The sequence below is a fragment of the Lactuca virosa genome, chromosome 2 (genome assembly GCF_052849685.1).
Source record: "Lactuca virosa cultivar CGN04683 chromosome 2, Lactuca_virosa_CGN04683_v6, whole genome shotgun sequence".
Classification (NCBI taxonomy): domain Eukaryota; kingdom Viridiplantae; phylum Streptophyta; class Magnoliopsida; order Asterales; family Asteraceae; genus Lactuca; species Lactuca virosa.
The window spans coordinates 261,036,197-261,108,285 of NC_136427.1; the positions used below are offsets into that span (position 1 = coordinate 261,036,197).

Below are 72,089 nucleotides of genomic sequence, written 5' to 3' on the forward strand. Positions count from 1 at the left end.
TATTGCCCTCTTTAGTGTATCCACACTAGCCACTAGCATAATTTCATGAACCATAAGATCCTTTATATAGTGTGGAGGATTAGGGTTAAACCCTAATACCCATGACCTTTCATTTCCTAGGATCCATGGGTTAAAGCTTCATGGACTATCCATGAAGACTTAGCTCAACCTAAATGAACTTGGCCCACTACACATATATATATATATATATCTAAGAGTCCATATTTAATTAGTTCTTTTTGATCACTTAATTAATTCTAAATTAATTCTTGATCAATATTAATTAAATAATATGATTCCATATTAATATATTAGAACTTATAATATATTAATATAAATCATAAATATACTATTCTCAAAAGACTATCCATATAAATTGTGCCGGTGAAGTGCAACCCAAATGGAGCATGCCGGGTCGGGTCAAGTACATACCAAATATAGTTATGGACTTAGACATTAATCTAACAATCCCGACCTCAAAATACCCAAAATGAAGAAAAGGTCCGGAATAGTCCAAAATTCGAAGCTAAAAGGTGAAATCCGGAGCCCTTATGCGAATTCTGAAGCTCTAAATTAAATTCCAGAGGGGAGGGGAGGGTCTGCGAGGTTCCGAAGTGGTTGGCAGGGAGGTTCCGGAGGCGCTGGACAAGTTCCGAAGCAAACAGTACTTTCCGGAGGGCTGTTCTCGGATTTCGAAGTCAGAAGCGATCAGTGGTCCGGACCGAGGCAATTCTGAGATGCGAAGTTGTCCGGTGCAAGGTCCTTCCGGAGCAAGCCTTAGTCTTCCAGAGTCACTTCAGAGGTTCCGAAGATGCTTCCTCTTGGCCCTTAGAAGGCATTCCGGACTAAGAGGTTCCGGACCACGAGGGTTCCGGACCAAGAGGGTTCCGGACCAAGAGGGTCCTTTTGGGTTTCCTCTTCCGGTTTTGAGCTGTTTTCGACTAAGGAAGGTGCTTTGAGAGATTTGGGAGAGATTCCACATACTTGGAGAGAGTTGGGAGAGATTTCATATTCTTGGAGAGATTTGGGAGAGATTTCACATACTTGGAGAGATTTAACATGTGGGAGAGATTTCGCATACTTTGAGAGATTTGGGAGAGATTTCACATACTTGGAGAGAATTGGGAGAGGTTTCACATACTTGGAGAGAATTGGGAGAGATTTCACATACTTGGAGAGAATTGGGAGAGGTTTCACATACTTAGAGAGATTTGGGAGAGATTTCACATACTTGGAGAGAATTAGGAGAGATTTCACATACTTGGAGAGAATTGGGACAGATTTCACATACTTGGAGAGAATTGGGAGAGGTTTCACATACTTGGTGAGAATTGCACTCTATCTTTCCATGGTCCATTAGGAACCATAAAGTACACTTTTAATGTGTTAGTACAAGTCTCACAATAGTTATTCTTACATGAGGACGAAATTTCCTAGCCAAAATGCTAGTTGTGACACCTCATGAGGCAAATTATCCGATGCATGATTTGGAGTTGGGGGCCGTAGTTTTCGCCCTAAAGATTTAGCGGCATTACCTCTATTTTACACGGATCACAAAAGCTTGAGGTATTTGATGGACCATCCGAATCTGAATATGAGGCAGCATCGATGGTTGAATGTGGTGAAGGATTATGATTATGAGATCATTTATCACCCGGTGAAGGCTAATATGGTGGCCGATGCTCTCAGCTCCAAGGCGGTCGCGGCTCCGATCAGAGACATATGTTTGAGGATGACCGTGATTACTCCATTGTTGGAGCGGATTCGTGAGGCTCAGACCGAGACTATGAAGGAAGAGTACCGGAAGAGCGAGTGTAATATGGGTCAGGTGGCTTCCTTCGATTATGATAGTCGTGGATTGTTGACCTTGCATCGGCGAGTTTGGGTTCCATATTGGGGCGGTGTACACCAGATTCTGGTGGAGGAGGCTCATAAGTCGAGGTTCTCAATTCATCCCGGGGCGACGAAGATGTATAGGGATATTCGTCCTGATTATTGGTCGTCCTGCATGAAGCGGGATGTGGCTTGGTACGTGGAGCGGTGCTTGACTTGCAGGAAAGTCAAGGCCGAGCATCAGCCGTAGCCGTTGGAGATTCCGGTATAGAAATGAGAAGACATCACCATGGATTTTATCATGAAGCTTCATAGGACCGTGCGCAGAGTAGATTCGATTTGGGTCATCATGGATCGTTTGACCAAGAGCGCACATTCCGTTCCGGTGCATGAGAGTATTTCTGCAGAGAAGTTGGCTGAGGTTTATATCAGGGAGGTCGTGGCACGTCATGGGGTGCTGGTATCCATGGTTTACGATAGAGATGTCAGGTTCACTTCCAGGTTTTGGAAAAGATTCTATGATGAGTTGGGTACTCGTCTCCATTTTAGCACAGCTTTTCATCCGCAGACCGATGGTCAGAGTGAGCAGACTATTCAGACTCTCGAGGATATGCTGCGGTCGTGTGTTCTGGATTTCGGTGGGAGTTAGGATACGTATCTTCTGTTAGTGGAATTTTCGTATAACAACAGTTATCACACGAGTATCAATCGACCTCCTTCGAGATGCTTTATGGGAGGAAGTGTAGGACCCCGATTTGTTAGGGCGAGGTCGGTCAACAGGTTATGAGGAGTACCGAGGTGGTACTCAAGACCACTGAGTTGATTCAGCAGGTTCAGAGCAGGCTCTAGACAGCTCAGAGTCGGCAGAAGAGCTATGCTGACAGGCGCTGGTCAGATTTAGAGTTCCAGGTGGGAGATATGGTTCTCCTGAATGTGTCACCTTGGAATGGTGTCATCCGGTTCAGGAAACGGGGCAAGCTGGGCCCCATGTATATTGGTATTTTCAGGGTTTTGGCTCGGGTGGGCCGGGTTGCGTATCGTTTGGATCTTCCAGATGAGCTCAGTCAGATTCATAGCACGTTTCATGTCTCTCAGCTGCGGAAGTGTTTAGTGGATGATTCTGCAGTGGTACCATTGGAGGATATTCAGGTGGATGACCTCCTGAATTATACTGAGAGACCGGTGGCAATTTTGGACCAGAAGACGAAAACTGATTTGTAACTTCTGAAAACTGATTTGTTAAACATATTGGAAGGAGGGGTTGATTATGAAATATATAGTATAAAGAAATGGTCAAATGTGTAAGTTGAATTAAAACATCAAAATGCTGTAAAAAAGGATGGAACCTACAATACTTTTGAATGAAAGACACGCCTTTGCCAATTGAGCTACCCAAACTCTATGAAATATTTTGAATAAATTGATATATATTTAGTTATTAAATATATAATTTAATTAAAACTCGGAACCTGTTTTTTTCGGGGCCCTATGCGGCTGCCCTTTTTGCCCCCCCCCCCCCCCCCCCTCTTTAAAACCGGGCCTGCTTAGCGTTGGTCGTTAGGATAACAATAGTTAACCTAAATGTTTTCTACTAAGTTCTTGTTTACAACTAAACACCGTGACGAAGGACTATCGGAGATGACAAACGCCAACAATAATAATCTCACAGAGATTGAAAGTTTTCAACCACCAAGATCAGATCAGAGAAATCAAAACCCTAGACTGACTAGACGGGGAGAAAAAACGAGAAAACCCTCGATTAAATAAGCGAACAACATATCTAGATCTAGATGCGAAATAACACGATACCGAGAACGAGTAAAACTCGCTCTGATACCGTGAACAAAACACAGACAAATGACAACATCAATAATTCTCTTATTACGAAAGAAGAATTAGTTGGCTTGAAAGAAACTTACAACATAAAACTCACTACAAACACTTAATCACTCTTTACAATCAACCTTACTACAACTCTCAATCTAATATACACTCAGTCTGGCCAGAAGATGAACAAAGATTACAGGAGCAAAAGAATTATGAACAAACCCTAGGAGGAAAACCCTAACAGTGCTAGAGAGAACGAAGAGTATGTGTGTGTGAGATATCTGTGAGTTATGAGAGATCATACACATATCTAACACATTATATACGTTGGATCACAATCGGGGGTACAAGTATAACCCATGTGTTCTCTAAGCTTTAAGTAAAGCAGGCCGCGACCCAGAAGTTTTCACAAGATGATATAAAACACCCTCCTGCATAACACATAACAAAACAAGAACAAAACTATCTTCCTAAACAAATAAATAATAAATAATAATTAGAACCATATAAAAAGGATATGATAAAAGGATATATAAACAATGATAAGTTTGAGAATAAGAAGATATTGCATAATTCAACAAATATACTATTTTTATTATTTTAGAATTAATTAAATTTATAAAATTAAAATTTTCAAAATTTTTCAATTTTCTCAGAAAACCCAAAACTTCTAGGCTCAAAATTCAGATGTTAAAATTGATATTAAGTAACAAACATTAAATTGGTTTGTGAATGGATTAACTTTGATATAAACTATAATTGTGCGTTTTTACACTTCCAAACTTGGAAGAAATATTAAATGTTGTTGGAGATATTCACATAAGACTTAATGGAATCTGTCAATTTTAATCTAAAAAGATCGGTTAGATTAGATTAGCAAGATTATGTTTAATTCAAAAAGGTGTTTTTGGTTAAACAATTTGGTTTCTTTTATTCAAACGAACTCATTAATTGCATGACCACACGAGTATAACACATAATTGGAACCCTTTTTAATATTGAATTTCTCTTTATTCAATCGCATGATCTTTTGTTTACCATTTCTTTTAGGGAAATTAAGAAATCTAACCATATTTTAGTGTGTATTTGAAAAAAATAACCAAATTTTTTTGGCAAAATAACCACTTGGTCCAGAATGAAGCATTCCGGACCAAGAAAAAACACTTTTGCTGACAAAAAAGTACATTTCGGATCAATATTCCGTATTTCGGACTAAAATTTTGGATTTCGGAATAAAAAAAACTCCGGAACTTCAAGAACATGTCCGAGAAACAATTTCGAAATTTCGAGAAAAAAATCGTTTTTTATTTAAATCTAACAAAAAAAAATTAAACAAACATAGTAGATGTAAACTATAGGCGATATTGGTACTAAAATCGGACATTTTATTGAAAAAATGTAACATTAAACATTTCGAAATAGATATTTTAGATATAAGTAGATTTTTTTTTTTGAAAAAAAAAACTCCGGAATGTGAACAGTACTCCGAAATTAGGCATTCCGGAAAAAATGGTTATTTTTCAAAAACTTAAAAAAGTGGTTATTATCTTTGAAAATCCCATTTATATGGGTTAGATTACTCAATTTCCCTTTCTTTTATTCAAACAAACTCCTTAATTGGTTACATAATGTCTCATGCAAAGAGGCATAATCATTAGGGCATCTCCAACCCACCCCCAAACTCTATTTCTTCCCCCATTCTTCTTCAACCCTACCCCATTTTCACCTTCATTTTTGGAGATATGAATAGTATTTCCCCATATATGGGGAATACTATTCATATTTCCAAAAATGGAGGTGAAGTTTGGTTGCCAATTTTAGTCCCTTTCATTTTTATTTTATACATTTCTAGTTTATTTTATCTACTAATTATATTTTAAATGCAATATTTAATATTTATAATATCATGTTATCTACTAATCTATATTAATTAACCATAAATATAGAGTTTAATTAGTAGAGGGTTGTATTTGACAATATATATAAGTTATAAAAATGGAATATTCTAGGAATATACTTTTTGGGGTAAAAAATGGGGTATAAAATGAAGTAAGGGTTGGAGATGAAACACTATTTACTCCATTTATGGGGGAAAAAATGGAGATGAATTGGAGATGGTCTTAGATCAATGTCTCTATAGATAAACCCTGATTGCCTTGTATTATATTTTTTAATACATTATAATAGTGATTTTGGATCCATATAGGTATTCCTCTAATTTATTTATTGAGTTAAAACCCTAACATTTATACACTTATATTATTTAGTATTTGGGTTGTAACTGATTTTGATAAAATCTTTGTACCCTTTTTACTTGAAACGTCACAATGTTTGTCATCATTGAAGAAGGGGGAGATTGTTGGTGAATTTTGTGCTTATGACTTGCACTTAAAATTAAGAAATTGATTCTTATTTTGATATCAAGTAAGAGATGTATCGTTATGGGATGTTGTCTCAGGAAACGTGCCAAAGCATTAGAATGGAGGGGTGAGCAAGAACCGAACCGAAAACTGAAACCGCGCCAAAAACCGCATTTACCGCTACCGCAAAATACCGAAACCGCAACCGCAAAGCATGGTGCGGTACGGTTTTAGCTTGAAAAACCGTGCAAATTTACCGAAACCGCACCGCAAAATTTATTATAGAATTAAATTATATATTTGATAATTTAATAAAATTAAAGTGTATATATATGTGTGTTTATTTATTTACAATTGGAGAAAAGAAAATAGAGGGAAATCCGAAAAGAAATTGGGACATTGGAGGGAACAAAATTACCACTTCAAAAGAAATCTAAAAGAAAAAGTATCTATCCTTTTCAGCCCTCCAAATCTAACCCTAAAATAACTTATACGACACTCTCCTTTTCTCTTCCAGCCGACATCCAAAATTGATATAATCAAATTTTCCTCTATGTTCTCTTCTCTCGATCGTTGTCATCGAAGTCGAGTTGTCGACCCCTCGTAGCTTCGTTTGCACCAGCAATACCAGACAGCGAGCTAGCGACCTGCACTTTGAATCCAACGACTTGCTCACCAGCGACCTGCACCTCGATATCCGACGCATCTAATAGACACTCTGAATCTAGGTAAGATTAATTTTTTTGCTGACTCGATGCACAACTATTCTGAATCTGTTCGCATGATCACATTTAGTCGAATTGAAATTAACGACTTGCTCACCAGCGACCTGTTTTCATTTGTTGCCGTTGTATCTTACTTCTCTACATTCTTTGGTTTTATCTTTAAGTATCACCGTCTCAATTTAACTCTATTTCTCTCTCTTATTAAATTAGAAATTACAATGCATATGATTACAAGAAGCAGGTCAAAGTCTATGTATGCTATCTAGAAATTACTATGACACTAGTTTGAAAAGGAAAACAATAGGTGATGGTTTAATACAGACATACAAATCGGAAATCATAAGTTACACTCATGTTTCTTTTCTTTTTGTTTTAAACATTTTCTGTATATTATTTTGATTTCATAATTGATTTAGGTTATATGTTATCTTACGTGGTATTATTTGCTTGTAATTTGGTTAGTAATTAATATGGATTGGTGATTGTAAGATCGATTGTGATGATTAATTTTATTTTTAGGTATAATGTTAAAGGTTTTTAAAATATGTTTGATAACCATTGATTTTAAATTCTTGATTCGCCACTGCTAATTACAATGTATGTTTGTTGTTTTAGAATGGCTACAAATGAAGGTGTAATAGATGTAGATGATCAAAATAATGAAGTTGAAGTCCCTGTGGAAGAAAATAAGCCAAAGTTGAAGTCGGTTGTTTGGCAACATTTTCCATACAAGAAAGGTGCTAAAAAGTCAAAATGCAAATATTGTAAAAATGTTTTAGCTTGTGGAACTAGAGAAAATGGTACCTCCGGGTTACTGAGTCATCTAAGAAATTCTTGTATAAGATCACCCCTTTATAAAAAGGAAAAAAATGATTCAAAAAATCAGTCAACCTTAAACTTCAAGCCCAAAGAGACGGAGGGAGGTGGGTCTTTGGCTAAGCATTCCTTTAGCCAAGAGAAGGGTAGACTAGGCATTGTTAAAATGTGCATTAAAGACAATCGGCCCTTTAGTATTGTTGATGATGAAGGCTTTAGGGAGTACTCGTGGGAATTGAATCCCGAGTTTATTATGTCATCTAGATGGACTGTTGCTAGAGATTGTATATCTCTTTTTGAACAAGAAGTAGAAAAAGTCAAAAAATTGTTGAAAGGTCAAACAGTGTTATTATATACTTACACTGTTTTATATATGATTTATTTAGTTAGCGTTTTATATTTATCATTTGAATACTTACACTTTAATATTTGATTGTTCAATTAGGAATATGATCGACTACTTGAAAATATTTTCTGATGTCACAACTAAGATATCCGCTTCAAAGTATGTAACATCAAATATATTTTTTTCTGAACTTGTGAAAATGGAGGCCACCATCACTCGGATGACCTTGAGTCAAGATGAACAAAAGAAAAACATGGCCCTATCGATGAAAACAAAGTATGATAAATATTAGGACAACAAAGATAATATGAATTATCTCTTGTACATTGCAGTTGTTTTGGATCCACGCAACAAGCTTGCATACATCAGTTATTGTACTGATTTGATCCATGGTACGGGTTCGGAGAAAAGTAAAGAGATAGTGGGAAAGGTGACTAAGACTCTTGATGAGTTGTTTAATCATTACAAGGGAAAAACGGAAAATAAGAATGTACCAAACTCACAATATTCGATTTTTGGTGAAAAGTCAAGTATTAATGAGATGAATATCGATTTGGAGCTAGAGTTTGACAAGTTTGATGATGGGGGTCAAGACATTAAGACGGAGGTTGATATCTATCTAGCGGATAGAAAGGAAAAAAGGGACCCAAAGTTTGATCTTTTGGGATGGTGGAAAGCAAATTCAATGAAATTTCCTATATTATCCAAACTAGCTAGACATGTTTTAGCAATGCCGATATCAACAGTTGCATCGGAATCGGCGTTTAGTACGGGTGGTAGAGTTATCGACAAGTATAGAAGTTCACTTAATACCGAAACCGCGAAAGCTTTGATTTGTACACAAGATTGGATAAGACATACAAGGGTTGATCTTGAACTCGGTTGTTCTATGAAGAATAAAGACATAGATGAGTTTAATGAGAAGATGGCGACTTTAAAAATTGGTAAAGATTTCTTTATATGTTTGTTCATATTTCAAATATACTAATATATATATATATATATATATATATATATATATATATATATATATATATATATTTGCTTTTTTTTCCTTCTAGGAAACATTAGTGGAAAATGATGGATTTTGGCAAAGTTGTGGAAGTTGTGGGTGGAATTTGGCTACAGATGTTTATTGTCTGATCGATAGTTGGAAAGTGAAAAACTGAAAAAACTTTATATTTGTTCTTTAATCTGTTGAAAGTTTATCGATTTTGGGTCAATCTAGTGGCTAATGTTGTTGACTTGTTTAAACTTGTAATTTTCTACTTTGACTTGTTGCAATTTGTGCAATTTAAATGGCTATTGGCCTACTGCCATGGTTTATTAGTAAATGATATTATTGGCTTATAAGATGCTAAAATGAATATGGTTATTTACTTATTTTAGACATTTGAATTTTCCTAGTTTTGGGCCATTATAGTAATTTGCGGTTTAAAACCGAAACCGCACCATTACAAACCGCAACCACAAATAAAACCGCAAAAACCGTACCGCAATAAAACCGCACCTAGCAGTTTTACATAAAGAAAAACCGCACCTAGCGGTATGAGTTGCGGTTTTAGGCTAAAACCGCACCATACCGTACCATGCTCACCCTTATTAGAATGCATGGCACAATGATTTCAAATGAAGAAATATTATGAGGTTGAATCTTATTATTCATCATAATAATTTCAATGATGATACTTCTTAGACTCTTAATTGAAATATGTAAATGGAGTATATTTTATAAAAATAGGAGATTTTTATAAAACTGTAATGGAAATATTTTTTCAAAACAAAATTTTCAAATGACAAAGTTGGTCTTTACAATTTGTTATAAATATTGTTATTTTTTTCTCATTAAAAGTGTTGTTTACAAACCTCACAAGAATTTATAAAAATGAATTTTCTATAGAAGGTTTCTAAAAATTAAGGTGAGATACTTTGCGTTTTATTTTGAAAGCGTTTTGAACCTTAAAAAATGAGGAAAAAAAACCTAATTCATGAAAAAAAAAATGTAATTCATAAAAAGCTGAAATTGATCGATTTGATTGCTATCTACTATCCAAGTAAGAGTCTCATGAGACTAGAGTGCAGTTGAAATGGAGTAAAGTGTAGAGCCCAATGATTATAAACACTTGTTTGAATATTCTTCCCCAAACTTGTACTACCTGCATTTTATATATTATTTGTATTATTGTAATTATTGATAAGAAGAAGTTGTGTTCTTAAGTTATTTTGTATTTACTATTATATAAATCAAAGAATTGTATTTATCTTTATAAAATTTCTTTAAGGAATTCAAAAACTTGTTAAAATGGTTTAAAAATACCATTATTAGCACCTTCCCCTAAGGTGCACTTTCACTTACATATAACTAGTTAAAAGTTAAAATATTGTCTATTTTGACTTTTTTTGGGTGCAATTTCATTGTAAGTTACACATAACTATATAAAAGTTAAAACATTTTCTATGTTGACTCTTTTTCCAGGACTACATAGGTTGCGTTTCCTAGGGATGACCAAAAAATAATCTCTGAAAGTTACAAGAAAACACTCAAATGGATCCATTTTGACAATGATCTTTACAAAATAGGTTTTCATATACTAAATCCAAGGTTTGTTACAAGAAAAGTGAGAAGAACTTTTTGCCCTTTTCCTTAGGACTAAGCTAAATGCCTATGTTCATCCTTGACATCATACATATCTATATGTATTAGTACCATCATTCATCGTGTCACCATAACCCTTGGAGTGTTCATTATCTTGGTATAGTCCATCCCCACATGCTTACAAAGGGCAAAGAGTTAAAGAATCGGATGTCGTATGATTTCCCGATCTCATGTCAGCTAAGAGACCACCAAAGTTTATGGGATGTGGTCGTCTGCTGTTTATGAGCATGTTTAAGGAGTTGATTAAACCTCGAATCCAACACTATTTTATTTTTTGTGAAATTAATAAGAAAACCTCGAATTCAACACTATGTTTAAGGAGCTGATTAAACCTCGCATATCTATGTTTATACAACAATTTATTTTGAGAATTCGTTAAGTGTATTATACTGTTATTATTTCACACATTCTAATCGTAGACTTAAAAGGCATTGTAATTCTATTGATGCCATTTTATGTCGCATGCTTTGAAGATCAAGATAGTGTTATGCATTAAATAGTTGAATCAAATTGTAATTTTTCTATCAACTTGATTTTCCACTTGTAAGCTTTCCAATAGTTTGCCACAATGTCCTTGTGTAAGGTGTAAACAAATAACCTTTTTTGTATCATATGCTTTAATTATAATTAAAGCCTTAAAACTCGATTGTAACTTATTTGTAAGAGACAAAGTAAGGATGAAATGCAATTCTCTGTTGTTTCTTCTTGATTTGTAAATCTGGTAAAAGGATCATGCAAAAGTACCAGAACACCCTTTATTGTAATTTCTTTCTTATTACATAGAAATTACAAAATTGTCATCGACATAAGTTGCCGAAAACTCTCCCTGCATTTAAATAAAGATAGCAATACAAATGATCATGTTGTGTTTTTATACTATGAATTTGTGGTTAGACTATAGAAGGCTAAATTTGTTCGTTTGATAAAAGTAAAAAAGGTTTAGTTTAGCTCCTATTGTACTAAATTTTAAACATGATGTAATCTAATTTCAAACTCATTTTATACAAGTGTGCCTTCACACCACAGAACTTGCACTAGAGTTGAACACTTTTAAAGATATCAGAAAATGTTTAAGATAATTATAGTATACAAAAACTACAATAGAAAAAAAAAATCAATTGATTAAAATTAACAAAATTATTAAAAGTCTTGAGAACTTTTTCCCTCAATTATGGTGATCATGAAACATCAAACATAGAATTGATGAAAAATCTTCAGATACAAATGCCCAGCAAACATGTAAAAATAGGACAAAAGATCCATAAGTCAGTAAAATACAATTGATTCTTGAATTATTGACAAAAACATTATGATAAATTAGTTCTTGTACAGGAGGAATTATAGCCTAATTCAGATATTAAGTTATTTATTCTATTGCTTTTTGGAACTTATGCATTCACTTTTGATGCAATTTCTGTGATCCAGGCTAATAACCTTTTATTAGAACACAAATACAAAAACTTGAAAATTTACATCAGGTAGTAGCCATTTTTTATTGCTATAATGAGTGAAAATCTATCCTTATAATGCCCAAATAAGTAAAACAAAATGAAACTAGAATGTTATCATGAGAAAAAAGTACAATGCTAATTCTTGCATCTAACCCTTTCTTTATATTACAACATTGTACTTTCAACCTTTTCAAATTACAACATCATCGCACTTTGTTTGAATATCATAATTAGCAATATCCCTAATATTTTTAAAAACACTAATATTTTATTTCGTAAATATATATTTTATCACAATCAAATGTTTCCAAAGTTGAAAAAAAACATATATGAGCTTGTGCTTGTATACTACTCCACGAGTTTAAAGACCAGAAGACTACATTGAGATTCTTGAATTCTCATTGATAGCATCATAAGTTTCTCTTTGATCTGGATTACTTAGTACTTGGTAAGCTTCTCCTAAAACATAAATTTATCAACAAAAAGAATAAATCTAAAAAGAAAAATAAAGCTATAAAGTTGTTGATTAAACATATTATAAGCTGTGGATCAAAGTGTTACATGATAAGGGAATAACACTAAGATTCAAGAAACAGATAAGTCAATAAAGAACATCAGGATAACTTTTCAACTCCCAATGACACAGAAGATTTGTAGTGTAAGAGTCTTTTAGATCAAAGTGTTGCATGATAAGAGTCTTTATTAGGCAATCTGTACCTAAAGGCTTTTATATTGATTACTTGACAATGATTTAGTTAAATGTTTGATTCTGATTTCATTAGTTTGAATGGGGAATAGTGATTGAAAGGTTTAAAAGCACCTACTAATTAAATACAAAAACATTGAGAATCGATTAAAACATCCAACCAAGCAACACAAGTGCATAATATCAATATACCCTATCATCTAATAAGCCAAAATGGATGAAACTGAGATGCATTTGTGTACAAACGAACATGCAGGCATTACAAGTCATCTCTGTACGTGAGTTTCTCACAATACAATACAAATTACAAATACAGACGTGTTTCTCCACTAAAACATGTTCGTACAGGAACGATAAGAATATATCAAGAATCCCAGCATTTGAATGAAGAAAGTTTAGGTCAAAATCATCGATTCATGAAATATCGTAGCCCAAACAGAGTTTTGAAAGCAAACGAATACATACCTGAATCCTGATGATGAATTGATGATGATGAACACTTGAATAACATCTTTCCCTCTTCCCAAATGAAATCGTCGCCACTCACAACGGTGGTTCTCGCCGCCGGTAAGAACAACTAAACGAGCGGAGCTTCTACAAAATACAAATTACAAAATGCAAAATCCACAAAAAAAAACTTTGGGTTTGGGCTCATTTCAACAATGGGCCGACCCAGTCAAAGTCAATACATGATTCCATGCATGAATATGATGATAGTAAAACTATAACGCCATTTTCTTGAACCAAAACAGAGCAAGATCGTCATATCATTCAACTGGAGAAAAATCAATCACTTACAAGCTTTCATTCTACAAATCAAGAAACAAAAAAACCCTTACATCACGAGAAAAAAACCAATCACTTGCAGATTTCAGTTCGAGAAATCAAGAAACAAAGAAAAGTCACATCACAATTCACAAGAAATGAAAGAGTATGCTACAAGACCATCATTGTTTCCCTCCGCCGCTTCCTTCTGTTGTGCTGAACCCCGTTGAGTTGGCGGCCTCTTGTTTCTCGGCCAGTTTCCTCTTGCCTTCCGCCTTCTCTTCCTCTGAAAATTCTCTGTACGCAGGCAATGGAACCAAACCGGCTTCAATGGCTTCCAAATCTTGAATCAGTTTCTGGTAATGAGCCTTGACGTCTTGAGCAGTTTTTCCTGGAAGCAATTCTGCGATCAACTCCCACCTGTTTTCTGCGTCTTCCGGGTACAGAGTGAGGGCGTTTTCAAAAATTTTGTTTTCATCCCAACTCCAGTTCACGTTTGCCATTCTTTCTTTCTCGAAAAAACACAAGTTCTTACGAAATAAAATTGACACAATATTGCTATTACAGTGTTTGAGAAGAGAAATGAATTGGGATTGTGATTTATATAACTAACTGGTTCAGCAATGAGGAAGACGAGATATGGTTCATTAATGAGTAACTAACTAAAGCAGGGTAAAATCTCAATTTTGCCCTTAAGATTCTTTAAATGGTTGTTAACTGATGACTGATGAGGACCAAATCCCATTCGATGCAAACTTAAACACAACAAACACATCGGGGCTGCGAATCCAGTGTTTGAAGGAGTAGAAGATGGCTTCATACACCATACTCAAACTCTAAATCGACCCGTTCTTAAGCTTCCACGTGGCTGGCCACTTCATGGATGTCCCTGTTTTTTTCCATCTTCATGCCCCGATCATCATACTTGTAATTCCAAATTTGAGCATGTTTCTCCTGTTTTCTCAATTTTTTTTTAAATAAATCACAGTTTTATTTCTGGAGATATAAAGAATAATAATGCTGATGGAAGGCGAGGTGTATGTCTTTCTTCTTTAATTAATTTAAAAATGAATAATACCATAACGATAATACATTCAATATATTTTAAAAACCTATGACATTATACTTATTATAGAGGGTCCATTGTTGACCATTGATTTGATTTTGACCGACACTGCGAATTGGAGTGGAAATTGGTCGCAACTCTGCAAGCTTAATGAAAAAGAAATTCTTTTAAGCTCTTTATTTAAATTACACGCACTTTGAATACAAGACTTAAGACTTAATTATTTTATCAATGAAAATGGAGATGATATAACTCGAATCACAGGATCTGGTGTTCAATCACTCAAGGCGTTCCTTTTTGAGATTCCATGTAATTATATTATGTTTTATGGAGAAATTTGTATGAGTTCTGAAATCGACAATAAGTTAGCATCATTTTGACTAATGGGAAAAAGAACTCTTATTATATTCTTGCTGTTGAAAAAGATTCTTCTATTCTCTTTTTCCATATCAGGTACTCCCAGTTCTAGAAACTTCTTGAATGCGTATCTATTAAACAGTTGTCTGAGTGAACATATGTATCTATCTCAATTCTCAAGGTCCGTTAATTTCTCTTCTTATGGTGTAACAATGGAGTTCCCTTCCATGATCAAATTGCACCGATCTTGATCAACACAACAGGAAGGAGGTCGGTTGATATGAACTCATTAGGCTTCAGTCCTTCAGTTAGTTTGGAAAGGAGTTTTCATTGTTAATATATCCTGACAGCATTTATATTCCATGAAGAAAGGGTAGATCTTTCAAAATATGATTCTGTAATAGGAAAAAATGAAATTAGGATGCTATATGATAAGAAATAATATGAAAGTACATTGCTATTTCTTGCATTTAACCCTAAATATAAATGCGGAAATGGACATAGAAATAGCAGAAATGGTGTGTACAACTGAAGCAACTTTATGTTTTTATTTTCATGTCTCTTAGAGTCTTGATTCTTATAGTTAGTTGGAGGGTAGTTTGGGTAATTACTTTTGAAAACATGATATGGGGGAATAAGGTTAGAGTCTTGATTCTTATAGTTAGTTGGAGGGTAGTTTGGGTAATTACTTTTGGAAACATGATATGGGGGAATAAGGGAGATTTTCATGCATTTTGATGTCCGGTAACTTTTTCCATGGAGATACTAGCCACTCGAATTGCTAGTAGTTATAATAAATTAATTTAAAAAATATGTATTTCCAATGAAGATCCTTCAAAAAATAAAGAATTTTTTTTAAACAATGTACGAACGGATTTCCTATGGATTAGGATCTATTTTAAAAGAAATACTTTTTCGTCTAATTTTACATGTAGATTTTCGACATACCATAAAAATTACCAAAATCCATCGGTTTTAGGTCGTAATTTCCAAATGATGACCAACGGATTGTATTTTGTAGCCAAGTGTCACAAAAAAAGGTTTGCTCCGAGAATTGAAGATGGGCATAATAGGACATTTAAATTTTCGACATACTATAAAAATTACGACAATAGGTTTCTTTTTCAAGTTTAAGCATTCCAACAAACTATTTACTAGGTATTAAATATAATTACTTTATCTTAGCTAATTGTTAATTAGAATTGACAAATCTAATTGTAGATTTTTCATAATATAACGACTTAATAATAAAAAAGTTCAAATATAACTTTATAATTATGTAGATTTTTCAAAAGTAAAAGAAAAAAAATTGGAAGTACAATGTCCAATCTCTAGCTTTTCCTGAATATTTAAAGAATAGATTATGCTTTATCCATAAGTTTATGAGTATGACTTAATTTTTTGGTCGATTATATTCTCCATTGATGAATTTGTGTCTACGCAACTAAATTATCGGATTGATTAATGGAAGCATCGATTTCCAAAAAATACTCTTTTTATGTCCACAATCATGAAAACTCAGCTCAAATCAAGAAAAATCCTCCTTAAATACTTCGGTTCGAGAGGTTGGGTTCTTCTCAAGCGAATTTGAAGCTTCAAATTTGCAAGAGGGAATCAACATAGAAGCATTAATTTGCAATAAAATAAAGTATTCATATTGCATGGGTACATAATTAGTATCTTATAAACCATCTATTTTTAAATTTTAATAACTCTTAGAAGTTTATAACACTATATACAACCAACTAATGCACTTCCCATGTTTTAGTTTCCCACCCATTTATAGGCTCTAAAGGGATAACATAGGACCCTTTCTAGATCTACTTGTCTACAGCCCTCATATTTTTTTTCTCTCTAAACAAACAAACCCCAACGCCTAGTGACCCTACACCGTTTAATTTTGTGTTTCCCTTGCTACCGCTGCTACTATATATATATATATATATATATATATATATATATATATATATATATATATATATATATATATATATGCTTTTCCACTTATTTGCCTCCTCTATTACGATCATATGTAACATTCTTCTTTGATCTAACCTTTCCGTATGTTCAATGGCTTATTTAAAGATAGAATTTAATGTCATAATCGATGTATGAGAATGATTATGGTGAATTTTTGTGACTATACTTATTTATAGATAGAATTTAATGTCATGTTCAAGTGATTTATTTTGAATATAATAAATAAAAATCAATTTTTTTAAAAATCAGTTATTTAGTTGAACCTGACCGATTGCCGGTTCGACCGTCGGGTCAATCCAGTTTCCAGAATTTACATAATTTCATTACCAAATAGAATTTACATAATTTCATTACCAAAACGCATCATGACATTTACCAGAATCAAAAAGCTTTATAACATATACCATTTCTAGTCGCAAAACCACACCACTTAAGTTATATAGAAAAACTTATCAAAGATCAAACACATAGAAGTTCTTTGTTATTTTAAAGGTCTATAAAGTTGGCCAATATCAACACTAGAAATTATGTCAAACGTTATCTGATTATCTCATATTCAAAGAGTTTTGATACTCATTTTTTGGAATTGAAAAAAATAGATATGTAATTGGTTATCAAACAAAACATATACAAAATTACAAAGAAAGTCTAAATAGATGTGAAAAGACCACAAAGTTCAATTACACCGGTTCAACCGGGTTTTTGTAAAACCGGCCGGTTCGTTTAGGTCCAAAAATAGGCATAAAATCGGTTCTAATTGAACCACTCCATTCCCTGGTCGATCCAACCGGTCGGTTCGAACTGATTTTTAAAACATTGATTAAAAAGGTATTGCCGATATATTAGTGTCAAATACAAACCTGCGGTATTTTAATAACAAATAAAAAGGTCTTGCTGAAATGTTTGTGTCAATTACAAACAGGGTCATTCTAAATATATTTTAGACTTAGGACGAGAGAAGAACAAAAGGCCCTTAAAATATAAAATTTTAATTAACTTGTTTTTATAATAACTCTATAATTGTAAGAAAATTATTTATATTAGCTTCTAAATATAACATTTTCGATTATAAAAATCCATAAATTTAAAGAAAAATAACTCTTCTAGCTTTTTGAGATGTAAGTTACTAATGATATCTTCAAGACCGATCTTGTCTAACTTATAATAATAATGTCCATAAAAATTTTAGACCCCTTTAAAAGATGGACTGGAGGTCGCCCCTATCACCAACCCTCAGGGACGGGCCTGATTACAAACTTGATGATATGATCAATATTTGAAATATGTGCCTAGACTGATTTCAAGGAAGGAGTACTCTAAAGCAAGGGTTTTAAGATCCTGATTGTTGGATTGGTATTATGAAACTAGATACATACTAATTATCAGTAAACCAAACCAAAATAATCGAACCTTATTTGTTTTGGTTTCGGTTAATATTTTGAAAATCAGAATACCAATTAAGGTATTTAAATCGAAGAGAATAAACTGATTACGATTAACCTGATCAAACAACAACCTAGAGACATCCAAATTTGAAACGGAAATTTTTGTGACATATATATTTATAATGCTTTGAAAAATAAATGGAAATGACACAGATGTCCTACGAACTTTCTAGGATTGATCATTTTATTCCCTAAACTATTTTTATGGCTTTATGGAAATCAACTCGTGGGCAACCTGTGTTTTTAGTCCCATTTACTTCTTTTAGTCAGTTTGAGTGACAAGTAGAAAACCCGGGCTCATTGTAGTACTACAGATGGGTTCTCCTTTATCTGCCTCTTGGCCAGATTTCACAAACCGGGTCAGATCGAAACTTGTCAGGAAGTCGACAACTTTACTCCCATTTCCCGAATTAAATCATTGAAAGAATCTATCGTTGAAATGGAATTGAAGACAAACAAAAGGTCCGATTTTGAAGCTAAACCAGACCTGTGGAAGCTGCGTAAGAACAATTTTAGTTCTTTCTTCGTTGTGGAGTCAGACACGTGACAGATAACGAGCTCATTCATACCCATCGTGCCTCGTGTATAGAGAGTACCTAGCCCATGTAACACCGATGAGTTCCATCCACTGTGATGGCTGCAAGCCAAAAGTGAAGAAAATCGTTCAGAAAATGGAGGGTATTGCGATTATATCCTATAAATTTAATGTTTTTGATGCTGAATCTGAATTGGGTTTCATCAAATTGGAAATCAATATCTTTAAGGTTTTTGAGAAACATGGTTTTGGTCCTTTTGGATTCTAGGGTTCTTGACATCTTATAAAGCTCTGTTTTAAAATTATTCTCGATTCAAGAAAATCACGCCCTATTTTTGTGTTTGAGTTCTTTGAAGCTTCCAATTAATTTCCATAAAGATTCTTTTGCTCTTGCAATTCATTTTTCACATGGCTAAATTACCTTTGTCGATTTGATTATAAGATTTTCAAGACTTTTTGTTGACTCCAACAAAAAGTAGATGTTCGGTAGATTCGGAAAGGGGAAAAAAGAATATGTGCAGCAGCAGGAGGAGACCCAGATGGATTTGAATGGAGCGCAGGCAGGGGAAAAAATGTGGGGAAGAAGACGAATAGTAATGAGTTTACGTGGGTTAAGAGAAAACTGGTCAAACAAATGTGTATGTGGCAAACGGTAACCGGGTGCCCCTTCATTTTGTGGAAAAGAACGTTCCCTCGTAAAGCCACGAAAATAGTTTACGGACTAAATGGACAAACCTAGAAAGTTTGTAGCCACGAAAATAGTTTACGAACTAAATGGACAAACCTAGAAAGTTTGTAGGGTATTTATGTCATTTCCAAAAAAAAAAATAAAGAGAAAAGTAAACCAAACTCCCTTCAAGTCATGTATGGAGAAAAGAACTTTACAATTGCAATTTATGGCTAATTTGCGGGGAGATATGCTGGGATTTTGTACTAATTAAATTAGTCAACTAGATATTAAGCATCAATTAATTAGGGTAGTTTTGATTTTCATACCCCATTTGGGGTGGTGCTCCGCTATAGATGTTTGCGGGCTGCTGCTGCAGTGGCTGCACCACCATTGTGGTGGTATCTGGGGTGGTTATGTCGTGGATGCTTGCTCTCTTCCTCTCTTTTGTCAGCGAATTACTCTGTCTGAGGAAATATTTCTGGGCATGGCTGGCCACTTGTGTTGGCGTCCTCGTGACCACGCAGTTCCTTGATATGCTTCGCCAATCACCTTTTCCGTATCTGGTCAACCCCTTCAGGAAATTCCTGTCAAATCCAAAACCCAACAAATTAGTTAGTAAATTTGATATCGAATGAATTAATGGAATAAATCAAGATTCAAGAGTCAACGCCGTTTGACTACAAGGTCAAACTATGCAAATGCAATCAAACCAGAACACATCATTGAGATTATAATTAAGTGGTATTACTGTTTCAAGAAAAAGATGCATTCATTGATACCAATACTATCTGATTAATTAAAGGTTGAACCCCGAAACTGATCTAACATATATCATGCACAATCCCAATTTCTTGAGGAATGCCAAGGAAGTTTATAAATTCTTGTACTACGTACCTGTGTTCTTCTTCAGTCCAGGAAGTCCCTTTCTTCCTCTGATCAATTTTTCTGCTTCTGTTCTCAGAATCCGAACTTACAAATGATTCCTTAATTACTTCATAATCGTCTGCATATCTTGGCAACTCAACCCGACCCGATTCAATCTCATGCAAATCGTGTAGTAACTCATCGTAGCGAACCCTCACCTCTTCTTCAGTCTTACCTGGAACGGCATCAGCTATCTTTTGCCACCGCCCCTCGATATTCTCCGGAACATCCACCAAAGCCGTCTCAAAGAGTTTGTCTTCATTCCTCGTCCACGTTGACCTCGCCAGAGATTCGCATACATGGTACTTACCTGAATTGCTTTCATTCTCCATACCTTTTTTTATCTCTCCAATCTTTATCTACAAACGGCTAGGTTTTATGGGTTTATATAGTTGTATCCGTTGAGGAATCTAAGGGATTTTAGAATCTCACAATGACAAGGAGACTCCGTGCATCTATTCGTATGAGAACAGAACGCCCTAATTTAGGGAGCTAATGGACTTTTTTTTAAGGAAAGACAAAATTTAAGCAAAAGAATTAGGGTTTTTTCAACATTAATTAGACAAAATTAGTCTATTTCCAAAAATAACCATAAATTTCCCAAGGTGGACTATGAAATATTTTTTTCAAAATATATTTTTTTTTGGTTATTTTGCTAGCCGACCAAGCGAAATTGACTACGAAATAGTATAAGTAACAATGGTTACAAACTATTGTATAAAAACGATTATAAGATGTTGGTTAGATGTGGCAGAAGGAACAATGTTGGATGGTTTTCCTTTTGGTTTTTGGCCTCTTTGCTATGTGATGAGCAGCCATTATAGAGCAAGTTCCTCAACATTGCTCATAATATGCAAGGAATTTCATTGGTTTCATATATACTTGTGAATGGATTCGAAGCCATTTCAAGAAATATTATATAACCAACAAATGAGCCTTCTTTAATTACAAATGGAAGTGAACCGGTGTATAAGAGCTAAATCATATGTTATGTATATTACTAAAGGGAGTTCAAAGGAACATTGTGATCGATTGTGGAGTTACACAAGGAAGATACAAATATCAAATCGATGCTCAAACATAAAGATTTCAACTATGTAACGTTCGTGTTTCTCACTAAGCATTAATAAAATTATGTAATTGTAATAGTCAGCAATTGTAACATTTTATGAGATAAATAAAGAGAATTATCTTAGTATTATATGATTTATATGTAATTATACATAATATATGTGCTTATAATGATATAATAAAATAAGAATAAAATATGCGTTAAACACTACAAGAATAAGCACCTACAAGGACGAGATTTATAGGGACAATATTTGTCGTTGCTATAGGCTACCTATAGGGACGACATGTCGTCGCCATAGAGTTGACGAATTTTTTTGATTTTTGAAGCTACAACTACGACTTCTCGTCTCAACATGTTAAGCGGGAAAGAAAGTGGATTTGGCGTATTTTTGAAACACCTATGGCGACGAATTATCGCTCTAACAAATAACAAAAATTAAAGTTATATTTTTTTTAATCATTTAACGGAAATAAAGCTGGGACGTCGTTTTGGGGATAACTATAGAGACGACTTGTTGTCCCCATAGCTTTTTATGCCCAAAATTAGGAGAGAATTCCCCTTTGTTTCATTCACGTACGCTCCATCATCTCTCTCTCTATCTCTCTCTCTCACACACACTCTCTCCCCCCTGGCGACTTCCTCACCTCCCACTCCGGGCAAATCTTCTTCATGTCTCTCAATCCTCATGCTAGTTGTCGAAGACCACCGACGATTAGCTTTAACGTTGACGATATTAACTATCGGCTTCATTTTCACCTCCATTTACGAATTCTAACGAATACAAGCCCCACTCGGGCAACCTAGGTTAGTAATTCTCTGTTTGAAACTTCAAACAGGAATTGTAATTTTCTATGGTTTCATAGCTTCTCGTTTTGAAGATGGAATATTGATAAACTATATCAACATCAACAATTTTTCTGTGGATTTTCCTTCTAGTTAGTCATTATTAAAGTCTGGAGTATCGATTTCTCCGTGGATTTTACTTCTGCAATTAAAAGGTATTTTTTTCACCGAGATATTTTTAGCACCGATAATCTGCTACTATGATAATATGCTAATATGATCTTTGCTATTTGGGGTATGTACTTGATCAGTGTCAACCTGTAATGTGCTTAACCCTAAGTATGACAATATGGGAATTAGGAACTTAGAACATATGTTGAATTGGCTTTGGATTTATTGAATAGTTCTTGCAATGAGCTTAGAAACACCCATAATTTAAGTAATTTGGGTTATTTGTTTATTATAGCATCGTAATTTGTTTATTTTATGCCTTAATACCAAGAAAACTCACTTAGGTGTTGTTTGTTTTTTGTCTGCAGATCTTCTTGGCCTCTTTTGTCTGCGCCGTGCAGACCACACGCAGACATTAGGCTTCGCAAACTGTTTGTTTTTTTTAAGACTGCAAACCTAAAAAGGTCTGCGCCTCCTCTTCTTGGCGCAGATGTGAACCAGAGTCTTCAAATATCTTTAGCCGAAAAAACACATATATTTTTGTTTTCTTTTTTCTATTTTTTTTTTGTTTTTTTAATTTAGATTTAATCCAACTTTATATATGATAAACAAATTTTAATAAAAAAGTTACAATACTTAAAGAAAAAAAGTTTGATGACACAATCATGACCTTTCTAACAAATTTATAAATAAAGATTTAATTACAATAATGGTCATTGGAGCTATTATATAGATATGAAGAAAAAAAATCCTAATATTGTCTTATATTTTTGTGTCATATTTTATAAAATATAATTTAATGCAGTATCATTCATTTTTTAGGAAAAATATTTATGTTCGGTTTTTAATTGATTTAATTGAAAAAGCAAAATGAAAATTTTCATTTAAAATCAAAGTTTATTTCCATCCATTTTACGTGTTAAATTTTTTTTTGTTATTCCTAATTACAATGTTTAGGTATAACTTTGCGATCAAAGATGGTTGGTTTTTATTAAATATATATACGCTAATATGTATCATTTTATTGGAATTTTTATACAATAATACATAAAAGTTACATTTGTTAATTATCTATAATAAAGTCATAAAATTATTGAAAAACTATTTTAAGTTTTTTTTAATTAGTTTAATAAGATTTTAGTTTATTCTAGCAGCATGCAGATGTTAAAAACAAACAGTCTTCTTCTATCAGACTGCGGACGTTTAGTCCACCTCTTCTACTGCAGAGGTTTACAGATGTGGTCCGCAGACTGCAAACATTTTGCCTTAGAAAAAACAAACAGCACCTTAGAGAGCCTATAAGGAATGTGAGAAGTCATTGATGCAGGAGCTGAAATTACAAAAATAAGGTGAACACATGATTTTGTTTTCCATCTAATGACCGGAATGTTGTAACTTGTATTCTTCCAACTTGAATTAAGACAATTAAAAACATTTCAAAGATTGTTTACCTTGCTGAACTACATTTTCTTGTTTATCATCAGCACATATACTTGAAGAACATGTCCATAGACTTGATTCATTAACAACTACATCTTGATTATTGTTGCTTCTAGAAGGTATGTGACTATTAGCAGCTATGCTCATTGACCAAATAGATGAAAGTGGTGATTTTGGAATCTGTAAAGATGGTCTGATTTAGGCAACTTATGTTTAGGCTGATATATGCAAATATATAATGGTCGTTTCCATATGATGGAATGGAATCACAAAGTGATGAAATGGAATCACAAAGCAATGGAATGTATCATTACATTCCATTATCATTCATTGAGACAACACTTGATGGGGAAAAGAATAGGGGCATAATTGGTATAAGAAAATTAGATAATATAGTTTAGATCTAGAATAGACCTTTTCAGCTTCTGTTGCTGTCAAATTGTGCTTTTGTTGAGTGTTTGATTACAATTTTTTTAAGTGACCAGATGTGTTTGCATTTTTTGAACTACACATACTTAGAAGCCCAAAATTTTCCTCTATTTTGTTCTTCATATGAATTATATTTGCAATAATATTTGGAGAGGATAACTTTTACTAATCTTAATTTGTAGGTAGATTGAAAAGACGTCAAAGCAAATCCATTTCTGCTATCTACATAGTTACAAGGTAGATATATGCATGTAATTTCTCAGCTGCACATTGGTAATAAATCTCGTGTTTTTGTTTTTCCATATAACATATCAATGGTAGCATGTGTAATTTTATAACATTTTTTACACTATTTTACAACTCTTTTATAACTTTTTTTTACAGATGATATATGATGATGTTCAAAATGATGATGATCAATGTGATGATGGTCAAAGTGATGATGATCAAAGTAAAGATTGGCTTAGTGAATCTAATTAAATTAGGTAGTATGTGTAATTTTATGAAACTTTTAAACATTTTCAAAGTAGGTGATATGTTTTGGTAAACTTGTATAAGACTTTAAATGTCTTGAGATTGTATCGTACTTTAATGTTTTGCTATTAAATTTACCGTTTTAGCTATTTTGTAAATTTACTGCTTTAGCAATTTTGTGTCTTAAAAACTAGGAAATTATAGAGAAAAATAAGCAGCTGTATGGGCATACCTATAGAGACGACATGTCGTTTCTATAGGTGCATATGTCTACATGTTGGTTTGAGTTGAGGTGAACCTGCTTTGTGTTGTAGTTATGGTTATGTGTTATATAACAAATGCATATCTGGTTGCCATGTTAGGATTGATGTTGAGATACATTTATAATAATGTTATTTATATGATAGTTTCCAAGCTAGGTTTTACGGATAGTTAGTTTTTATCGTCATTTTGCAGGCTAAACATGTGATATTGCACCACGAAATGGTATGAGTAACAATGCTTCAAACTATGATATAAAAATGATTGTAAGATGTTGGTTAAATGTGATAAAAGTAACAATGTTGGACAATTTTCATTTTGGTTTTGGGCCTCTTGGCTATGTGATTTTTGTTCAAATTACACCCTTATGACCGACAATAACACATATTATGGTTTCATCTCTTCAAATCGTAGAATACAAACGTTGCAACCAAAACCTCGCTAAATATACGATATGCTCCAAACATGATAACAATCAATTTTTTATAATTGGACCGAGCTAAAACGACATGACGCACCAACTTTTTATATAACGTAAACACAACACGACACGTCGTGATTTCCTGTTTTGTTTTACTAACACGAAAGAAACCAATTAAAACACGATAAATCAATAAACATGACAAACCATGAAAATGATAAAATAAAATAAACCTTTAATTTATCTAATTCATAATTAATCTTACAAAACAGAACCAACACATGTTAATACCATGCCAATTTAGTCTCGTGTTTGTGTTGACGTTTGAACACGAAAACGATATAACCTTTTACTTTTTACATTCGACATGATCACGAAAATTAGTGGTCAATTGTGTACAAAGAAATGGATCAAATGTAAACAAAAATGACAATTGGTTACCCTTTAAGTTATTTTTCTCAATCGCATACGTTACGTTAATATCACATAGATGTCAATTGGACGTTAACCTACTACAACCGATCGTAAAGGTATAATTGAAACACAAAATAAAAGTTTAATAGTTATATATATAAAAAATGACAAAATATGAACAAAAATTACAATTTATTACCCTAGTATGTCATTTTCCCTGTAATAAATATGACACACAAAAAGCCAAAGAACTTTGTTTAATTTTCAAAACTTCGAGTTTAAAGTAAGGGGGGTTATTATACTTTTGATCTTGAAACACATGATTACTTGTCGGGTACATCTCATTGATGCGTGTAAAGTTTACTAGAGATTTTCCTGTCATATCAATGATGCTTTGAAAAATAAAATTGAAAACCAAATCAAACTTCATGACACCTATCACATCCATAATAGTGAGTTTAATAGAAGAATTGAATGAAATTATAAGTCTAATTGTCATTCAATGAATAAAACTTTACTATTGTAAAATACACATTGACATTCAATGGAAGAATTGAATGAAATTAAAATTGAAAACCAAATCAAACTTCATGACACCTATCACATCCATTTAATGGAAGAATTGAATGAAATTATAAGTCTAATTGTCATTCAATGAATAAAATTTTACTATTGTAAAATACACATTCACATTCAATGAATTTATGAAGGTTTTCAAACTCTTAAATAAATACTATAAATTAGCCTTTGTAGTGATCTATAGAACTTTGTGAAGTTCGATACATTGCACGAAAAACTGATACAGTTATATGAAATGTAGAAAAATGATGTGGCAAAATTAATTGAACTCTATGAAATTTAATGCACTATGGATGCGCTAATGCGTGTGAAAACTAATTAGCGGGAAAATCTGTACTATTCTGAATTAATCACAATATGGCAGGGGTTTTGTATTAAATTTGTGGACTAGATGTTGATCTTCAATTGGGCACCAAAAGTTTTTTTGATATTCATACCCGTGTAGTGCTCCACCTTGGCCGCTAGTGGGCAGCGGTGGCTGCATCACCATTGTGGTGGTTATGTCGTGGATGCTTGCTCTCTTCCTTTCTTTTGTCAGTGAACTCTGTCGGAGGAAATATTTCTGGGCATGGCTGGCCACTTGTGTTGGTGTCCTTGTGATCACGCAGTTCCTTGATATGCTCCGCCAATCACCTTTTCCGTACAACTTCAACCCCTTCAGAAAATTCCTGTGAACATGTCAAAGCCATGAGTCTATAATTTAAGTGAAGTAGGTAATCACATGAATTGAATAAATCAAGATGCACAAGTTTCAGTTTTAGGTCAAACTATGCAAACTAAATGACTTGAAGTAATGCAATTGAAATTATAATTCATAACTATTTTAGTCCCAAGATGCTTAAAGTGAAATTAATTATCTGAGACGACACTGATGCAATTTCATGGAAAGACATATTTGACTATGTAAAAGTCAATTATGTACTCTTTTCTTTTGTTGATACCATTAAAAGTAAACAGAACTCATGCCTTTATCTTTCATAATTTATCATGTAAAATCCATAGAACAGGTAATTACCTTCTATCATAGAAAAAAATCTAATTAATTCAAGTAAAGATTCAAAACCCATGTGAATACTTATCATAAAAGCACAAACGATGCTAGCAAGAACTCAAGAATCAATGAATGCCAAGAGATTCCAAAAAGACTGAAACCAATTAAATACCTGTGCTCTTCTTGTGTCCAGGGAGTCCCTTTCTTCCTCTCACATTCTCCATGTCTAGACCCCCTTCCCGCTGCCCTAAAAGAAATCTGACTTCTTCTCAGCTCGGAATCCAAACTCACAATCGATTCCTTTTCATCATAATTGTCTGTATATTTCGGAAACTCAAAATGACCCGACTCAATCGCATCTAAATCGTGCAATAGCTTCTTAAAGTGAATCTTCACCTGCTCCGCAGTCTTACCTGGAACGGCTTTTGCTATCTCATCCCACCGTTCTGTAATATTCTCCGGAACATCCACCAAAGCTCTCTCAAAAAGCTTGTCTTCATACCTCGTCCACGTTGACTCCGTAGTAGATTGGAATTGGATTCTTGATATCTTCTGTTGATCGTATATACATGAATTGATTTGATTTTCCATGGGAAGTTGTCGAGGTTACTTTTCAATTTATCTCTCCAAATCTTTATCTACAATCAAGATTATCTCGAGTTTTTCGGTGACAATTTCAAGAGATTTGGGATTCTGATAATGACAATGAGAATCCATGGTGTATTTTTATGTGAAAAAAGCGGTTATCAATATGCGAAAAAAGATTTAATTATTTAAGTTATTTAATTTTGCTGTTCCATTATAGAATAAAATAAGAATGCACGTTTAAAATTTATGACATGGGACAAGGGCAATGGAAAAACAACTTAATCACCAGACCAATAATAAATAAGGATTACTACAAACGTAATTTTTTTAAAAAAAATTATCATTAGAAAATTTATTTTGAAATCGTTCTCACTAACTTTAATTTGGTGACTATTTTTTTCTACGGATGTGTGTTTGATAAAATAAGCCGGTAGTTAAGAGCTAGAAACTGATAGCCAGTAGATGTAGCTTTTATTTATACAGAAATGTTTGGTAAAAATAACTGTTCAATTTTAAATATTTTAAATTAGTAAGAGTTCATCCTTACTTCAATTATAATATGATAATAATCATAAAAGTTTTATATAGACATAACAGGTAAACAGACAACAAACTGTGATGCTAACTTTTTTCTAAAGACATCCATAAATCTCGGGGGTAATAACATTGATATGTATGACATGTTCGACTCTATTGCGGAGCTCCACAACATTTGACACAATGAAACCAAAAGTATTAAACGCAAAAGGCATATAAACATGTGAAAACTAAAATATAAAAACTCTCAAAAACTACTTCAAGTAGCATTTTTATTAAAAATATTCTTTTAAAATAAAAGTTAAAAGCAACATTTTTTTTCCAATTTTTTTCTAAGACGATAAAAGTTAAAAAGTTTTCAAAAGTTTCATGTCAAATACACTAGTAGTCTCACAAATGGCTTATAATATTGCTTAATTTCATGAGTGGTTCGCAAAATGATTATTTTATGAGATTTAACATCTTCACAAAATCCTCAAATTGTTCCAAAACGTAACCTTAACAAAGCCCATGATAACACTTCTAATCGTTAGATAAAATAACCTAAAGATTAAAACCGCGTAATTTCATAAATTACACGAACAATTTTTGTAACTTACTCTAAAATGCATTAGATTGACATTAGAAAATTAATAAAATAACAAAAACTCATTATCTTCACATAGTTCTTTCAATACAGCCAAAAAATCTTCATTCATTGATAATGCTCTTAGCCTAACCCTTAGGCCTTCCGATATACCGAAAATGAGGCTCATCGTGGTCGACGTGGCCACGAATACTATGCCGCTCGTTGTCGTGGAGGATCGTGGTCACCACCACATTTGACCACAAACTCTTCCTCTCTGCCTTCTTTCTCCTTCTCAGTCTTCTTTCTCGTTTTGACCACGATCTTCTCTTGTGCACACCATCCCGGTTGTAAGGGGAATAGTTGTGGTGGTGACGTGGAGATGGACGAAGGTCGTGGTCGTGAGGACCATTACGGATGGCCTTAGAAAAATTAAAATTTGCAACACTCTTTATAGTAAGGCTATCTGTCGTTAACTGGAAAATGTGTCACAAACCATTTTTAAATTGGGATTTATATTTTTCTAAGGTCCTTGTTAAAAAACCATTTTTCTAAGGTCCGTTTTAAATTGGGATTTATATCAATTTGGTTATATGAAATATTAAAATGCGTGTCAATGAGGTGGGCAGGCAGTTTCGAGGAACCGAATTGGAACGGACGCTGACGTGTCATCCGGGTTTTTGTCGTGTAGTAAGTTTACATTGGAAAGCTGGTGATACCATTGACCTAAGTTCCAAACCCAACAGCCGTCTCAACCAATTCTATCTTTTTCAATATTGGTCCTTGGTTTATGCATTAGATATCAATGTGATTTTTATATTTTATTTTGTTTCAGATTTTGTCCTTACTGTTGAATCCTTGGTTTTGTTTTGTATCTTCCACCTATTTATCTTGAAAGCGAATATTAATATGTAAGGTGTTTATATATATATATATATATATATATATATATATATATATATATATATATATATATATATATATATATATATATATATATATATATATATATATATATATACTGTAACGAATATAAAAAAAGTTACGCATACGTTTTATTCATAAGTGAATAACGAATATATTGTAATAAAAACCTGATAGATTTTTTTATTCACTTATGAATAACGAAAGCTGAAACTCTAAAAAAAATAAATTTTTTATTTTATCTTAAAAGTATATCAATATGGATGTCTATTTATAGAGAATAAAAAATTATGAATTTTGATATATTTAAAATAATTTTTCGATAATAATGGCTTTCTAAAAATAAAAAAAAACGAAAAAAAATATGTTTTTGTGTATATTAAGGTAATGATTAGCATAGTTTAAGGAAACATGTTTGGTTGGAAAACACATGTTTATCCGTTATCCATTTCCGACGGTAGGCCTAAGTGTTTTGCGGCAAAATAAATGTGTGGCTGAGAATGATTCCCCCATTCTCAACCTTTTTTTTCTCGATTGAACCCTCCTCTATATATATATATATATATATATATATATATATATATATATATATATATATATATATATATATATATATATATTAGTTGTCCTTTAAACGAAAAGAAAATTAGTTTATATCAGTGTCAAATTTTATAACCAAAGGGAAAATTATCTGTTAATAGTAATAAATAGATATGTATATGATCTTATGATTCATTCGTAAAATTGTTTAACTGTGTAAGAATGCCATGTTACTATATAGCTTGGACCTTTCACAAATTTGCAAAGTAATTTTTTTTTTAAAATGCAAAACAACTTTTATGAGAATATTGTATGTTATCACGTAACAATACTACAGCTGTAGACGCGGAAAAAGAAAACATGTGATATGTCTCCCAAGTCCCAAAATGGGTCAAAACAGGTGTACATTGCTTTTGATTATGTATGAGAGAAAATGAAGTAAAAGGACTAAGTCTGCTAATAGCATGTAGTTGAAGGGGTAGAAAAAGCAGGGGGGGGGGGGGGGGAAGACACGTGTCTGCACGTGTTAAAAAGCTTCCAAGTTGGAGTTTTGGATAAGAACTTCCACGTCATATCGTTGAGCTGCAAGCACACCAGTGACCACTGCTTTAAACTTTTTGGAGTAATTATATAACTGATTAAAAACCATTCAGACTTATAAACAATAAACTGTATTCAGTTTAAGACGGCTTGTCTTTGGATTTGCTATAACATAATGTAGAGTGAGTTTAAAACACAAATTATTTATTTTCAAAGGTGATCTACATGTATCCTATATATTTATATAGTATTGAAGTCGAAGTCTCGCACCCTTGTGGTTCAACACATTCCTGTTTATCATCATCGAGTCTCCGACACTGAGGGAAGTATTAGTTTATCCTACATTGATTCAATCCCCTCCTTTTTGTCTCTTGCTTTCCTCCTTTCGGAGGCTTTTTAAATTTCTCGTGTGGAATTATGGCTTTTTCTTTTTGACATGGTTTATCAAAAGTAATTGTATCGGCTTGTACCACTATTGCACACTGCCAAAGAAGTTGTTTTTGGATATTTTTATTGGGCTAAAGGAAATTTTTTTGGGATTAAAGAATTTATTTTTTAGGTTAAAAGTAGTTATCTATAATATAATTTTACATGTTAAAATAAAAATGTTATCAAATCTCAAAAACATTATAATGACAATTTAAAAACATAATTTTTTGTTGATTTTTTGAACCAAAAGCTCAAAATCATTGTTATTATTTATTATATTTATATAATTAATATATATAAATACATATAATATATTAACGGGGGCCCATGGGGGTTAGGGACGGGACGGCCTACCCACATCCCCGCACCCAAAATTAAAATGGAGGTTAACCTTGCCTCCGCCCCGGCCCCCGCCCCATCCTCATTTTTTTAACAAATATCTCTCATATGGAATCGGGGGGCCCACGGGACTTTTTGACATCCCTAGCATCATTTAGACTCACGGGAATTAGTCTAATATTTTAGGGTTGGATTGCACATTGTCTGTGACCTTCAACTTCTCCAAGCAGGTTAGAACCCTTATTATATTCTTGCTGTTGAAAAAGATTCTTCTATTCTCTTTTTCCAAATCAGGTACTCCCTATTCTAGAAACTTCTTGAATGCGTATCTATTACTGAGTGAACATATGTATCAATCTCAATTCTCAAGGTCCATTTGTCTTCTTATGGAGTATCAATGGAGTTTCGATCCATGACCAAATTGCACCAATCTTGATCAACACAACTCATTAGGCTTCAGTCCTTCAGTTAGTTTGGAAAGGAGTTTTCATTGTTAATATATCCTGACAGCATTATATTCCACGAAGAAAGGGTAGATCTTTCAAAATATGATTCTGTAATAGGAAAAAATAAAATTAGGATGCTATATGATAAGAAATAATATGAAAGTACATTGTTACTTCTTGCATTTAACCCTAAATATCAATGTGGAAGTGGACATAGTAATAGCAGAAATGGTGTGTGCAACTGAAGCAACTTTATGTTTCTAAATGTCTCTTGAGTCTTGATTCTTATGTGCAAAGTGTATTTATTTTCATAGTACTTCTCTACTACGCCATAATGGCCATTGTTACATTTCTGTTAAAGTTTACATACTCCAGCCGGGTTAAAGTGGGAAATACAGAAAATGCAAAATAGCATATAGTTAGTTGGTGGGTAGTTTGGGGTAATTACATTTGGAAACATGACATATAGGGGAATAACACTAAGATTCAAGAAATGATAAGTCAATAAAGGAAATCATGATTAGTGTTCAACTCACAATGCGACTGAAGATGCCTTAGAAGATTTGCAGTGGTATTAAGAGTACCAAGATTCAAACCTTCATTAGGCAATCTGTACCTAAAGGCTTTTATATTGATTACTTGAAAATGATTTAATTAAATGTTTGATCCTGATTTTATTAGTTTGAAAGGGGAATAGTGATTGAAAGGTTTAAAAGCACCTATTAATTAAGTACAAAAAACGTTTGAGAATGGATTAAACCATCCAACAAAGCAACACACAGGTGCATGCATTTAGCTAAATCGATATGCCATATCATGTAATAAGCCATAATGGACGAAAAGCATGTAACAGAGATAGACATCATCGCTTGTGTACAAACGAACATGCAGGTGGTACAAGTCATCTCTGCACGTGGCTTTCTTGTTTTTCTCTAAACCATGTTCGTACAGTAACGATAACCGAAGGAAACAATAGATTTGCATCAAGAATCTCAGAAGAAAGTTTAGATCAAAATCATCGAATCATGGATAAATATCTTAGCCAAACATTATGTCGAAAGCAAGAGAATACATACCTGAATCCAGATGCTGAATTGATAATGATGAACACATGAATAACATCTTTCCCTCTTCCCAATTGAATCTTCGCTCACACACCGGCGTTTCTCGCCGCCGCACGCCGGTAAGAATAACTAAACGAGCTATACAACAATTGTACAAATTGTAAATTACAAAATACACACAAAACTTTGGGTTTAGGCCCATAAACGATGGGCCGACCCAGTCGATGTAAGACTATAAGGCCCTTCTTCATGGAGCAAGATTCAAGATCATTATTCAAATGATATTATTCAAAAAGAAAAAGAAAGAACAAATCAAGCAGTTTGTACAAACGTTACTCTCGTCAAGAAACCAAAAAGAAATCAAAGAAAAAAATTCACATCACACCAACTCACGAGACATCGCAAGAATACCATCGTTCTTTCCCTCCGCCGCTTCCTCCTGGGTTGCTGCTCCCCCAATCCGTCGTTAAATTTGGTTTTGTTGTTGTATAGCTCTCGCTCCCTGTCGTTTTTCCCGAAGTAATATCGGAAGTGGTCTTTAACCTGTTCCGGCGTCCTTGTGATCACCGAGTTCCTCGAAATGCTCTTCCACTCGCCTTTTCCAAACTCCTTCACCCCCTCAAGAAATTTCCTGAGAAATGATTAAAACCTAACATGATTTCCAATTTCCAAAGGATGCAATCAAATCAATTAAGCAAGATTACCTGTGCTCTTCTGATGTCCATGGTTTCCTCTTCTTCTGAGATCCCTCTCTCGCCGATTCCTTGTCATAATTCGAAAGTTCAACCCGACGGAAGTCAATCTCATTCAAATCCACATCCACATCCATCATTAAGAGCTCAGAATGAACCCTTACCTCCTCCATCGTCCTACCGGGAACGGCCTTGGCCACCTCATGCAACCTTCCCGGAGTACCCTCTGGAACATTCTTCAAAGCACTCTCAAACAGCTTGTCTTCTTCTGTGGTCCCCGTTGTCGCTGCATTCATCAGTAGAGTCTCTCGACGCTCCTTTACTTCTTCAGCGGTTTTTCTGGGAAGCAATTCCGCGATCAACTCCCACTTGTTCTCGGCGTCTTTGTTTCCAACGAGGGCGCTTTCAAAAATCTTGTCTTCAACCGCAGTCCATTTCACGTTCGCCATTTTTTTTGTGCAAACAAATTGAGAAGTTACTGTTACAGATTTTGAGAGAGAGGAAGAAGAGAAATTGCAACCAACTAATAAGTTAAAATCTCAAATTTGCCCTGGTTGTTAAGTGATGGCGCGAATCCAGTATTTGGAACCCCTTCTTAAGCTTCCACGTGGCCACTCCATGGATGCCCCTGTTTTGGAATGGAAAGCGTAGGGAAGGGTAAAGCTTTCTTCTTTTCACTCCTAAATCCATCTTGATACTGTTTGTATTCCAAATTTGAGGTTAACAGACCTGGACTACTGGGAATTGCATTGGGGAGAGTAGATTTTCCATAGTAGCATGTTGTAATAGGAAAAAATAGAAGTAGAATATGCTATAATAACTCAAGGTTACAGAAATCGGGATTAATCGTGAATTAATCGTTTGACGTTCTCCAACCGATTAGGATTAGGGGTGCTTGACGGAAATTAGGGATTTATCAGGTTTGGCGGGATTAATCGGTATTGACGGTAAGGGTGGCAATTGATGACACGACACGAAAAAAATACACGACACGAAACGATATTAGGACAAAACTGAAATTCGAATTCGTGTTCGTGTCAAGTGTAAAAAACACGATGGCGTGTCGTGTCGTGTTCGTGTTCTAAATTCGACACGATTTAGCAATTGTCTGTCGTGTTTTTCGTGTTTGTCGTGTTATATATGATTAAGTATTAATTAAATAAAGGTTCGAAGGCATGATGGTTCCGACTATAGGGTAAGCGGCCCTCCTCATGTGTTGCACGTGTATCAGCCTCGCAAGTTGACCCTCGTGCTTACTGTTATTGTTTCAAACATCAGCAACAACTGTGTAACGTCCTGATTTTCAACACATTTTTTTTTCATTTTTATTTATTCAAATATATCAGAGTATAATTACATTACTAGATTATAACTCGCGTTAAACGCAGGGAACATAAATTAAATACATATCATACTAATAGGTGGCATTGTCTTAGGTGAAATTTTAATAAAAAATGTTAGATTCATTTTAGAGTTTTTGAACCAAACTTGTTAAATAAAAATATTTAATATTTATATTAGAGCAATTTAATTTTTTAATACAATAATTTTTAATATAAATGATCCACATGATCTTTGTTTTATCACAACATGATGCGACTCATTGATTAAAACATGTTGTATAGTAGCTTTATGAATTGATTTTGTTCGGTGTACCAATCTCTATGGAGGCTTATATGACTCTTTTCATATAGGTCATGTAAAACCAAAAACAACAATAAGTTGTTATATGTACCAGCAACGTTAAATTCTACAAAGAAATTCGATAAACATTATAATTAAAGTGCATTGCTATAACCATAAACATCAAATTCAGACATTGTAATTTGGTCAATTTCTAAAGTATTTTTTCCTTATAAGAATTAAAATATGATTTTTCAGGCTACACCCTATCACATATACATATCTTTCGATCAAAGAAATTATTACAAAAAAAAACATGTTATGAACAAAATTATATCATTAGTTTCATAATTTGCCAAAGGTTAACACTAATAAATAATAATGAACTTTCAAAAATCTTGCATTTTGGTCACTGCATCCAACTAACAAATGAAATTTAATTTAGAGGATTGATTCAAGAAGTACATACATGACTTCTTGTAGCTGAATTTGGGAAAATGCTAAGACCTACTGAGATATGAGGGAACGGTCTGTGAGACTACGGTTGGTTTCTGGAGGCCAATACAAATTCAAAATCGTTAGCACATATCTTTCCTACCTACTTCAATTATCAAATTTAGATCAAACTTATCAAAATCAAATTACAAAAAAAAAAAAAAAAAAAAAAAAAAAAAAAAAAACTCAGATATGTAACCTAGCAATCAAACAACATATTTTTCATAGAAATAAATATCACAAATCTACAATTTACATTTTATATAATATTCTTAAATTATATCTTACCTTTTCATCTTTAATGGTCATTAACACCTCTTTATGTCCTATTGTTGTGACACAAAATAACTATAGAGTACACACATGGTTAATCGTACCGACAACAATCAATGTTTTTTTTCTGAGAAATATTGATGTCAGTTTAAATTATATAATAAAAAAAAGTAAAATGAAATATGAGAGTAAAAATAATCCAAAAACTATTTGACATAATGTATATTTCATAAATGAAAGTTAAGTATATAAACCCCCCCATCTACTTGTTGGAGATCAAACTTATGAAGGGAAATCGTTATTTGCAGAGTAGATGATGGAGGACGAAGCGTTTCTACAATTAGCAGATGTGCTTTCTGGACTGGATTTGACAAGAAATATTAACAATAAAGAAGATGTTATTTTTGTTGCTTTAAAATAGGATCATACGAATTTGTTTCTTATTTTCCAAATAGTCAGCAAACTGTTGTGTATACCCATCCCAAAGTGTTACATTTATTTGTTTGCTTCTACAAAAGCCAAAAACATAATAAATATACAATATAAAATGACATTAGAAAGTAAAATTTCACACAAAATTTCGAAAAGTAAACATACTCTAGATCTTCCAAGCTCAAATTGACTCTCTTTGATAATTTATTTTTCTTGTTCATAAGGGTTTCCATTGGGAAGCATGTCACAACATCTCCAATAACATCTATTATATAAGATAAACAAATGGAAGATTAGTATAAAAGTTTCGTTATGGTGAGTGATGGTAAATAACAAAATATCGTTATATAGATCGTTAGATTGTAACATATAAACTAACCAACATGTGTGTTCTCAATAAAAACACCATCCAAAATGGCGTTGAAGTTTGCAAAAGAGAATCTATAAAGTAATCCAGTCCACTGACTGCATGGTGTAACTTTGGTTGTGATATACATATTGATTTTGTTTTCATTATCAACAAAACTATTTTCGTTTTGATTAATACCAAGTTGTGTATTTTGGATGTAGTAACAACCATCCTCATGAAACAAACTTTAAAATCTTTCAACCTATCTATTAGTAACCTCTGTCTCGATCTTCCTTCCCTAAATACACAAAAAAAAAATCAGTTTATATATTGTTATATGTGGTTCGAATGAAATTGTAAGAAAATTCATAAAAAAATGTTATTACTTGTTCATCAGTGAGAATCATATTAGTTTTGTAAGTCTTTGTTGAATATCCATAAGCAAGATGTTTCATGAGACGAATTATTCTTACTCTCATGGTAAATTGACTTTTTGAAACATCAACTTGGTCTATGAAGGTAATGTTGCTATGAGCCATGTTTCTGTTTGTGAAAAAACTAATGATTGTTAAACACATGTGACCCAACCAAGTAATTAATATGGACCGGGTAAAATAGGCAAAACAAGAACAATTCAAAATCATAGGATCGGAGTGAAAATATAGTTTTATGGACGGAATTTATAACTGTTGACATAACTCAAGGACGCCGAATGTAATTTAGTCTAAAACATATAATGTAGAAAGTCTTTTGTATGTAATCCAAATCAAAATTATAAAAATAAAATACAATTCTTATAATCCAAATATGAATGATGTTATATATACTTTTACAAAACCTCATAATGCAAACTTGACAATAAAGTAAGTATAAATAGTTTTTGTTGATGCTCATCAGAAAACATATCAAGCAGTAGAAGGGGGCATCAGTGGTAGGGGTAGGGGTATTTCAGGTAAAGAGAATGTATACATAGATGTTGTTCTGCCCTCATTCATCATGCAAATAAAATTCAATGTAGAGGAGTATTTTTTTATATGGTGTATAGAAATATACGAGTTCCATTCATTGATATATACCATTGTATTTGATTCATGATTACATTTGATAACCCTCACATATTAAGAACATCGATTACACAAGTTTCAGGAATGTTGCAAACAGAGGATATAACGTTGATTATACATAGACTCGTAAACAAACATAGGTGAACACATTAAAAAGTATATAATTTTGTTTTTGTAACTAAATGAATGAAACTAATATGCTTAAAGTATATTCATTAATTTTTTTAAGACCTCTCAACAGGAATACAGTAATAACAGGTAATAAGAACAGAGTAAATGCAAGAAATTGGAGAAGAAGGAGAACAAAGTAAAGAAAGAACCTGGTAAAAGGAATTGGAGAAGAAAATTGCTGAAAAAAACACTATAAATCTTAGGACACAATCCAAAATCCTAAGAATAACAACTTCAATGTAATCGTGTATATAAGGTGTTTTTGAATAAAAAAATCATTATCTTCCAAAAAAATTGCGATCCTGTAACGCCCGTAGATCCGGGCTAGTCAATTTAGAGATAATAGGGGTCGAAAACGACTTTTCTACAAAATATTATTTAGAATAAATAATCTTAATCAGGTTGTGGAATATGACTCAAGGATTCCGTACATATAAAGAACACCAAAATCCGAGTTATAACGAAGAAGTTATGATCCGTCGAAGTTTTTCGGCAAAACCGGCACGGCACCGGGAGACGTAAATAGTGATTTTACGATGGAGGAATTTTTAGCCTTAGAAATCTAAACAAAAGTTGTAGTATACGTTAAACCGAGAGCGTCCATAAAAAGAACGCCCAAATCTGACTTCGTATGAGGAAGTTATGATTTTTCTAAGATTTATCTTAGCAGTGCACGGCCCGAAACTCGAATTTTAGATCGAGTGATTTTTGGCCTACGCAACCTAAATAAGAATTGAAGTTCTCATCACTAGGAACTCAACGGTAAAAAGACAGACGAAAACGGAGTCCGTATGAAGGAGTTACGAATTCTTCGCGGTCATTTAACAGTCTAATCTTCTTGTACTGTTAAATTTAAGATCAGTCGAGAATAGGCCGACGGAGTCAAAATGAAAGTTGTAGATCATATTTTTACCTACGCGTGGATATAAAGAACGTCGAAACCGGAACTCGTATGCGAAAGTTATGAATTTTTGAAAATCGGCTGATTTCCACCCTGTGTGCGATGCCACGTGTCAGCACCAGGCGAAACCTTGGAGCCTACGCAACACCACGACGTGGTGAGAGGCACCACGACGTGGTGACGCTCCAGGAAGCCTATAAATAGAGGTGTCGGGTTCCATTCATTCCTCACACCTTCCAACTTCTTCCTCTCTCTCTAGAACATCTCTCTAAGCCCTAAAACCCCCCAAAAAGCCTAGGGAACCTCGCTAGCACGAGGCGGAAGCCTGGAGCGCCCGACGGCTCCGAGAAGAAGAGCCTTTTGGCTCGGGAATGCTGCTCCAGCGAAGCCCGGTTTTCTATAAAACCCGCTGTAAGTGAGCTACGCCTACGCTATTTTTAATATAGCTTCTAATTAATTATAGTAACATTATTAGGACCTTAAAATAATTATTTAGGCTATTATTATGAGTTATATAAGAGTGTTGTTTAACGCTTATATAATAGTAATAATAGCTAGAGTATTAATTAGTCTCGGTGAATATTAGACTAAACCCTAGTGGTAATGATACTAGGTTTTGTCGAACGAAGCTGTTTTAAGTAAACGAAGCGTTGTCCGAGTACCGAGTCACTACCTTATCAGGTGAGTGCATAGTTACTTTCATCTTACACATAGATATGAAGTATGTTATATAAATTATGTGCTATGTGTGCATATTATCTGAATACTTGCTGTCTATGTTGGATGAATGATTTTATACATGTTTTAAATGATTTAAACTGTATATTTATTTTATATCTACAAATATTTTGGGATAAAACATGGGTAGATGAAATAGTTGGTGTGTGATGAAATAAAATGATGAGAGATAGGTGATGATAGGAAGGTGATGATAATTAGGTGAGGATAGATAGGTGATGATGAATCGGTGATGTAGGATGAAAGATATTATAACCTTGTCCGACAATTTGGAGATGTAGTCATTTACCAGAGTATAGATGGCGACCACGGACTATTATAGACAACCCCGTGGGAAACACCAGCAGGCTCATAACTTGTAGGTGATGAATTACGAGTTCAGGCGATGTTGTAACTACGTATTCATGTGATGATACTCTAACCTTACTATGAATTACGAGTTCAGGCGATGTTGCAACTACGTATTCATGCGATGATACTCCAATCCTTACTAGGTGCGTATTGAGGGAGTAATCCCCGAACAATTATTGTCTGTGTGATGTAGGCGATGATCCTTAAGAAAAGTCCTTAGGAACGAACATATAAGGAAATGCGATGTAAAGAGATGAGAGGTAAATAAGATATAGGAGATGAACCTTAAGGTAATACTTTAGGGAATATCAAATGAAGATAATGGGGATAGGTAATCGGGTTAATTGTTTGACATGTATTATGTGAAGAAACAAGTTAACTATATTATTGTGGGTTGAAAACCCTATGTACTCACCAGGTTTCCCAACCTGACCCACTCAGTTTATTTGTATCACAGGTGTTGATTTGAAGTCACATTGCACTGAGAGATTAACGAGATATAAATCACTAGTGATAATAAATGTAAGTTCTGTTTATGCTTATGTTTCTGTATTGACAATGACATCCCAAATGTTTTAAAATGAATAAAAATATTTTTCTTCGGAAATGCTTTGATAACGTATTTATCATGTTTTACTGGGAACAAATTCCGCAACATTTTTTTTTATTAAAAGAGGTACTCTGATTTTTATAAAGCATAAACAAAATCGGTCTTTTCTGGCCGTAAAAATGGGGATGTCACAGTTGGTATCAGAGCATTAGTTTAAGCGAACTAGGAATATGGATTTATTTCTAGACTTAAACTTAGAATGCTAAGCGATGATCGTGAGGAGTGTGTCTAATAAAATTTAGGTAATACACCTGAATAGACACAAGCACTAGCTATTTTAGGGAAAATACCTAACATGCTTTTATGTGCTAAATGATTTATGACGCTTTATGATGCTAAATGTATGATCGGATCTATGGTCTGTTGCCGACCGGATCTTGAAACTTTATGTGTTCAGATTTCTAAACGTTTAAATACGGTATTAGAACTGTCATGTAACTTTTCGGAGTGATGGGGAGGTTTACACGTCGATTGTAAATAAAATCTTTCCTATCTTAATTCTCGTCATTTCACACCAAATGCCTAAATTGGTGTATAAGATCGAAATGGAAAAAACCCGAAGCGGAGCCGAAAACGCAAATGGAAACAGGAATCAACCACCAGTGATTGAGCAAATACCTGTTGTAGTAGCCGCTCATGAGCCAATCACGATGGCCGGAGTGCAAGCATTGATCCAAATGATGTTGGATCGTCAAATGGAGGAAACAAGGCGTTTACTTCAACAAAATCGAGAGGAACTTACGATGCCTATTGAACAACCCGAGCTGAATGACGGGCAGTCTGAGGAAGGGAACGACAGTAGGACCGTTGGTCAAGCTGATCCACCGGTGATTAGGAGGAACAATCAAGATGATGGAGTCGAGAGGAATGGATGCAAGTACAAAGATTTTCTAACTTGCGAGCCATCGACTTTCAATGGGAAGGAAGATCCGATCGGAGTCATGGATTGGATCTCGGAGATGGAGTTAGCCTTCATGACATGTGGTTGCAAAGGCAAGCTACAAACCACATACGCAGTGCGTCAGTTTAGGGGTGGAGTTGTTCGCTGGTGGAACACCTTGGGAAAGATCATGAGCCCCAATGAGCCACTGCAACTGACATGGGTAGAGTTTTTAGTGCAATTCAGGCGCAAGTACTGCTCAGCCCAAAACCTGCTCGAGCTAGAGAACCAATTCCTGACTCTGAAGAAAGGAAGCATGTCCATCGATGAATACACCAACAAATTCACAGAGAAAATGGAATTTGCCTTGCGTCTTGTCCCAGACGAGCTGACAAAAATCGACAAGTACGCAAAGGGACTTCCTTGGGAGTATGTGGTGCCAGTACGTTAGGCACCTACTCTAGAGGCAGCTATCTGGGCTGCCAAGTCTATTGAGGATATGATCAAGGGAAGAGCCGCCAGCAAGGTTGAAGTTGGAGAGAAGAGGAAGTTTGAAGGATCTTCAAAGTCCAACAAGAAGAGCAAATCTCTGAAGTCTGGAGGAGAAAAAGGAAATGAGGTAAGATGGTGTGAGAAGTGCAAGAAGAAGCACTTCGGAAGATGCGATGGAGAAGTGAGGTGATATAAGTGTGGTCGGACCGGTCACTATTCTAGAGATTGTACATTCAACAACAATAAGTGCTACGAATGTGGAAATGATGGGCATATTTCGAAGAACTGTCCAAAGAAAAATGAAGTAGCAAGACCAAATGCACCGCCAAATCCAAGGGCATTCCACATGATCCTCGATGAAGTAGATAACAACGCGAGGAACCAAGGATGAGGACTTCATATCCAAAGATCAAGATATGAAGTAGCCATGTGGATAGTATTAGGAAGTGTAGCCTATTAAAGGCATAGTATAGGGTAAACTTGAACACCTATGTAATAGTTTCAAGAAATAATATAAACCCTCATTTTGTTATCTGATGTGTCAAGTTGTTATGTGATTTTCTTGTATGGTTAATTGGAAAACTGCGAGACAATACTTGGGACGAGTATGAGTAGGTGTGAATGGTAGTAGAGACCTATACTACCGGAAGCACAGGACTCACGCTTGGATCAGGGAAAGTCACAAGGTTACCAAGAAGCTAGTAGTTGATTCCGTTTTGTTCATGTATGTCATTACCATTGTTTCGGTAATGACTAAGAAGATGATTGTTATTCCGACCCTAGTGTTCATATCAAATTGAGTCCGACTACGATGAGTATGTTACGTGGTTCAGAGAACCAAGTTCGATGTAGCATCTAACTTAAGCCGGAAGATTGAAATAAAAGATAATCAAAGCGATCAGTAGAGGTATCGCGATAGTTTCTTGTAGCTAGAAATGCTACCTTTTAAGATGTGATTAGAACATGAAGGAAGGTATAGTCTGTTCTGGAATTTGACTCTAAAAGACCTGAGTCTAAGCGTTACAACATACGATGAGAGGTCATTAGAACATGACCCATCGGTATATTGTGGAAATCAAAGGACTTATCTTAAGTACATTAAGAAGAAGAAGGAGTCTCCAGTAAGGATCGAGAATGTGACATGAAGATCATAATTTGGAGTCTAACATGAGGCAGAGAGCGGATTCAAAATTGAGCACCACCTGCAGTTAAAGAAGTTAATTTGAAGGAACATAGGAGTTACGGTTATTACCTAGGATGAAGCGATAACGTATGGAGTCATCATGTGAGCCCTGTTTCGTTGATGATTACGGGACGTAATCATCCTAAGGAGAAGATAATTGTAACTCCCGTGGATCCGTGCTAGTCAATTTAGAGATAATAGGGGTCGAAAATGACTTTTCGACAAAAGATTATTTAGAATACATAATCTTAACCAAGTTGTGGAATATGTCTCAAGGGTTCCATACATATAAAGAACGCCAAAATCCGAGTTATAACGAAGAAATTATGACCCGTCGAAGTTTTTCGACAAAACCGGCACGGCACCGGGAGACGTAAATAGTGAATTTACGATGGATGACTTTTTAGCCTTAGAAATCTAAACAAAAGTTGTAGTATACGTTAAACCGAGAGCGTCCATAAAAAGAACGCCCAAATCTGACTTCGTATGAGGAAGTTATGATTTTTCTAAGATTTATCTTAGCAGTGCACGGCCCGAAACTCGAATTTTAGATCGAGTGATTTTTGGCCTACGCAACCTAAATGAGAATTGAAGTTCTCATCACTAGGAACTCAACGGTAAAAAGACAGACGAAAACGGAGTCTGTATGAAGGAGTTACGAATTCTTCGCGGTCATTTAACAGTCTAATCTTCTTGTATTGTTAAATTTAAGATCGGTCGAGAGTTAGCCAACGGAGTCAAAATGAAAGTTGTAGATCATATTTTTACCTACACGTGGATATAAAGAACGTCGAAAACGGAGCTCGTATGCGAAAGTTATGACTTTTTGAAAATCGGCTGATTTCCACCCTGTGTGCGATGCCACGTGTCAGCACCAGGCGAAACCTTGGAGCCTACGCAACACCACGACGTGGTGACGCTCCAGGAAGCCTATAAATAGAGGTGTCGGGTTCCATTCATTCCTCACACCTTCCAACTTCTTCCTCTCTCTCTAGAACATCTCTCTAAGCCCTAAAACCCCCCAAAAAGCCTAAGGAACCTCGTTAGCACGAGGCGGAAGCCTGGAGCGCCCGACGGCTCCGAGAAGAAGAGCCTTTCGGCTCGGGAATGCTGCTCCAGCGAAGCCCGGTTTTCTATAAAACCCGCTGTAAGTGAGCTACGCCTACGCTATTTTTAATATAGCTTCTAATTAATTATAGTAACATTATTAGGACCTTAAAATAATTATTTAGGCTATTATTATGAGTTATATAAGAGTGTTGTTTAACGCTTATATAATAGTAATAATAGCTAGAGTATTAATTAGTCTCGGTGAATATTAGACTAAACCCTAGTGGTAATGATACTAGGTTTTGTCGAACGAAGCTGTTTTAAGTAAACGAAGCGTTGTCCGAGTACCGAGTCACTACCTTATCAGGTGAGTGCATAGTTACTTTCATCTTACACATAGATATGAAGTATGTTATATAAATTATGTGCTATGTGTGCATATTATCTGAATACTTGCTGTCTATGCTGGATGAATGATTTTATACATGTTTTAAATGATTTAAACTGTATATTTATTTTATATCTACAAATATTTTGGGATAAAACATGGGTAGATGAAATAGTTGGTGTGTGATGAAATAAAATGATGAGAGATAGGTGATGATAGGAAGGTGATGATAATTAGGTGAGGATAGATAGGTGATGATGAATCGGTGATGTAGGATGAAAGATATTATAACCTTGTCCGACAATTTGGAGATGTAGTCATTTACCAGAGTATAGATGGCGACCACGGACTATTATAGACAACCCCGTGGGAAACACCAGCAGGCTCATAACTTGTAGGTGATGAATTACGAGTTCAGGCGATGTTGTAACTACGTATTCATGTGATGATACTCTAACCCTACTATGAATTACGAGTTCAGGCGATGTTGCAACTACGTATTCATGCGATGATACTCCAATCCTTACTAGGTGCGTATTGAGGGAGTAATCCCCGAACAATTATTGTCTGTGTGATGTAGGCGATGATCCTTAGGAAAAGTCCTTAGGAACGAACATATAAGGAAATGCGATGTAAAGAGATGAGAGGTAAATAAGATATAGGAGATGAACCTTAAGGTAATACTTTAGGGAATATCAAATGAAGATAATGGGGATGGGTAATCGGGTTAATTGTTTGACATGTATTATGTGAAGAAACAAGTTAACTATATTATTGTGGGTTGAAAACCCTATGTACTCACCAGGTTTCCCAACCTGACCCACTCAGTTTATTTGTATCACAGGTGTTGATTTGAAGTCACATTGCACTGAGAGATTAACGAGATATAAATCACTAGTGATAATAAATGTAAGTTCTGTTTATGCTTATGTTTCTGTATTGACAATGACATCCCAAATGTTTTAAAATGAATAAAAATATTTTTCTTCGGAAATGCTTTGATAACGTATTTATCATGTTTTACTGGGAACAAATTCCGCAACATTTTTTTTTATTAAAAGAGGTACTCTGATTTTTATAAAGCATAAACAAAATCGGTCTTTTCTGGCCGTAAAAATGGGGATGTCACAGATCCTAAGATATCATCTTGGAGATTTTCGGCTATTCATTTGGAAAAAAAAGGAAGATGTCAGTTATACTGATTCAACGTTTTAAATTAATTGACTTGCTTATTTAATGAGTTTCAAAATTCAAACCAATATCTCAAATTGATTCATTTTATGTGGGATATATTGGGAAATAAATATTGAATAATATTGACCTTAATTTTGACACTAAAATATTTTGTTGATTTAATGAGATTTTATTAGATTTTATAGGTTAATAACTAAATTATTGATATGCTTATTTAATGAGTTTTTTCAAAAAAAAAAAAGTTAAACGGATTTGAATTTTAAAGCCAAAAGCTATAAATAAGGGAGTTAAATTAGGAACAATATTAATTAGAGAAACTGATATCTCGTATATAAATAGAATGATATGCTTCAATAGATAACATAATTGCTGAATTTAAAGATTCTATAATTATTAAAAATTCTATAATTAAATGTAATTGTGTTTGAATTTTATTTTGGGAAGATGATGTCATCAGTTTGATCTAATGGTGAAAAACATAGGATTGAAATACAATCAAGGGACCTGATTGCTTCATTGGTGAATTAAGGGTTCTCTTTTAATAATATTTAGAGATCCAGAAAACATGATGCGAATGCGCGTGTGTACAGTCGAGCCTGACCCTTCTCACAATCCGAAGAAGTACCTGAAAACAGTTATAAGCAACTAGGTAAGCACGAGGCTTAGTGAGTTCCCCAAAATACCATATACCACAATACATATACAATGCATACACATAATGGTTCACGACCTTTCGCCGATCTACCAATAATACGCATAATGGCCTTCATCATAAAGTTGGTCCGCCCTTTGCCTTCAGCATAAAGTTGGTCCGCTCCTTGGCCTTCAGCGTAAAACTAGTCCGCCCTAGTATATTGGCCTTCAGCACGAAACTGGTCTGCCCTCAACTCCCCACATAATATTTAATATATCAATATATATAGCAGACAAATAATCCAACATAACAGGTACCTAACTAAACTAGTCTAATTGCCTAATTGCATACTATAGGCAACTACATCCTAACATGCAGAGGATACATATTGGGGTATACAACATAGTGAGAAAATTTACCTAAAAAATTACTTAGACAAGTATCAGCTATCCTTCGGATGATCCAACTAGTGGGTTACACATCTATCAAGTATTAACATATAATACTATAACTTATTAATATCTATGGAAATCTGGAAGAAGTTAGATTCTTTAGTAATTCCAAGTATATTTTTGTGGCGATCAAATAAGGATCAGCCAGGTAGGACAGTTAGGAGGTAGGACCATTTCGGCATATAGTTTTTCTGAAATCCAACAACCCAGCCAACGTGTCCATTCTAGACACCTCTTCCATAAGTAGACCAATCATAATATTTAACTGAAATTAATGAATAATCTGGTACTTATAGGTTCCTAATAACAACTATAAACATAATTATAAGTTACCCTAAAAGTCTAGTAAGCGTAGCTTAACTTAAAGAGATTTCTAGCGAAAACCTGAAAAGTCACGAGCGAAACCTTGATATCGAGCACTTGTTTCCGTCCGGCTCTCTATTGCCTTAGAACCTTGCTAGAATGAAACTTCCCAAAATCCTAAAAGCTTAAGAAATCGGACCAGAGAAAGAATAAAGAAAGGTTTTGGTGTGAGGAAGAATGAGACCTTAAGGGGGTATTTATAGCCAGTTTTCTGGGGAGGCGTACCGCTCCTACCTACCACGTGTGTCGCGCTTTTGGGTAGATGGGAAGGGTGGCTATCGGGTGTGACACATGGCATCCTTTGGTTGGTGCGCGTCGACCTAGCCGGGTAAAATCATGAATCTTCAAAAACTCTTATCTTTCATATATGAGCTCTGTTTCCGACGTTCTTTATATCCACACATAGCTATCGATGAGTACTACAACTTTCATTTATACACTGTTAGCTAATTCTCATCATATTTTAGATTTAACAGTCTATGAAGATTACATTGCAAAAGACTGTAAAATTCATATCTTCTTCATACAGACTCCGTTCTCGACTGTATTTATATCGATGGATTGGTATTTGTGAGATCTTCAACTTTCATTTACATTGTTTTGGCTAACACTCAAACGATCTTATTTTCAATTTTTGTGTCACACACGATGAAACTTCGAAAAATCATAACTTCCTCATAAGAAGTCAGATTTGGACGTTCTTTACATGCACGCTTTCGCTTTTACGACTACTACAACTTTTGTTTGGATTACTTAAGCTTATAAGCAACCTATTTCCGATTCACTTTTACGACACGTTTTGTTGTATAGGATTGAACGTAAAACTTCGAACAATCGTAACTTCTTCATACGAAGTCAGATTTAAGCGTTCTGTATATCTACGAAAATGATATTGACGTCTACTACATGTTTATGATAACTATTTTATCTAAACAAGTAATATATTTCTACTTTGAATTTTATAAACAAACAATTTATATTAAATCATACTGAAGAGTGAAAACAGCGTGTTACAAAGCGGTTCGCCGTCATCATTTTCAACCCATTGTGTAAGTCTCTGTTTCCCTCTTCATAGCTATCTTCCTTTTGTGTACGGACAATATGAAATGGGTAATTGAAATGGAGCGTATTACTAGAAGCAACATCACAAAAAGAGCAAATTATGGTGGCAGAAGACGAGACTGTGTTGGAGATTGTGGTTTAAGGCGACGACCAAGTAGTTAAGAAAATGAGAAAGGAGTTGCAGGCTGAAGGTTGTCGTCAAAATAGAATCTGAGACACTTGTTATTTTCCAGCTGAGAATTGCAGCACAAGAGAAGGATTATCGTACCCGAAGGAGCAGCGGTGTATACATGTTTTTCGTTTGGTGTAAAGGTTTACAAAAAGATTTCAATGCCTTTAAATCAACTCTAAATACAAATGAGGTAAAATTAAGGGTACAAATGTCAATTTCTTCTAAAATTTGAGTAGATATATTAAAATGATTTATGGAAGTATTACCACCCATATTATATAAAGAAGAATATAAATATGATAACCCATTTATCCGTATTACGGACTTGGGCTTCAAAATGTAGAAACCGATAAGAATATTGTAAGATTATAAGACTATAAATATATTATATAAATACAAGATATTATAATTATATAAAGACACAGAAAACAAAAGGCCTTAATTTTTCATCAAAAGTTGATTTTAATACTATATTTTTTTATTTCAATTTGGACATTCCATTTATCAGTTTGTTATCATTTTAACCACTTAACCGGTCAACTAAGTTGCTAGCAGACATGACATTATGTCATGTTTGTTATCGTGACATGGCATGTTGAGGTGACTCTATTTCGTAACATCAAATTTTAGGTGTCAAGTTTGAAAAAAAAATCTAAAATTCAATGACTTTTGTGATAATTATCCAAAATATAGTGATTTTTATGAAATTTCAAAATTTAGTAACTTTTGTGATAGTTATCTAAAATATAGTGACTTCTGTGAAATTTCTATCGATTGTTTTGTTGATATATTAATTATGCTTTAAATTAACTATGTTTTGTTTAACAACTTGAAAAATCAATAAATATTTAATTTAAATAATATTTATGTTCAATAAATTATGCTCCTTAGCTATATTGATTCTAATACATTATATAATATAGAATTTGTTGAAAGAATGATTAACTTTTTATAACTTTTGAAGAAATGGGTAGTGATTTAAAATAATTAAGGACTATTTCAAACCTTGAGAATAGTTATATAGTGGAGATCACATCAGATGTGAGCTTGAAACCTAAAAAGGTACTTGTTGTTAGGAAAATATGACCCAAAAATTGTACGAAAGAACAAAACTCTAAAATTGTTAATTGAGGCTTGTGTTTAACACAGTTTCCTTAAAACAAATTTGACCTATATGGGTGTTTGTTTCCCATGATACAACAGCAGAAAACAATTCTTCAAGATTGCCCGAAACCTCACTTGGCGCGGATTATACCTTGGTTGCAGCAAGAGAGAAAAGATTAAGCAGGAGCGTAAGAGAGGAAGAGTGTTTCGTTTCATTCGGTGTATCTAATCAGTGACATAGGCGTAGTATTTATACTACCCAATGTAACTGATGTAATTAAAACGAAATCGTAACTGTCACAATTAAATAAGACAATTAATCAAGAAATTAAAACCGAAATCTATGATTAATAGCTCTTAATTCATTTTTGTAACTGTTAACCAAAAGGAAATAATTGCAAAAAAGGTCCTTGAACTTTTCTGGTCAACCAGTGGTGCATTCGTGCCCGCACACAAGTTTAGTGGCCCGAAGCCAAATTTGGCTCACATTTGCACCACCCCTGCATGTGCGCGCAAGAGAGAGCCTTGGTTCTAATAATTCTTACAAAGATAGCTAGTCTTTGTAGTTATAAACCAATTTCCTTTTCATTCTCCCACCAATGTGGGATGAGTTTAAAACCCATTTAACTCATTTATTTCCTCTTCCAATTGCCCTTCTTTGACAAGTAATTTCTCATTCATTTTTAATCCGTTTTGGACGTGTGATATATCGAAACGAAGCTATCACGGAGGAGAACAAGAATATATAATCAATAGTTCGTTTTAATTATATTTAGAGTTCAAAATTTATGCTCAAAAATGGAGAAAATCCATTTTTGGAAATTAATAAAATTAATTTTCCAACACTTGCAAAGGTTCTTCCGGAATATTCAAGATCTTTAAATGACGGACCATACAAAGCTTTGGATATTTATTTTGAGATCTATTTCTTATACTCAAAAAAAGTTGTAACGTCCAATTTTCTCAACAAAAAATTTCATTTTTAATTGAGTTAAAACATCATTTTCATAAAAATTCAAGTTAAGAAAAATCATATGTTTAAAATACAATTATATGAAAATCAGAGTAATATAATAAATGCGGAACTCCAATGTTGCTGATGAGTGTATAGTGATGCCTTCGTCTTCCTACGATCATCGAAAGTACCTGAAAAACATTTAATCCACAATTGTAAGCCAACGTTTAGCGAGTTCCCCCAAAATAGCACATACCACAACATACATACAAGCATACCCACCATGACCTTCAGTCCAAGACTTGTCCGTCCCACTCGCCTTCAACATACAACTGGTCCGCACCCAAACTTCAACACACCGTTGGCCCGTCCGGGTATCTTGGCCTACCGCGCAAAGCAGGTTCGCCTCAACCCACCACAAGATATGTCTACATATATAACAAACAAACAATCAAACAATTCAACAACATAGGTAATTGTACACACTGATCTACCTATCTAACAGTCCACTAAAGTAAACAAGGTCTCATACATCACGCTACGCCTCAACTTGGAAGATCACCAAATAATTGCATATTTGCATATAATCAAAGGTAGGATAGATAGTCAAACAGGTGATCCTACTCTAAAGCTACAACCAAACAAGGAACAGGTAGGAAAGCCTAGATCGATAGTTCTTAGGCTACCCTACATGACTACATACAACCCCTACGGGCACTCAATTGGACAACTACCGACCTACTGATACTCTATCCAACATACCACTACTCCCTTATATCCTATCATGTAAGGATATACACTATAACACATAGTATTGTGAGGAAACTCACCTAAAAAGCATAACCAGAGAAACATTGTTACATACTCAACTCCTCCGACTAGGCAGACCCGCTAACCGACTAGACACTAAATAAAGATCAACCCTCAATCAACAACCCAAATCCTTCAAGTTTAACACAAATTCAAACTGACAAAATTCAACGGTTAGCAGGTCAACAACCACCACGTCGTGGCAAGCTGTTGGCCACGTCGTGACCAAGTTGGGACAAAATAGTCGAATTTCATCACGTCACCATGTTGTGTCAAGCTCTTGACGACGTCGTGGGAACTAGTTGTTACAACTTAATGGATTAAACTCTTAACCATTAATATTTAAATCTCAAAAGCTCAGATCTGATCCTTCCAAAGGTCTTGATGTATAAAGTTTGCAACTTTATCCATTAAGACATCCCAGTCAATATCTCTAAACATAAGTTCTTAATGGATGCACCAAAAGCATGGACACCAAACTAAGTCAGACAAGCCATCTTTCTAACCACCACCATGGTCCAGAAGCCATATAATGCACTCAAGGGTTCTGGAGTTCATTCAAACTCCAAGAACAAGAAGATTTGGACCAAAAAGCTCATAAAATGACATATAATAGATCTAGAGAAGTAACGAGCAAGATAGAAACTCTATACCTCCAAATGATTAGAAATGTAATGAAGATGATGCATCTAAGCTGGAACCAAGCACACAAGCAACAATAGAAACTCATTTAACCTTCACAAAATGGGTTCACAAACTCAAAACGCACACAAGGAGGCTACGCTTTCGTGTTATAGGGTTTGAGGATGAAGAAGATGACCTAATCCCTGAGTTTAAGCATTTAAATATGGAAAAAAATAACCTTAAATTTCATGGGCTTGGGCTGCGACATTCACCATGTCGTGGCTATCCTCTTTCCACATCGTTGCGACCAATTATAACGTGCTCTTCATTAAGCAATGTACCACGCCGTGGTTATCGCCCTACCACGTCGTGGTACGTGTGACATCCCCATTTTCACGGCCATAAAAGACCGATTTTGTTTATGCTTGTTTGAAAATCAGAGTAACATTTTAAATAAAAGTGTTGCGGAATTTGTCCCAAAACAAAATATGATTAAGATTTATCAAAAGCATTTCCAAAGAAATGTATTTCATTAAAATACTCGGGATGTCATGTTCGATACAGAACAAAAGCATAAACAGTACAACATAAGCCTTACTACATTATTTCGTATTTACAGGCCTATAATCCCTTATCTCTCATCCAAACATCTATGCTCATGCGCCACTACCTGTAATACAAGAAACTGACTGGGTCAGGCTTGGGAGCCTGGTGAGCACATAGGGTTTTCAACCCACAATAAATAAGTTTATTAACTTTATCAAACCAAACAAACCCGATTACCCGTTCCCGTTATCCTCACTTTACGTCCCTAAAACATCTAACACAAGGGACCTAGTCTAAGGACTTTCATCGGGGTGACAACACATGCTTCGGGGGTTCCTCAGCAATTCATGTCAAATAAGGCAACCATGTGGGGGATGAAGTACTGCTGGTAAACACACAGTTCAAATAAACACCTACAGGTTGCGAGCCTGCTAGCGTTCCACTGGACTGTCTAGAATAGTCTGTGTAGAATAGTCTGTGGTCGTCATCTATACTCCGCTAGATGACTGGATCATCAATAACATCTATAATGAGGCCTCTCATTATTTTATTTTGTCACATAGCCTATTACATCTACCCATGTTTTACCCAACACATTTTGTAGATATAAAATACATATACATTTTAAATCATTTAAAACATATATAAAATCGTTCATCCAGCATAGATAACAAGTATACAGATAATATGCACACACAACACGTAATTTATATAAAATACTTCATATCTATGTGTAAGCTGAAAGTAACTATGCACTCACCTGAAAGGTGGTGACTCTGCACTTGAACAGTGCTTCGTTATCTCAAAATAATTTTCCCTCGACAAAACCTAGTATCAATACCACTAGGGTTTAGTCTAACGTTAACCGCGACTAATTAATAGTCTAGCTATTATTATTATTATTATTATTATTATTATATAAGCGTTAAACAACACTCTATATAACTCATAATAATAACTCAAATAATTATTATAAGGACCTAATAACATTACTATAATTATTTAAAAGCTATATTAAAAATTTCATAGGCGTAGCTCACTTACAGCGGATTTTAAAGAAAACTGGGCTTCACTTGGAGCAGCGTTTCCGAACCGAAAGACCCTTTTTCTCGGGACTCCGGGAGCCTCGGGGCTTCCTTCGGGTGCTAGGGGGTTTACCTAGGCTTTAGGGGGGGTTTGGGGGTAGTGAAAGAAAGTAGAGAGAGAAAGTTGTGGTGAAATTGTGAGAAAATATGGCAGCCCTCGCATTCCTTTTATAGGCTCCAGCTTCGGTGGTACGCGCCGCGTTCGGAAATGGTTACGCTGGGCGTAACTTCGGATGAGGCTGCCAGCGAGCCTCCAGCTGTCTCGCACTCGGAACGGATAAGAGCCGGAGTACGCTGCGTGTACTTGTCCTCGGACGCGGGGCGTAGCGAAGGGGCGACGTGTCCTTCATCCGCAGCGAGGCGTGATCAGCAAGCAACGGCTAGGATCTTGCCACGTCATCAATCGAGCAACAGGCTTCGCAAATTCGAGTCTAAACTTTAAAAATTCGTATCTTTCACATATGAGCTCCGTTTTCGACGTTCTTTATATCCACGCGTAGGCGGGAACGTACTCTACAACTTTCGTTTAGACTTTGTCGGCTAATTTTGAATTTATTTTGAAAGTTATATTTTTAACAGGCCGGGACAGGATTGGTCCGTTAAAAATTCATAACTTCTTCATCCGACGTCCGTTTTCGTCTGTCTTTTTATCGTTATGCTAGTATTAACGAGATCTTCGATTCTCGTTTAGGTTGTGTCGGCTAAAAACCGCTCGATCTAATATTCGAACTTCGGGCTGTACACTGTTAAGCCGAAACTTCGAAAAATCATAACTTCCTCATACGAAGTCAGATTTGGGCGTTCTTTTTATGGACGCTCTCGGTTTAACATATTCTACGACTTTCGTTTAGATCGCTAAGGCTAAAACTCGCTCTATCGTAAATCCACTATTTACGCTTCCCGGTATCGTGCCGGTTCCATTGCGAAACTTCGACGGGTCATAACTTCTTCGTTATAACTCGGATTTCGGTGTTCTTTATATCTCCGGAATCCTTGTTTCGACCATTATAAATTTATGTAAAGTTATCGGGCTTATCTCACACTTTAATTTTGACGCTTATTTTTATCCTTTATTTATTATACATTTATAAATAAATAATAAGCATATAAATTCACATAATTCACATAATACTCAACTATTTCATCTTTATTACATCGAAAAGAGTTACAATAGTTGAACTAGACTATTACATCGTCTAAAAATGATTAGCCCCGAAACTCGGGCGTTACAATTCTCTCCCCCTTAGGATGATTCCGTCCTGGAATCATGCATCAGCAAACAGGTGTGGGTAGCGACTCATCATGTCACTTTCTGTTTCCCAAGTGAGATTCGGCCCATTCAAATGTTTCCATCGGACTAGCACTAAGTCGACCATCTTGCGTCGTAACTTCTTAGTCTTACGGTCAACAATTGCCTCGGGCTCTTGGATCAGCCTCTTATTCTCATCCATTCTTAATTCTGATATTGGAATTATGTCGGGAACTTCTCCTGTGAATTTCCTCAAATAACACACATGGAAAGTGTTATGAATACCATCTAGTTCTTCGGGTAATTCGAGCTTGTAAGCTTAGTTCCCAATCTTCTGAAGAACTTTGAACGGTCCAATAAACCTTGGACTTAACTTTCCTCGTTTTCCGAATCTTATAAGTCGCTTACACGGTGAGACTTTAAGAAAAACCGAATCCCCAACTTCGAAGGTCATCGGTCGTCTTTTCTTGTCAGCGTAGCTCTTCTGACGATCCTGAGCTGCTAACATCCTTTCCCTGATCACCTTCAACTTCTCAGCAGTCTCATGGACTATCTCGGGGGCCATGTACTGCTTTTCTCCGCCCTCAAGCCAACAAGACGGCGTACGACACCTTTGTCCGTACAAAGCTTGATAGGGTACCATCTTGATGCTCGAGTGGAAACTGTTATTGTAGGAAAATTCTACCAAGGGTAAGTGCTCATCCCAGTTCCCTTGGAACTCCAGGGTACATGCTCTCAGCATATCTTCCAATGTTTGAATCGTTCTTTCGCTCTGACGATCAGTTTGCGGATGGTAAGCTGTACTCAGACACAACTTCGTACCCAGTTCCTCTTGTAGACTCCTCCAAAACCTCGACGTGAAACGACTATCACGATCGGATACAATCGTTAGAGGAACACCGTGAAGTCTTACTATCTCCTTCACATAAGCATTTGCGAGCTTATCCATAAACCACCTTTCGTTGGCAGCTATGAAGTGTGCACTCTTTGTGAAACGATCCATGACTACCCAAATCATGTCGTGACCGCTCTTCGTCCTGGGCAGTTTAGTCACAAAATCCATGGTGATGTTTTCTCATTTACCCATGGGTACAGGTAAAGGTTCTAAACTCCCGTATGGTTTCTGATGTTGTGCCTTAACTCTCGCACATGTTACACACTCAGCCACATACTTCGCAACATCGAGCTTCATCGCCGGCCACCAGTAGTAGTGTTTTAGGTCCCTATACATTTTAGTGCTACCGGGATGAATTGAGTACATGGTCTTGTGAGCTTCTTCCATTAGAAGATCTCTTATTCCTCCCGTCTTAGGTACCCAAATCCGATCTTGGAATACCTTCAGTCCTTGACGGTTTGTACCGAATACCAACGTCTTTCCCAAACGTTCTTCCTTTCGGTCATTCTTTTCTGAAGCTTCTTCTTGAGCTTTCTTGATACTTCCCACAATTGTCGAGACAACTTCAATTCTCAAGGCTCTTGGCCTTTTCCTTTCAAGATTGACTTTCTGACTGAGAGCATCAGCAACAACATTTGCTTTTCCTTTCAAGATTGACTTTCTGACTGAGAGCATCAGCAACAACATTTGCGTTGCCTCATGTTCAATTCTATCTGATTAAAGAGATACTGGAGACTCTTATGATCAGTGAAAAGTTTTCACTTCGTTCCATAGAGGTAATGCCTCCATATCTTTAGAGCAAAAACTACCACTGCCAACTCCAAATCGTGAGTGGGGTAGTTCTTTTCGTGCTCTTTCAATTGTCGAGAGGCATATGCTATCACCTTTTCTCTTTGGGTCAGAACACAACCCAACCCGACTCCCGACGCATCGCTATACACCGCGAACTCTTCAGCTCCATCGGGTAGAGAAAGAATCGGTGCTTCACATAACTTCTTATTTAGCTTCTCGGATGCCTCTTCGTGTTTCTCATTCCACGTATATGTAGCTCCTTTGTGGGTCAACGCTGTCAATGGAGCAGCTATCGAAGAAAAGCCTTGGATAAATCGTCGGTAATATCCGGCTAATCCTACAAAGCTTCGAATCTCTGTGGGACTCTTTGGACGTTCCCACTTCACTACAACTTTGATTTTTGCTGGGTCAACCATTATTCCCTCCTGGTTAACCACATGACCCAAGAATTGGACTTCTCGGATCCAAAAATCACATTTGGAGAACTTTGCATACAACTTCTCCTTCTTCAATACCTCCAACACCTCTCGTAGATGCTTGCCATGCTCCTCCTGGCTTTTCAAGTAGATCAGAATGTCGTCGAAGAACACTATCACAGATTTATCGAGGAATGGTTTACAAACCCTGTTCATCAAATCCATGAATGCTGCTGGAGCATTGGTTAGTCCAAACGACATAACCAAGAACTCGTAGTGTCCATATCTCGTTCTGAATGCAGACTTCTCAATATCATGATCTCTCACTTTCAGCTGATGATACCCTGACCTAAGATCGATCTTTGAGAAGTAGCTCGAACCTTGTAGCTGATCGAATAGGTCATCAATCCTTGGCAAAGGGTACTTATTCTTTACCGTTGCCTTGTTCAGCTCTCTGTAGTCTATGCACATTCTCATGCTCCCGTCTTTCTTCTTTACGAATAGCACCGGAGCTCCCCAGGGTGATGAACTAGGTCGAATGAAACCGTTGTCCAACAGCTCCTGAAGTTGCGTCATGAGCTCCTTCATCTCCGTCGGTGCCAATCGGTAAGGTGCCTTTGCTATCGGTGTCGTTCCTGGTAACAAGTCTATACGAAACTCCACTTGTCTATCAGGTGGTAATCCAGGAAGATCTTCGGGAAAGACTTCCGGATAATCACACACGACCGGTATATTCTGCACCTCTTTCTTTTCCTTCTTAGCATCGATTACGAATGCCAAGTATGATGCACATCCCTTGGACAAACGTTTTCTGGCTTTCATCAGGGAGATGATTCCAGAATTTACTCGGCGTTTGTCCCCGTACACCATAAATGACTCTTTTCCGGGTGGGTTTACCCTTACTATCTTCTTTCGACATTGAATCTCAGCATCGTTGGCGCTAAGCCAATCCATACCCAAAACGATATCGAAACCGTTCAACTCTATGGGTAATAGCTCTTCGTGGAATTCGTTTCTATTTAGGTCGATGACGATGTTCCTAATACGGTTACTAACAGGTACGAACTTGCCACTGGCAACTTCCACAATTAGGGCATTATCAAGTTTTTCTACAGGCAATGTTAATTTCCCACCAAATTTATGCGACACAAAGGAGTAGTTGGCTCCGGAATCAAATAGTATATTGGCAGGCAATCCATTTACAAGAAAGGTACCTGAAGCGACGTCTGCTGCCTCCTTTGCAGCCTCGAGCGACATCTGGAAGGCTCTCGCCTTCGGCTTTGGTGGAATGTTGGGCCTTGTCGCGTCTTTCTTCTTCGGGCAATCCTTAGCAATATACCCTTCTTCACGGCACTCGTAGCACACCCTCTTGTTGATGGTGCACTCATTGGCATAGTGCCCCGTTTTCCCACACTTGTAGCAGGTCACTTCCTCGCTACATTTTCCCGAGTGCTTCTTCTTGCACTTCTCGCACCATTTTGCTTCGTTCCCTCTGTTGGGTTATGAGCATTCTAACACTCCTAAGTGTACATGCAACCCTAAATACATTGGATCTATGTTTTCTCTATTATACATACAATTATGAACATCCAAGGTATTATCCTAATCTAGCATACAAAATAATAAATATAACAAGATAGAATACATACCTCTTTGATGTAGAATGTCTTCATGAAGCTTGAGTGCCTAGTGCCCCAAGTGTGACACCTCAAATGGTTCACACAACACCAAATACACTTGGAATAACTTGAAAGAAACTTGAACACTCCTTGAAATCGTCTAGCCCTCACACTCACACATTAGTGCACGATTTCTTAAGCCATGGGATTCTTTTATATGGTGGCTATTAGGGTTACACCATGTAACTCATAACTTTACCCATTCCTTATGCTCCATGGATTTTAACCTCCATGGAGTATCCATGGGTCACCCCATGGACTTAGTCCAACATAAGGAATCTTGGATCACAAGCCCACATATATAAGAATGAATGATTTACACAATCAACCCATATATTTAATTAGTCTCCTTTTGATCACTTAATTAATTCCAAATTAATTCTTGATCAATACTAATTAAATAACCTTATTAATATATTAGAACTTATAATATATTAACCAACCTTAAGTGTTATTTCTCTCATTATAGTCTATCCAAATGCATGATGTCATGCAACCCAAATGGACCATGCCGGGTCGGGTCAAGTCTTACCAATTATAGTTATGGACTTAGACATTAATCCAACAGTCTCCCACTTGGATAAGTCTAAAACTATTATTGCGTATGACTTCAGGAACCGATCAGCAATCGTAGCTCTCAAAAGCTTCTGTCGAACTCTGACCTTGTCGATGAACTCTGACCTTTGTCAATGACTTGTCCATTAGATAAGGGATCATATATTCCTCCATTCTAGATATCATATGGACTGAGACATGGATTATCAATCATTCTCTCTGTCCATTTGTTGTTTCCCGATTTCCGATTCATGATGACTGACTGATTGAACAAATCAAATCAGTCCTGGCTTGGCCAAGCACTCACATGTATCATCTTTAAATCATCGAGGGTCCACAGATATCGCTTTTATCCCGAAAGTAAAAGGAATAGATAAACTTCGACTCATATGGCTTGTTCTACTACTTGTTGAATCATACACAAAGGCACGTTTTATAACATCGAGTTACCAATGCGTTTTCGTGCAATCAATGTATAACCAACTCATAGTAACAACTCATATCTCTAGGTTTGAAGAATATAAGATATTATCGTCTCATGATCACTCGTGATAAAATCTATGAAGTGATTCAAATGAGCGCGGGTTGAATCCAATACTCAGAACTTATGAGCACTCATGAGTGTTGTAGCACCACTTTGGTCCACCAACTTGGACCTCTACAAACCAACCCATGACATTCTTGATTCATATCTACTTCCAACATATGACCGACTGTGGATGGTTTGAATAACTTAATCATTCAGGAAGAGCGACTTAGTTATTCTGGAAGTCAAAACATGCAAAGTGAAACACAAGAATAAATGAATCAAATATGGTATCAAACCCTATGAATATAAATAAACAATTTTATTTATCACCATACTGATTACTCATTATTCATTGTTTCGGTTTTATCAACTTTATACTTGAATTTAAAACAATAGTTGTCCCATGCTCCAAGCATGTACACTATGTTTTCTAAACACTAGTCATGCCATACACCAAGTATGCATACTATGTTTGTCTATGATCTTTACTTTGTAAAATAGATCAATTGAACATCACTCCAATGATCCTCTTTTCACAGTCCCAAATCCTTACTGCAAATGCAAGAATTCCAAATTCATGCCATTTACTGAAATCTGTTAGATTCTAAACTTATATGCATTGGTCCTGTTAATGATTATGCACGAAGTCAGAAAGACTTGACAACAATCATTACAGAACATTCCAAAGAAGATCAGCTCCTTGGAAACATCCTTCTTTCATTAAGTTTCCTAATCTTACACAGATTGAATAATTTCTAACTTTGAAACATTTCCATATTCCATTTTGACTATCACTTCTGAACAAGATTTGCCTCCTTACAGATTATGTCAATATGGTCCTTCCAGAATTAACATTATACTTCCAACTGTCCTTGATCAACCAATCTTTGGTAAACCTTAGATTGTCCTCGACAATTGCTTAATCATTTTAGTCATATCCAATTCTAGACCTTTTCCCTTCATAATGCCCCAGGCATTTGGAAAATTTTAGAAAGGATGAATATAGCACATGTAATCGATCCTATATCCGAAGCATATGGGACACGATTCATGATGTCTCACATAAAGACTAAACCAGTCTTTTGCTATAATATTTCCATTTCAATTTGCCAAGTTCTCAAAATTCAGATTATGAAAAGGGATGCCGTAATCATAATCGAATTTTAGAACGCAAATAATGGACCAATATATAGAATTTCCTTATGTTGAGCCATTCCAACATGAAATTCATATATATATATATATCCTTGATTAAATACGATTAAAATCTCAATCTAAGCTTTTAGAATTGAAATGAAGTATAATTTCCTCTCCCTTAATTATAGCAAAACAACTTTTTCAACCCCTGCAACCTCACGAATTGAAACTTTTGTTTTCTATAATTAACATTGCTAACTTGCAACCTTTGTCATATTTATCATTCTCCCACTAACATGATGATTATTAGCATAACACTTATGCTCCCACTAGCTTTGACATGTACTCAGAAATCAGCTGACTTTCTTACCAAAGTTCAGATTTCTGATACTAGATTGTTTTGATAAAACTTTATCAAAATCATACACCTCTCTTAGATAGCTCACATGTGTGTCTAAACAATTTTAGAACTATGAAAAGGGATGTCGTAATCATAGTCTCAATTGTTTAGACCTTTGCCACTTCTCACAAGTCCATGTTAGTGTGCCGGTAAACCACACACGCTCCACTAACGACTTTGAGAATGCAAATATCACAATTGCTATCTAGCTAAAATCTACTTAGTGAAAGTGTTTCCTCACCATCATTTTCATGAATCGGAGAGAAACCTTATGACACTTAGATTTAATAGTGTATGTGTTCTTATCCATGTGAATTTGTCAAAACCATAATCACAAGACAAGGTTAGTGACAAATCCAAACTCATATTGATTAACTTGTGCAATTTTAAATTCTTGCCATTTGGCAGCTCAGGTGCCTGCCATTGCTTCCAAGTAGTTGTGCAACCAATTGAGAACTCTCAAAACTCCTATGCAAAGCCAACTTGAATAGGCACAAAAATTTCAACACGATAGGTTATAAACCTCAAGTCGTGTGCTAGTGAAGGACTTTAGGTTTTATTCTTGATTAAGTCTTGAAACTTTCAAGAGCTTTAAGACTCCCACTGTCCTCTTGACATATAAGACTCCCTTGTCAAATATTCAAGAGATAGTGCGGATTCTTTATCAAGACTAACACTTTACACAATTGGCCTAAGTTGGTCTCTGTTTTATCCAAAACATCACAACTTACCAATTTCAAATGTACAAGAGTAGATAACCTTTTACTCTTACATTTGACTAGTGTTAACAAACCCTCTTTAAGATATGTCACTCAAGTTACAATCTTGGAGTATGACTCTAAGAATTGTTTTGGAACGAAGTATGACTCATCTTTTTGATTTAACCATTTCAACAATTCATGACTCCTCTTCTTTGTCATAAGAATGCACTAAGATGACTTTAGAGGACCAATTGTGATATGGTATCTTAATCATTAAGATGATCATAAACATGATACTAAAGTACTCTCCCATCTTTTCAGATTTGAGAAACTTTTATCTTTCTACCATACTTTGATTCTTCTTATTCGTTCTGTCTCACATTGAAACTTCTCCAATGCTACAGACTTATACTTAAACTTATAAGTATAACCATATTTACTGAACTTAAGTAAATCATGACGAATAGTCTTCTTGATCTTTTGTGGTGGACTTGACCAGTGCACAAGAATGTGTACTCGATCCCTTAGTCCTTTCCTTATTCACATAAGGAATTAGTCTTAATTTTCCAAGCTGAAAGTTCTCATTCATCATACTATACAACTTGCATGATTCCAAGTTTCGGTCCAATTGAACCTTGGGTGATGAGAATCTTTCCTTATTTGGTAATATTAGACACTACCACAACCGAAAGAATCAAATCCATTTTTCCAATATTGCTATCAATGGAATCTTATAAGCAACAACTTTTCACAAATGCCATTGTAAGGATACTTAAAATAAATAAAATCAAAACCTTTTTCTTTTATTTTAAAACTTTGCGGAAAAACTTATCCTTACAATCCATATGAAAACCTTGTTGTTATCTATTCCTAAGCAATATAAATATCATAACTCTTAAGTAATAGCCCAAAATTCTGATCACCGAACCATGCGATTGAAATCCATCTTCGCGATCAGAATCAGCATGTACTTAATAGAGTTAGACAATGGACTTTACCTGAAGTAGAGCCAAACTTATTGACTTTAACATCCTTAGGTAAATTTGGCAGCTTCGTAACCAATGCCCCTTCCTTTGGCAATAGTTACCTATGGACCCTTGATAATGGGACTATCTCAGACTTCGCCTCTCTCTTTACCATTGGGTCAACCGAGTTGACTATGGCCGATCCCTTTCCATTGGGAAGAGAGAGCTTTACTGGATATCCAATGTCATCATTGTCAATGTCCATAGAGTTTTAGGAAGTTGATCTTAGCAAATAGATAAGATCATTAAGGGTCTTGTCTTAGTCTGTTTCATAGGATTCCCAAAAGAACTCACTATGTGATTTAGAAAGTAGTTGAGCCACCAACTTTCTCAAGACTTTGACACCCAACTCTCCCGGCTTGTCAATATGTGACTACATCTCCAAGATGTGATCACACCTAGACCTTTCCTTGCCAATAGGGCTTGAGTGACCTTAAACTTTTTAGGAACTTGTGGGTTAGGGAGAATAATTGGAGGAGGTGAAAGAAGTATGATATCCATGGGACATCATCTTCATTTAGGAAAGCTTGTTTCAAGAGATTTGGGAAGATCATAAATGTCTAGACCAGACATCTTTTTGGGAGATATTTAAGATAGTTGATTTAAAGTCCTTAATATGACACCCAATATGAAATATTAAGGCTAGGACCCAACAAACTATTTTATAACTTAGAAGAGGGATGCCGTAATCCAAGCTATAAAATATTGAAGGTAGGTGAATGACGATTCACCAATTTCCACCACGAAAAACGAAATAATTTATTAGGTTTTAATTGGATTTGAAAGTCCTAGATCTTTGAGATTCATTGAACTGTTCAAAGGCATGTTTCAATCTCGAGTGTGCCCTTCAGGTTTTGTGACTGGGATGCCGAGGATCACAAAACAAGGTGTGAATAACCATGCAAATATACTTGGTACCCTTAATATTTACCCCTTAATCAGTGTGCCGGTTAACCACACACGCTCCACCGATACTATGATAAATATTAAGTTACCCTTTGCCTACCTTGTTAAGTCCAGGTTAGTGTGCCGGTTAACCACACACGCTCCACTAACGACTTAAGCAAAGTGCAAAGTGTAATTTCATGGGTTAGCACCAAATTCATATTTTCCTAAGTAACTAAGATTGGGTATTAATAAGAGTTTAGTTACTTAGTATTTATCATTAATACTTTTAATGAAAGGAGAATTATAGTCCTTGTCCTACCCGTTCGGCTAACGACCCTCCACCAGTCAAGGAAGCGGTGGATGAGAGTGGACACCCATTAAACTGCCATTTTATAGGCAGTAACCTTATACCCCCCTTATAGACCGGTTTCGTGAATGAGGCCTACTAACGGTAAGACTGACTTTACTCTTATACATATATATAAATATTATTAACTTATAATATTATAAAGTATAAGGGTTGAATTTTAACTTTTAAAATTCTAAGGGCTAACTTGGAATTAAAGTATTCATAAGTGAAAACTTTTCAAATTCCAAAACTTGAGGGCAAGTTTTGAAACTATTCAAAACTAATTAATTCCATAACTTATGAGTTTAAAGTAGTTTTAATTAAAAAAAAAAAAAACTCTTCAAGTTCCATAACTTGAGGACAAGTTATGGAAAACTTTAAACTAATTAATAAAAAAAATAACTTTTTTTATTGTAACTTATGGAACTAATTAAGGTTACACTTTTTTTTTTAATTTAATGAAGAGACTCTTGAACCTCCATAACTTGAGGACAGGTTATGGAGTCATAAAACCATTTAATTAGAACTAGACTCTTCATTTTGTAACCTTTGCCAACTTTTATGAGTTTTATGATTCTTAAATGTGACTTTTCATATAACTTGAGGACAAGTTACAAAAACACACTTTGGAATCAACTCTTAGATTAAAATGGATTGAAAACAACTATTTCACACAACTTTTCTATTAATCTAAGAACCTCATAAGAACAAGATAATTCAAATCATCAATCTTCAAGAAATTAGCATGAACATACAAACTAATACAAATCTTGAAATGATGACAATTATCTTAGAAATTGGATTAGCATGAACATTACAACATCAAAAACAAGTTTATAAGTCCAAAAACATCTTAGGGTAATGTTCCTAGTCCAATTCCAGCCAAAACAATCGAATATATGCATCCAACTCGATTTTTCAGCTACTTTTGCAAGTATAACAAGAAAACAAGCCTAGGCTCTGATACCACTGTTGGGTTATGAGCATTCTAACACTCCTAAGTGTACATGCAAACGTAAATACCTTGGATCTATGTTTTCTCTATTATACATACAATTATGAACATCCAAGGTATTATCCTAATCTAGCATACAAAATAATAAATATAACAAGATAGAATACATACCTCTTTGATGTAGAATGTCTTCATGAAGCTTGAGTGCCTAGTGCCCCAAGTGTGACACCTCAAATGGTTCACACAACACCAAATACACTTGGAATAACTTGAGAGAAACTTGAACACTCCTTGAAATCGTCTAGCCCTCACACTCACACATTAGTGCACGATTTCTTGAGCCATGAGATTCTTTTATATGGTGGCTATTAGGGTTACACCATGTAACTCATAACTTTACCCATTCCTTATGCTCCATGGATTTTAACCTCCATGGAGTATCCATGGGTCACCCCATGGACTTAGTCCAACATAAGGAATCTTGGATCACAAGCCCACATATATAAGAATGAATGATTTACACAATCAACCCATATATTTAATTAGTCTCCTTTTGATCACTTAATTAATTCCAAATTAATTCTTGATCAATACTAATTAAATAACCTTATTAATATATTAGAACTTATAATATATTAACCAACCTTAAGTGTTATTTCTCTCATTATAGTCTATCCAAATGCATGATGCCATGCAACCCAAATGGACCATGTCGGGTCGGGTCAAGTCTTACCAATTATAGTTATGGACTTAGACATTAATCCAACAGCTCATTGGGGCTCAGCGTCTTCCCCAGGGTATTCCACCAACGCACAGCGCCTCCTCGGAACTGACGCACTGCAAATGTGGTCTGTAGTTTTCCTATGCAACCACATGTCATGAAAGCTAACTCCATTTCCGAGATCCAATCCGTGACCCCGATCGGATCTTCCTTTCCAGAGAAGGTCGATGGCTTGCAAGTCAGAAAATCCTTGTACTTGCATCCATTCCTCTCGACTCCGTCATCCTGGTTGTTTTGTCGAACTATCGGTGGGTTAACTTGACCAACGGTTCCACTGTAGTTCCCCTCCTCAGACTGCCCTTCGTTCAACTCGGGTTGTTCGATTTGTATGGTAGCTTCCTCTCGATTTTGTTGGAGCAAACGTTTGGTTTCCTCCATTTGACGATCCAACATCGCGTGGATCATCGCTTGCACTCCGGCCATCGTTATCGGCTCAGGAGTGGCTACCACAACCGGTATTTGCTCAATCACTGGAGGCTGGTTTCTGTTTCCATTTGCATTCCCGGCTCCACTGCGGGTTCTCGCCATTTTGATCTATACACCGAATAAGGTGAATTTAGATCTTTATTTAGGATGGTCGTTTAAACGGTCCTTATCACTCCGAAACGTTTACATGTTAGTTCTAATATCGTAGTCGTACGTTTAGAATCCTAAACACATAAGGTTTCCAGATCCGGTCGGCAACAGACCATAGATCCGAACAAATAACAGCATATCAGGCACAAAGCATTTAGCACATAAAAGCATTTTAGGCATAATTCCTAAAATAAGCTAGTGCTCACATCTCACAATCATCGCTTAACATTCTAAGTTTAAGTCTAGAAATCCTACAAATTCCTAGTTCGCTTAAACTAATGCTCTAATACCAACTGTGACATCCCCATTTTCATGGCCAGAAAAGACCGATTTTGTTTATGCTTGTTTGAAAATCAGAGTAACATTTTAAATAAAAGTGTTGCGGAATTTGTCCCAAAACAAAATATGATAAAGATTTATCAAAAGCATTTCCAAAGAAATGTATTTCATTAAAAGACTCGGGATGTCATGTTCGATACAGAACAAAAGCATAAACAGTACAACATAAGCCTTACTACATTATTTCGTATTTACAGGCCTATAATCCCTTATCTCTCATCCAAACATCTATGCTCATGCGCCACTACCTGTAATACAAGAAACTGAGTGGGTCAGGCTTGGGAGCCTGGTGAGCACATAAGGTTTTCAACCCACAATAAATAAGTTTATTAACTTTATCAAACCAAACAAACCCGATTACCCGTTCCCGTTATCCTCACTTTACGTCCCTAAAACATCTAACACAAGGGACCTAGTCTAAGGACTTTCATCGGGGTGACAACACATGCTTCGGGGGTTCCTCAGCAATTCATGTCAAATAAGGCAACCATGTGGGGGATGAAGTACTGCTGGTAAACACACAGTTCAAATAAACACCTACAGGTTGCGAGCCTGCTAGCGTTCCACTGGACTGTCTAGAATAGTCTGTGTAGAATAGTCTGTGGTCGTCATCTATACTCCGCTAGATGATTGGATCATCAATAACATCTATAACGAGGCCTCTCATTATTTTATTTTGTCACATAGCCTATTACATCTACCCATGTTTTACCCAACACATTTTGTAGATATAAAATACATATACATTTTAAATCATTTAAAACATGTATAAAATCGTTCATCCAGCATAGATAACAAGTATACAGATAATATGCACACACAGCACGTAATCTATATAAAATACTTCATATCTATGTGTAAGCTGAAAGTAACTATGCACTCACCTGAAAGGTGGTGACTCTGCACTTGAACAGTGCTTCGTTATCTCAAAATAATTTTCCCTCGACAAAACCTAGTATCAATACCACTAGGGTTTAGTCTAACGTTAACCGCGACTAATTAATAGTCTAGCTATTATTATTATTATTATTATTATATAAGCGTTAAACAACACTCTATATAACTCATAATAATAGCTCAAATAATTATTTTAAGGACCTAATAACATTACTATAATTATTTAAAAGCTATATTAAAAATTTCGTAGGCGTAGCTCACTTACAGCGGATTTTAAAGAAAACCGGGCTTCACTTGGAGCAACATTTCCGAACCGAAAGACCCTTTTTCTCGGGACTCCGGGAGCCTCGGGGCTTCCTTCGGGTGCTAGGGGGTTTACCTAGGCTTTAGGGGGGGTTTGGGGGGTAGTGAGAGAAAGTAGAGAGAGAAAGTTGTGGTGAATTTGTGAGAAAATATGGCAGCCCTCACATGCCTTTTATAGGCTCCAGCTTCAGTGGTACGCGCCGCGTTCGGAAATAGTTATGCTGGGCGTAACTTCGGATGAGGCTGCCAGCGAGCCTCCAGCTGTCTCGCACTCGGAACGGATAAGAGCCGGAGTACGTTGGGTGTACTTGTCCTCGGACGCGGGGCGTAGCAAAGGGGCGACGTGTCCTTCATCCGCAGCGAGGCATGATCAGCAAGCAACGGCTAGGATCTTGCCACGTCATCAATCGAGCAACAGGCTTCGCAAATTCGAGTCTAAACTTTAAAAATTCGTATCTTTCACATACGAGCTCCGTTTTCCACGTTCTTTATATCCACGCATAGGCGGGAACGTACTCTACAACTTTCGTTTAGACTTTGTCGGCTAATTTTGAATTTATTTTGAAAGTTATATTTTTAACAGGCCGGGACAGGATTGGTCCGTTAAAAATTCATAACTTCTTCATCCAACGTCTGTTTTCGTCTGTCTTTTTATCGTTATGCTACTATTAACGAGATCTTCGATTCTCGTTTAGGTTGTGTCAGCTAAAAACCGCTCGATCTAATATTCGAACTTCGGGTTGTACACTGTTAAGCCGAAACTTCGAAAAATCATAACTTCCTCATACGAAGTCAGATTTGGGCGTTCTTTTTATGGACGCACTCGGTTTAACATATTCTACGACTTTCGTTTAGATCGCTAAGGCTAAAACTCGCTCTATCGTAAATCCACTATTTACGCTTCCCGGTATCGTGCCGGTTCCATTGCGAAACTTCGACGGGTCATAACTTCTTCGTTATAACTCGGATTTCGGTGTTCTTTATATCTCCGGAATCCTTGTTTCGACCATTATAAATTTATGTAAAGTTATCGGGCTTATCTCACACTTTAATTTTGACGCTTATTTTTATCCTTTATTTATTATACATTTATAAATAAATAATAAGCATATAAATTCACATAATTCACATAATACTTAAATATTTCATCTTTATTACATCAAAAAGAGTTACAATAGTTGACCTAGACTATTACATCGTCTAAAAATGCTTAGCCCCGAAATCCGGACGTTCCAGTACGTCTGGGCCAACAACCCAAATCTGATTTAAGCCCAATATCACTCTAAACCCACAGTCTTAATACCAAGCCCAAGAACCTAATTCTTTAAAGTCCATACTCGATCCTTTGTGACCCGGGACCTTTATCATATCAATTACCGCCCGAACCTTCAAGTTAAGATTATCTCGAAAATGAAGTTACAAAAGTAATAAAAATAGGATAAATTTTTGACTATATGAATTTAATGTAGGATCTCGGATGTGTTTTTTGATTCCTAATCATTCTTTTTCCATAAATGATTGTAGCTTTAATATTGGTAGAGTAAGAGATGCTTGCTTTCAACTATATATCACAATCCGTTGTCATCTTATACTAAATTTTAAAAATATTATCATTTACAAATGGTATAATGTCGTTAATAATTAATCAACCATTTAAAACTTATAATTTAGTCATTGACAACTATTTGCACATATTTATAGTCTCTATTAATTGTAATTTGAAAGTGTTTATATCATAGTCAAATATTTACTTTAATAATCGTGATATCCAATTATATTATACATAAATATTTTTAAATTAACTATTTACTATTTTTTTAATTTGCTAAATAAAACACAATTAATTTAAAGCATAATTAATTATCAATATGAGCGATCCATAGAAATTTCATATAAGTCACTATATTTTGGATAACTATGAAAAAGTCACTATATTTCGGATAATTATCATAAAAGTCACTATATTTTAATTTTTTTTTTCAGTTTTGACAGCTATAATATGGTACCATCGTCAAGTTATGTTACTATTTTTTTGTATTTTTTTCTTTTGGCTTCCACGTGTGAGTGGAAATGATTATTACAGGTTAATTGAAATTAAACTTCTTTTCTATAAAATATTTTCGATAATATACTATTGTTTTGTGCTAGAGGTAGTATCCCCATTGTGATGCTATGGAAAATTTATGTACATACAATAAGCAAGCAAGATATAATTTACATTAAAAATATATTTAATTATACATAAAAATACATTCATATTTTATGAAAAGGAACATATAAAAAAATAATTTTACATGTTTTTTACTATTATGAAAATCAACATTAAAAATTTCTGGAAAACGATTTTTTAAATGAAATTATATTTATAAAAACGGTAAATATCTTAAAAACAATGTAAAAAACAAAAATATAAAAATTAAAATTGTTAAAAATTAGTTTTGTAAAAAACAACTCGTAAAAGCAGAGTTGTTGAAAGGATTTAAAATAAGTTGTAAAAAGAGCATTTTTCAAAAAAATAATGATAATAATAATAATAATAATAATAATAATAAAGATTTTAGAAAAATATAAAATAATATTGAAAATTTTTAGAAAACAAAAAGTGTGGACCAAATTCCTAACGGAAATTAAACTTTTAATCAAAATTGTAAGATTTATTTTTGATGAAAGATACTTGGTTTACGATATGGTGTGAGATGGTGGGTTTTTATTTTTATTTTATTTATTTATTTTTTTAATTAAAATTAGTTTTGTCACATGTCACACTTTCATTGATTTGGCCACATGTTATTATGTAATTATTTTCAATTAAATTTTTTCCACAGGACATTTTGTGGGTTTTTCCATTTTATTAAATTTCATATAATATTTAAATTTAATAATTGAAATAAATGTAATAAGAAATGCATATCAATTTCAATAATTGACTTTCCTTTTAATTTCAACATTTCTAAATTAAAACTTCATTAGTTTCCTTTGTTTATTTATCTATACTATTTGTTTAAATTTATAAAAACAAAAAAACACATTAAATTTAATAATTCAATATTTTTCTAATAAATTCAAACTTTTTCAAATGTTTACAATTTTCATATTTAATTTTTTTTTTAAAATGAACCCATATAATACATAGGTCTTATATCTAGTATAAAAATAAACGAAACGGAAAAATGATCGAATCCCTGACTTTCGTTCATGGGGTGTGTGTGTGTGTGTGTATATATATATATATATATATATATATATATATATATATATATATATATATATATTGGGTGAGGTTGAATAAAGAACCATAATGAACCAAGGAACCAATGAACCAATCATTTTTTCAATTTTTAGAACTTATTTTTTATCAAAAAAAAAACAAAAAATACATAAATTCATAACTTTTTATCCTTTTCCAATGATATCAAATTCGATAATTTTTTTTTCGTCAAATTTATAATGTGAATCAA

General features: G+C 35.0%; 3 protein-coding genes and 2 long non-coding RNA genes across 5 annotated transcripts; 1 reads left to right on the forward strand and 4 right to left on the reverse strand.

Moving 5' to 3' along the window:
• Positions 1–12,153: 12,153 nt before the first annotated feature.
• Positions 12,154–13,334, reverse strand: LOC145156959 (uncharacterized). Its single transcript, XR_013737008.1, has 2 exons — positions 13,186–13,334; positions 12,154–12,473 (listed from the first exon to the last, which is right to left on the reverse strand). It is a non-coding gene; the product is annotated as an uncharacterized LOC145156959 (long non-coding RNA).
• Positions 13,335–18,447: 5,113 nt separating this feature from the next.
• On the reverse strand, positions 18,448–20,955 carry LOC145160935 (transcription factor DIVARICATA-like). Its single transcript, XM_079080318.1, has 3 exons — positions 20,433–20,955; positions 19,865–20,122; positions 18,448–18,970 (listed from the first exon to the last, which is right to left on the reverse strand). Exons 1-3 carry the CDS (start codon positions 20,792–20,794, stop codon positions 18,709–18,711), a joined length of 882 nt encoding a protein of 293 aa, XP_078936444.1. The 5' UTR covers positions 20,795–20,955; the 3' UTR covers positions 18,448–18,708.
• A 5,817-nt stretch (positions 20,956–26,772) lies between these two features.
• LOC145160936 (transcription factor DIVARICATA-like) lies at positions 26,773–28,217 on the reverse strand. Its single transcript, XM_079080319.1, has 2 exons — positions 27,673–28,217; positions 26,773–27,177 (listed from the first exon to the last, which is right to left on the reverse strand). The coding sequence occupies exons 1-2, from the start codon at positions 28,089–28,091 to the stop codon at positions 26,856–26,858; spliced, it is 741 nt and encodes a 246-aa protein (XP_078936445.1). The 5' UTR covers positions 28,092–28,217; the 3' UTR covers positions 26,773–26,855.
• A 3,097-nt stretch (positions 28,218–31,314) lies between these two features.
• Positions 31,315–32,690, forward strand: LOC145156960 (uncharacterized). The gene is made up of 2 exons (XR_013737009.1): positions 31,315–32,192; positions 32,333–32,690. It is a non-coding gene; the product is annotated as an uncharacterized LOC145156960 (long non-coding RNA).
• A 1,122-nt stretch (positions 32,691–33,812) lies between these two features.
• LOC145156961 (transcription factor DIVARICATA-like) lies at positions 33,813–34,668 on the reverse strand. Its single transcript, XM_079076154.1, has 2 exons — positions 34,177–34,668; positions 33,813–34,103 (listed from the first exon to the last, which is right to left on the reverse strand). The coding sequence occupies exons 1-2, from the start codon at positions 34,611–34,613 to the stop codon at positions 33,833–33,835; spliced, it is 708 nt and encodes a 235-aa protein (XP_078932280.1). The 5' UTR covers positions 34,614–34,668; the 3' UTR covers positions 33,813–33,832.
• Positions 34,669–72,089: the final 37,421 nt, after the last annotated feature.

What these genes read in the sequence shown, in the direction of transcription:
- LOC145160935 (XM_079080318.1), bottom strand. Translation starts at nt 20,794, where the DNA reads ATGGAGAATGAAAGCAATTCAGGTAAGTACCATGTATGCGAATCTCTG. An exon ending in TGGACTGAAGAAGAACACAG is followed by an intron (nt 20,123 to 20,432) that starts GTACGTAGTACA and finishes TGGATTTGACAG; the next exon opens with GAATTTCCTGAAGGGGTTGA. An exon ending in GGAGCACCACCCCAAATGGG is followed by an intron (nt 18,971 to 19,864) that starts GTATGAAAATCA and finishes TTTGGCTTGCAG; the next exon opens with CCATCACAGTGGATGGAACT.
- LOC145160936 (XM_079080319.1), bottom strand. Translation starts at nt 28,091, where the DNA reads ATGGAAAATCAAATCAATTCATGTATATACGATCAACAGAAGATATCA. An exon ending in TGGACACAAGAAGAGCACAG is followed by an intron (nt 27,178 to 27,672) that starts GTATTTAATTGG and finishes ACATGTTCACAG; the next exon opens with GAATTTTCTGAAGGGGTTGA.
- LOC145156961 (XM_079076154.1), bottom strand. Translation starts at nt 34,613, where the DNA reads ATGGCGAACGTGAAATGGACTGCGGTTGAAGACAAGATTTTTGAAAGC. An exon ending in TGGACATCAGAAGAGCACAG is followed by an intron (nt 34,104 to 34,176) that starts GTAATCTTGCTT and finishes ATCATTTCTCAG; the next exon opens with GAAATTTCTTGAGGGGGTGA.